The sequence below is a fragment of the Taudactylus pleione genome, unplaced genomic scaffold (genome assembly GCF_031769625.1).
Source record: "Taudactylus pleione unplaced genomic scaffold, aTauple2 ptg001477l, whole genome shotgun sequence".
Taxonomy (NCBI): domain Eukaryota; kingdom Metazoa; phylum Chordata; class Amphibia; order Anura; family Myobatrachidae; genus Taudactylus; species Taudactylus pleione.
Genome location: NW_028285875.1, coordinates 522,244 through 594,332, shown reverse-complemented (window position 1 = coordinate 594,332; position 72,089 = coordinate 522,244).

The window sequence follows — 72,089 nt, the reverse complement described above, 5'->3', positions numbered from 1 at the left end:
TGTGGGCAAATAATCCAAATTGTTCTCAAACTGGAATTAATATGTCACAAATATCTTATCCTGTCTGTAGGCTAGAATAACTCTGCACATGTACAGTGCAGAATAGGTATACATGCAACCTTTTAGTGTTACTGTAGGTAAAGTGGCTTACTCACAAGTTAGTAGTCCCAACTTCTTTTTGTGATTATCTCTGAAGGAAAAACTGCAAATATTGTTTATAAAAACATTTTGTGATCGATGTCTACAGTATAAAATATACATCACAATACAGATTGAGTCTCTCATATCCAAAATGCTTGGGACCAAGGGTATTTTGGATATCAGAATATTCCGTACTTTGTAATATGTGCATACCATAATTAAATATTTTGGGAATGAGACCCAAATCTAAACACAGAATTCATTTATGTTTCATATACACCTTATACACACAGCCTGTAGGTAATTTTATACAATATTTTCAATAATTTTGTGACTCAAACAAAGTTTGTGTACATACATGAAATTCATTCATGTTTCATATACACCTTATACACAAATCCTAAAGGTCATTTTATACAATATTTTTAATAATTTTGTACCATAAACAAAGTTTGTGTACATTGAACCATCAAAAAGCAAAGATTTCACTATCTCAGTCATCCTAAAAAAATTCCATATATCGGAATATAACGTATATTTAGATTAGATGCCACTACTGTCTTTGTAAAATTAGTTCTGCTGAGCAATAAAAGACATCCAGGCAAGCGAAGCTGAGGGCAAACACTTGTACTTTATAAATGTATAAAATATGCAACATTAGAGCTGGTGAGCAAGTTCCTCTTGCTTACCATCTTTCAGTGCACACGTCTCGAATGCACACTTAAACTTCAGGGGACAGAGGACCTCATTCAGAGTCGGTCATTGCGGCCGCTGGGTCGTAAGGGAAAAGGGGCTGGATATGCAAATGAAGCGATCGCAAGTTGCGTCGTTAAGATGGGATCGTTAGCTGGACGAGCTAGGGGAGGATGCGGCCAACCAAAAACACCAGACCCCCTTCTCGTTCGCAATGAATGTCATCTCCGGGCATATAAGGATTAATCGAGACCATCGGGAACCTTCGGAGCTGTCGTAGAGCTTAAGGTTGACCATACCCTCTCTTAAGCACTACGATCTAGTCAGTGTAAAAACCTCCCATGTCACATGTGCCATGACACTACTTACTTAATTATGACTCCCATAAAACACCGTTTGCATAGGCAGGCACGCCTGCATCCGGATCTCCACTCCCCCGTTCACAAGCACATTCCCCTGTTACCACCCACAAACGCCTCATCCTGTCACTCAAACTAATGACCTGGCTGTGTTCAAAGGAGAGAGCAATTTCTGATCGTAACAGCTAGTTTGCGCACGCGCATTACTAATTTTACACATGAGCAGTTTAGTGAACATCGGTTAGGTACGACCAAGCGGACGCAACGACCGACTCTGAATGAGGTCCAGAGACCATAAGGCAGAGTAAACTATATATATATATATATATATATATATATTTATCTATATATATATATATATATATATATTAGGGGTGTGCACCGGACACTTTTCGTATTTTGTGTTTTTTGTGTTTTGGTTTTGGATCTGGATCTTTCTTCGTGTTTTGGATCTGGATTGGTTTTGCCAAAACCACCCTTCCGTGTTTTGAGTTCTGGGTTTTGTGTTTTGGATCTGTATTTTCTTTTAAAAAAGCATAAAAACAGCTAAAATCACAGAATTTGTGAGTTTTTCTGCTCCTATGCTATTATTAACCTCAATAACCTTAATTTCCACTCATTTCCAGTCTATTCTGAACACCTCACACCTCACAATAGTGTTTTTATGTCCAAAAGGTTGCACCGAGGTAGCTGGATGACTATGCTAAGAGATACGAGTGGGCGGCACAAACACGTGGCCCATCTAGGAGTGACACTGCAGTGGCAGATAGGATGGCAGTTTGAAAAACTAGGCCCCAAACAGTACATAATGCAAAGAAAAAAAAGAGGTGCAAGATGGAATTGTCTTTGGGCCCTCCCACCCACCCTTATGTTGTATAAACAGGACATGCACACTTTAACAAACCAATCATTTCAGCGCCATGGTCTGCCACACGACTGTGGCTGAAATGATTGGTTCATTTGGGCCCCCACAAAACAAGCTGGCAACTAATCTGTCCCTGCCCAAACTGGCTCTACGGAGGCAAGATGTCATCCTCATCCTCCTCATCCACCAATTCCTCACCCTCTTCAGTGTTGTGTACATCCTCATCCTCACAGAGTATTAACTCGCCCCCTTTGGAATCCACCACCACAGGTCCCTCTGTACGTTCTGGAGACTGGTCTCCCTGGAAGAGTTGATAATTCATTTTTATGGACATCATCTTCTCCACATTTTGTGGAAGCAAACTCCTACGCCTTTCGCTGACAAGGTTCTCATCTGCACTAAACACTCTTTCGGAGAACACACTGGAGGGGGGGCAACTCAGGCAAAATAGAGCCAGTTTGTACAGGGGCCTCCAAATTGCCTCTTTTTCCTGCCAGTACAGGTACGGACTGTTAGACATGCCTACTTGGATGCTGTCACCGATGTAATCCTCCACCATTCTGTCAATGGTGACAGTATCATATGCAGTGACAGTAGACATGTCACAAATTGTTGCCAGGTCCTTCAGTCCGGACCAGATGTCCAAACTTGGTCCTGCCTGCCCTGCATCACCGCCAGCGGGTTGCTTAGGATACCTAAGTTTTTTCCTGGCAGCCCCAGTTGCGGGAGAAAATGAAGAAGGAGCTGTTGACGTGTCACGTTACGCTTCAGCTGACAGTGTTTTCACCAGCAGGTGTTTGCACCTCTGCAGGCTTGTGTCAGCCGGAAAGAAAGACACCACATAGGCTTTAAACCTAGGATCGAGCACGGTGGCCAAAATGTAGTGGTCTGATTTCAACAGATTGACCACCCTGGAATCCTGGCAAAGCGAATGAAGGGCTTCATCCACAAGTCCCACATGCCGAGCGGAATCGCTCCATCTTAGCTCCTCCTTCACTTTCTCCAGCTGCTTCTGCAAAAGCCTGATGAGGGGAATGACCTGACTCAAGCTGGCAGTGTCTGAACTGACTTCACATGTGGCAAGTTTGAAGGGCTGGAGAACCTTGCACAACACGGAAATCATTCTCCACTGCGCTTGAGTCAGGTGCATACCCCCTCCTTTGCCTATGTCATAGGTGGATGTTTAGGCTTGAATGGCCTTTTGCTGCTCCTCCATCCTCTGAAGCATATAGAGGGTTGAGTTCCACCGCGTCACAACCTCTTGCTTCAGGTGATGGCGGGGCAGGTTCAAAAGTGTTTGCTGGCGCTCCAGTCTTTGGCACGCAGTTGCTGAATGGCGAAAGTGGCCAGAAATTTTACGGCCCACCCAAAGCGTCTCCTGCATGCCCCTGTCGCTTTTCAGAAAATTCTGCACCACCAAGTTTATTGTGTGAGCAAAACATGGGACATGCTGGAATTTGCCCAGATGTAATGCCTGCACTATATTGGTGGCGTTGTCAGATATCACAAATCCCCAGGAGAGTCTAAGTGGGGTAAGCCACTGGGCGATGATTTCCCTCAGTTTCTCTAAGAGGTTGTCGGCGGTGTGCCTCTTACTGAAACCGGTGATACACAGCGTAGCCTGCCTTGGAACGAGCTGGCGTTTCTGAGATGCTGCTACTGGTGATGCTGCTGTTGTTGCTGCGTAAGGTGATACATCTACCCAGTGGGCTGTCACAGTCATATAGTCCATAGTCTGCCCTGTTCCACTTGTCCACATGTCCGTGGTTAAGTGGACATTGGGTACAACCGCATTTTTCAGGACACTGAGGACACTTTTTCTGATGTTTCTGTACAGTCTCGGTATCGCCTGCCTAGTGAAGTGGAATCTAGATGGGATTTGGAACCGGGGACACACTACCTCCATCAATTGTCTAAATCTCACTGTACTAATGGCGGATACCGGACGCACGTCTAACACCAACATAGCAGTCAAGGCCTCAGTTATACGTTTTGCTTCAGGATGACTGCTGTCATACTTCATCCTCCTCGCTAAGGACTGTTGGAGGGTCAATTGTTTAGTAAAAGTATTGGTGTTTCTACTTCCTCTCTGGGATGATGAATGACTCCCAGCAGCAACAGCAGCAGCAGTAGGCGTAGCAATGCAGGATCCTCCGGAGGAATCCCAGATAGGAGAGTGAGTCATGCCAGTGACATGGCCTGCAGGACTACTTCCGATCCTGGCTAAGGAGGAAATTGATGAGGAGGGAGTTGACGGTGTGGTTTGCAGGTGCTTGGATACATCAGGAAAAAGGGATTTAGGTGTCCCTGGACTGATTATGGTCTTAGCCAAAGTTTCTGAACTTGACAGTAACTTTTTATGAACGCTCTGCAAGTGACGTATAAGGGAGGATGTTCCTAGGTGGTTAACGTCCCTACCCCTACTTATTTCACCTTTACATATGGTACATATGGCAAGACAGTTGTTGTCCAGATTTGGATAGAAATATTGCCAGATCAAAGAGGTGGAATGTTTGATCCTTTGCCCAGGCATGACCGTGATGGGCTTTTTCATCCCACGGACAACAACTGTCTCCCCCGGAGCCTGATTTAAACAAACCACATCACCATCAGAATCCTCCTTGCCAACTTCCTCCTCAGCGCCAGCTACACCAGTATCCTCATCCTGTTGTACTTCAACGGTGACATCTTCAATTTGCATATCAGCAAGAGGACTGTGGGTGCTCCTTTCAGCACTTGCAGAGGGCGTGCAAATGGTGGAAAGAGCCACCTCTTCCCGTCCAGTGCTGGGAAGGTCAGGCATTGCAACCGCCACCACACTTGGACTCTCCTTGGGGATATGTGACATCTTCTTAGAACGCACAGTTCTTCGCTGTGCTTTTGCCAACTTAACTCGTTTGATTTTTTTAGCGGTTTGAGGGCTTCCATCGTCATGTGAAGCTGAACCACTAGTCATGAACATAGGGATAGACCTTAGCCGTTCCTTGCCACTCCGTGTCGTAAATGGCATATTGGCAAGTTTACGTTTCTCCTCAGATGATTTAAATGTTTTTTTTAAGGTCATTTTCCTGAACTTTGTCATTTGGGATTGTATGTGCCCTCTACTATGACATTGGGCATCGGCCTTGGCAGACGACGTTGATGGCATGTTATCGTCTATGTCATGACTAGTGACAGCAGCTTCAGCACTAGGAGGAAGTGGTTCTTGATCTGTCCCTATTTTATTTTTATCGGAGAAAGTTTGGTCCTCCATTTATGTTATATTGATATATACGTGAGGCTAATGCGCACACAAACACAGAAAATTATTTTCTATTTTTGTTGGAGACTAGTGCACTTTGTGGGTTACACCACCCTTTAAGAAATGAGCCAGCTGGCCCTTTACCTATGACACAGGCGCACGCTTGGCGCTACTTTGTTGATGCACGTGCGGCTACTGCACACACAATTCACAAACACAAAAAAATATTTTTCTTAATTTTTTTTGGAGTGCCCTTTGGGGGTTACAGCACCCTTTAACGGACAAGCCAGCCGGCCTTTTACTTATGGGACACAGGCGCACGCTTGGCGCTGCTCCTTTGTTGATGCACGTGCAGCCACAGTGCACACAATTCACAAACACAGAAAATATTTTTTTATTTTGTTTGGAGTGCCCTTTGGGTGTTACAGCACCCTTTAATGGACAAGCCAGCCGGCCCTTTACTTATGGGACAAAGGCCCACGCTTGGCGCTGCTCCTTTGTTGATGCACGTGCAGCCACAGTGCACACAATTCACAAACACAGAATATATTTTTTTATTTGGTTTTGAGTGCACATTGGGGGTTACAGCACCCTTTAACGGTCAAGCCAGCTGGCCCTTTACTTATGACACAGGCGCACGCTTGGCACTACTTTGTTGATGCACGTGCGGCTACTGCGCACACAATTCACAAACACAGAAAAAATATTTATTGTTTGTGCACTTGGGGGGAGCACACCTGATGGACAGAGCACCCCCTGGGCAACACTACAGCACCCCTTTAGGACTGGGACAATGCACAGGACTTTGGAGTGGACACAGCCCCTATGGACAACTGACTGCACAACACAGTCCAGCCAGCCCCTATGGACTTTGAAGGAGTGGACACAGCCCCTATGGACAACAGCAACACAGCACAACACAGCCAGCTCCTATGGACTTTTGAGGAGTGGACACAGCCCCTATGGACAACAGCAGCACAGCACAACCCAGCCAGCCCCTATGGACTTTGGAGGAGTGGACACAGCCCCTATGGACAACAGCAGCACAGCGCAGCACAGCACAACACTACACTGCACTAAACTACACTACACAGCCCAGCCAGCCCTAACTCCCACCCTCCCTCTTCACTATCCACAGCCGAGTGAGAAAATGGCACCGACGCGGGTACCTTATATAGAATCCAAAACCCGCGAGATCCGGAAGGCGGGATGATGACGTTTTGCAGCGATTACAGATCCGAGTCAGGTGGGAAAAGTCGAGCCTGACTCGGATCGGCCTCGGATCGGGGGGGCTCGGGGGGGTTCGGATTTCAGAAATCCGAACCCGCTCACCCCTAATATATATATATATATATATATATATATATATAATGTCCGTTTATGTCTGGCACTCACAAACAAAGTAATACATGCCCAGGTGCCCTCCACACACAGCATATGTGTCCAAATAGATTCCAAAGTACGGCGGCACTCACAGGACTTCTTTAAACCAGAAAATTATCATTGATAATTTTCTGGTTCAAAGAAGTCCTGTGAGTGCCGCTGTACTTTGGAATATATATATATATATATATATATATATAAATATACAGTATATATATATATATATATATATATATATAACTCCAGAATCCGGCACTCACGAAGTCAATGGCAAATGTGGCCGGGTGCCCTCCACAGCAAGCCCCAGAACCAGGACCGACCACTTAAAATATCCACAGGGCGGCACTCCGTACAAAACCCAAAATAACAGTGGTAAAACTGCAATGTTTCAGCGCTTTATTGTGCGCTTTGGTCAAGCATAAGATACAAAAACAAAAAAAGCGCACAATAAAGCGCTGAAAAATTGCAGTTTTACCACTGTTGTTTTGGTTTTTGTACGGAGTGCCGCCCTGTTGATATTATATAAATATATATATATCATATATACAGAGTCTTTTTTATTGTAGATATATTGGCCATTTATCAAATTATTATGAATTGTATTATATGTTAATACATTTTACAAATATTATTGCAAACTATTGAATTGGTAATTCATTAAATGTGGTAGGTGCATAAGTTAGTAGTATAATTATAGAGAATATCATGCAGGATGCTGGCGTTCAGGATCCCGGTGGTCAGAATCCCGGCGCCACCATCCTGACAGTGTTAGAATATCGACACTTTGTTGGTCGGTATCCTAACCCTCCCCCTGTCCCTACCCTTACCCTCCTTCCCCGATGCCTGAGCCTAACCCCCCAGTGCCTAAACCTACCCTCCCCTTCCCCGCACCCTAAACCTAACCCTTCCCCTTAGTGCCTAACCCTAACCTTCCCCCTAGTGCCTAAACCTAACTCTTAACCCTAACCCTCTCCCTAACCCCAGAACTTACCTTCGGGATCCCGGCAGACGGGATGCTGACGTTGATATGGTGGCTAATGTCGGGATTCTGGCATTGGCATTCTGACTGCTGGAATCCCAGTGGTCGGGATATTGACCGCATCCCTAATCATAGAGTTGGATTTTAACTTGTTGTGCTTTTAGAGTAAAAACTAACCTAGGAAGTAACTGGCAGAATGCAGATGCCAGAATCCCTTCTCCAGGGTTAGGCACTGGGAGGTAGGGTTAGGTTTTGGGTGCGGGGAGGGGGTGGTTAGGTTTAGGCTTAGTAAATAAACTCCTAACTCTTTAGATGGTGATGCTATCAACATTGTTTGTATTACTAATGCAAGTACATTTTTTGTTAAAGGAATATGGAGTAATAAAATGTTCTGCATGTATTAAATGGGAAAAGTGAGACTTACAAGTATATTCCTTACTTGAAATCGGAGACAAAACTTATGTGCAAATAAAAGGTGGTTGTCGATTACTGAATCTGTTCTGGGGGTCCTTGCCTCTCTGTCACTAAGATAAAGGAAGTAATCATTTGCAGTTTTCTTTTTATGTTATGTCACATCACTGGATGTTTTCTGATAGTCTTCTACTGTTAATGTTAACAATTTACTGTACATTATTTTTATATTATTTGTACTGTTTTTCTTCAATAAAAACAACTTGAAAAAAATGGAAGAATCGATCGGTGTAGTCAACCGTTCACCTAACCACCCTACCTTGATTCACCAAACTGTGAGAAAACTATTTGGAGAGAGAAAAAATCCACTGCAGGGTATTACATATAGTAGGAGATTAACTTTTCCTGCTTCGCTTCTTTACCAAGGTGAAGCAGGAAGCACTAACGATAAGATGTATTAACATAGAGTGCTGATGCGCTATGTCTCCCTTCCCGGCTGACTCCACTGGGCATGCACGAGATCTCGCAAGCATTGCAAGATCTCAGTGCAGCTCAGAGCCGGCAGTCGCTGCAGTAGGGACTTACTAACTCTGCTGTGGTGAGAAGGCAACGACAGCTGCAGCTGTCGATATCGATAGCTGCAGCTGTTGCATATGTGAAACTGGGGGGTGGTCCGGGGGTGCACAGGACCACCCATTAGCCCAGTTTCACCATATTCCATGTTACCATGGCATGTAGTCAGTATTGCCTCATATCGCCGCTGTGGCTGGGCACAGTGAAAAAGCCCCACCGGCATATTAAACATGGAGCCAGCCACGAGCCAATCACAGCTCCCGAAACGGCAGCCAATCAGGAGCGGACATTCCTGATTGGCTGCTGTGCCACGAGCTGTGATTGGCTCGCGGGCAGCGCCATTTTTGAAATGCCTACAGCGCTGTGCCGTGCCACTGTTTCATTTACCATGCTGGTTTGCTGCAGGGCAGCACATAGGCGGATGCCGCAGATTCAGAGAGAAGGGGGGGTGCAGCAACACCTAAGCCGCCCATCACCAGGATTAGGCCAATGGGGGGGAGGGGCAGTGGCAAACGCAGGATTACTAGAGGGGGGTTTCCAAATGCTTGATTTTAGAGTGAGTGTGGTCAGTCCATGAAGAGGGCATAATTAGCACTTAACCAGCATAGATATGGGTCATACAAAGTGTATTGTATATCATAATTCCAGCATATAAAGGACCAGCAATCACAGTAACCCATTAAATATGGCAGTAAGGCCATCCTGCCTGAGCTGAATGTTTTTATTTTAGATGTGTGCACCATTCCAGAGTATTAGAGCAAGTCCGGGAGTCTGGGGGAGCAGCAGAAGAACCTAGCACTGCCCTGGACATATATGTACATATTGGGCTCTATAGCAGCACATCCCTAACAGTGAATGTTTTCCAGATCTCCTAGTTGGTGCACAGGCTATTTATTACTGGCTGATACATGTTAAAAGATCCACAGGTGGTGCTAATTATTTTATTTGTGATACTGAGAAGAACATGTAGCACTTGTAAAATTCTGTTATATCATTATTTCTATTGTGGTCATGGTGTGGGCTGGGGAGGGGGGTTTCCAGGCAGATGGAAACCCCCCCTGCGTTTGCCTATGAGGGGGCGCTTTCCCTGGAGGTCGACGGCTGCTGACTGCAGATTTTATAGTTTTATATATGTTAAAAGATTTCCCCTGGAGCAATGAGCCGGCACCAGAGCACACTGCTAGGACTGGGATGTCGATGCAGGGGCGAAGAGAGCCACACCGGGCCTCGGTAAAGAGGGGGCGTTGCCTAATTTCAGAAGGCATGGCCACGCCCCCTTGAAAAAAAAAGAGTTTAGCAGCGCCGTGAAGCGGCGCTGCACGCCGGGGAGGGGGCGCTGTGAGCCCCTCAGCCCGGCACAAAGCCAGAGGGGGGCGTGATCAGTGTGATCGCTCCCCCCTTCAGGCATAGGAGATTGCTGTGGCTGCTACTTAGCAGCCGCAAGCAATCTCCCGCTGCAGCCCAGCACACGCTGGGCTGCAGCGGGAGGGAGGGAGGGAGGAAGTGAGGGGGGGGCGGCGCCAGACCCGGGCACCCCTGCCAGGCCCCTCTGGAAGCCCGGGCCCGGGTAAACTGTACCTGCTCACCCCCTCTCGGCGCCCCTGTGTCGATGCTGTGGATGTCGGGGGATTCGGTGCTGTGCAGTGCTTTTCTTGTGGAGTGGACTTACAGGAGCTGCAGCATCGGACACAGGAAGGCGGTGGGCACCCAGGACTGGTACTGCTTCTGGAAAAACAAAAACAACTGGGAGCTCTGAATGACACTAGTAGTGTCTAAATTTAATGTTTGCAGATATAGTAATGAAATCACAAAAATACATATAATAAAATTTACATAATAAATAGACCTTAAATAAAATCTAGAGATGACAAAAGTAAATAAAAAATAAATAAAAATAAATTAAATAAAAAAATATGAAAGGACCACCCATTACCAGATCTCTAGTTTTGCCTATGCAGTGCTACTGACCATTCACACATTGAGTGGCACATCAGCGCTGCTATCTTGTAGATAGCAGCACCAATAATGATAGGTGCAGATAGTGCCCCTGTCATTTACCACCCAACCCCATAATAATACATGGTGGCGAAGCAGTATCAGCGCATATAACGTGACCTGATACCACTCCTCCCCCATACTGCCCCTTCATATATCTCCCCCATTGTTTCTTTTTGCAGTTTTCAACTAACAACAGAACAGTGATGAAAATCTTTTTAGAGCAAATCCCAAAAGAAAGACTACAAGACATTCTTGTATAGCACTGACTGATCCCGCTGACGACATCATCATATGGAGTTTTATGGCCATATAACTAAAAAATGACATCACTAGTGATGTCAGTGGGGCCGGCTTCTGACGGTAGGCTTTCCCTTGGGAACGCCCCCGTCTGGGAGGCACGCCCCCGGCACGCCCACCAAAGGGGGCGTGCTGTCAATCAACATCAACAGCACGCCCCCTTTGATCAGACACAACGAACGAAGGAAAGTCCTTCGCTCGTCGCGTCTCGCGAATGCGCACGACGGAGCTCCCTCCGTCGTGCGCATGCGCAGTGCACACCATCAACCCTCTTGCGAGCGGACAGCCGCTCGCGAGTGGGTCTGAATCAGGCCCAATGTATGCAAATACATTTGGGGAATTCTTTGTTGTTCATTGCTTGCACTGGGAAGAAGAACTAACCCGATTGATGTACAATAGGCTATAACTGATTGACATGTAGTGAGGCCTCTTTTTCTCCTAAAGTACGACTGTAGCTTATTTTATTAGCTAGAAACTGTATGCAAATTTCAGATATGTGCTGCATTAATTAATGTATTTGAAAATAATAATATACATTTCCCCTGGTATATATGGGACTATTTATTTTTCTAGATGAATTAATGGATTTTGCTAAATCGGTGTATGGTCCCTCTGATGCATCTGCTTATAGTTTGAATGCTATCGGACGCCTGGCCCTGAATATAGTGTTGTAGTGAGTATGAATGTCAAGAAGACCCCAAACTCAGCAGATATAATGTAGGAAAAAGTAGAGCTGGAGAATGGATTTTTTTTACAGGCTGTATTTACATTTTGTATCCTCAGGCCACTTTTTCGGTGCCACACCACCCTACCAGTGTAAATCCTCATGGTTCCATATCCCATTGCACCCCATCTGTATAAAATAAATACATGGACATGATTCAGCTCTAATTGCACATATGTTTACAGTAAATGTTTATAATGTGTAAATAATAAAATATTCACATAAAAAAAACTATAATGTGCTAAGTGAGCAGGGGGCCGACCCTGCAACTTTGTCACCTCAGGGTCTTTGTAGCTTTTCCACAAACCCAGACCTGGTTGGATATGTTGTGTCAGGAGACAGAACATGTGGGTTGTCTCTTCTACCTACAACCAGCCTAACACAAAGCCATATGCAGATTGTCTATCAATATCTGATTCAACATATACTAGAGAAATGCCTTTAAATTGTGTGTGACGTAAATGATTCAGACACAGATGAAAGACTTTCTGATTGATTTGTTATTTTCCTTCCTCTACAATATCAAGAGCTATGACAATTCATATTTAAAAAAAAAAAAAAAAATCTAATGTATGTACTGTATGTTTTTTCAAACACCTGCTCATTATTCTGCCAATGGCAGAAGAAATACTTAAAAGTAACATGTTGTAGTGGCTCTATTTTTCATCACAATAATATATATATATAATTATATATATATATATTTATATAAAAAATATATCATACAAACTCGGCACTCACATGCTTTTCAAACTGCAATAATTTGTTAAGCAATTTATTGCAATAACAAATTATTGCAATATTTTGGAACCAACATTCCCTATGTTCAAAGGAGTTGCAGTTTGAAAAGCATGTGAGTGCCGAGTTTGTATGATATTTTTTATGTAGATGGTGTGGTCACATACCAAGGGCACCCCAGATGGTTGAGTGCCGTGAATTAAGCCTGTCGTTTATTTAAATTTTGTGGTCACACTTGCTAGGGCACCCTGTTTTTCAAATGTAAGACAAACTTTTTTTCTTTTTCCAGGTGCTTATTAACTGATAGCCCTGGGTGTGGTCCTGTCTCTTTAAGGCAGGACCCAGTTTCATGTTTAAAATGTATGCAGCTTGAGTCAAAGGTGGCAGATCAAGTTTATTTATCTGAGAATCAGTGTAGGGACTGGCCAGATGGGAATGACCGTGAAGCGGTGGTCAGCTTAACAAATTATTGCAATATTTTGGAACCAACATTCCCTATGTTCAAAGGAGTTGCAGTTTGAAAAGCATGTGAGTGCCGAGTTTGTATGATATTTTTTATGTAGATGGTGTGGTCACATGCCAAGGGCACCCCAGATGGTTGAGTGCCGTGGATTAAGCCTGTCGTATATATATATATATATATATATATATATCATACAGTCGGTATCCTGGCGGCCACGATGCTGGCACTGATATTACAGATGCCGGAATCCTGACACCTCTCACAATACTGACGCTGGTATTCCGACTGCCAGGATACCGAAGGTAAGTAGTGGGGTGGGGGGAGGGTTAGGTTTAGGGGTTAGGCACAAGACAAGTGAGTGCCGCTGCTTTTTGTACATACATGTCTAGTATTTTTATACTTTAGAGGGCACCAGGGAAAGTAGTTTGCATTACTGTGGAATTGACATATTTATGTAGTATATACATAAGTATATATATATATATTAGGGATGTGCAGGCTCGGATAGGTTCGAGTTTGCACGTGGAGTTCGGATTTTTCCCTCCAAAAAAACGGAACTCAGAAAGAGGCAAAACGTCATCTTGCACGGACGAACATCATCATTCCTGGACTTGATCGCTGACCAAGGGGCACTTTCTACCTCCCTGTTTGCACATGCTCAGTGGGGTTCAGGGAGAGCAGGGTCAGTCAAAGTTCACTGTACTATGTGAATGGGGCTGTTATCTCTCTATATAAAAAAAAATTGGGGGACCCCTATTTGGGACACAAATATGGGGGTACCACATATGCCTTGCAGCAGAGAAAACATATTCCACATCTATATACAGTAAAAGTCAATTTTTCTACATGTTTGGCGGAAGGACAGAATGCTCTCCTGCAGATGGGAATAACCACTCTGTACTCTTCTCTGTATTCAGATAGTGAATTGTTTTTTAGAAAAGAATAGAACATAAGCTATTGCTATTCCAAAGGCAAATGCAATGGCGGTGGCAACATTTGTACCCACCAGTAGCCCTTGTATCCTTTATTGGCACTGCTTTTCTACCACTCATAATTTGACTTGGATGGGCCCCCATTATATTCTGTTACAACTGGCCCCAAATGTGGACTTGACCCGGATCCAATCTAACGTCTCCCATTAGCATACACCCATTAGCTCCTTATACGTGAGCAGGGCGGTGAAGTATATAGAGAACGAGTGCTTTCTGCACAGAATCACTGTGTCCACAGGTTTTTATTACATAGTAAAACAAAGGGAAAAAAGCAATCTATTATAAATAGATAATATCTTCTCTTTAAGATTCAACAGAAACTGTTCTTTAAATGCTTCATTATAAAATTGCAACAACCCGTTAGATGGTTTCTATAAATAGGTATGAGCAATTTTCGAGCTTCACAAAGAATATATATGAGTAATGTTTTTCTTGCTGTCATAACTGAGCCAGTGTCTGTTTGTATAGGAGTTTTTACTGCTTGAATCCAGCATTGAATGGATTATTGTGCTATGTTCTAGCTAAATGATGGAGAGAGAATGGCAATTACTGTTATCCAGAGACTGTAGATAAATATCTGTCATGTATATGAAATAAGGGGATGGTGGCACTGGATATATTTCAGTATTGTCTATGATTAAACCACCAGCTACACAGACTCCAGTCTGTACACGCTCTGAAACACGCTAAGCACACTGCTCGGGAAAAGAAAACTTGGCACCAGAACATAGAATTTGAAAAACTCTTCTGCTTTTCAATTCTATAGTACACACTGTAATGTTTTATATATATATTTGTCCTGTCTGGTGTACATGAATAATAATACAGATTCAACAGCTGTTATCACAGGTACCACTGTTTATCTCACTAGTTTCTGTAGGAGTCTGCCCAGGTATGTGTAGGAAGAGTATTCTTCCTACTCATCCTCTCTCACTAAGGGTAATCGATTGGGGAGTTAATTTCACTTATGGTAGCTAGATCATGCCATCTCTCACCAAACTTTGATAAATCTCCCCCCATGTCACTGATGCATTTCATCATAGGATTGTGTAATTGCCACCCCACTCACTGTGATGTAATAATGCAATGCATTATGTTGCACAGGCACAGTGATGTGATTCCTAGATGCTGTTCATGGTAGAAGTTGGATGGATTTGGGAGGACAACCCACTACAGTATCTCGAGAATGAGAAGTCCACCAAATTCGGGAGCCTCCTGGACATACTGGGAGAGCAGGACACTACAGTATGATTATACTGGAGTGTGTTTTGGCTTGTTCTATCACTCAACTATAATCCTAAACACTGTTTGAAATACACATACATATTTAATTTGTTATAACATTTTGCCCATGGTTTCAACAATTCATTGCTTCAGTCAGTAGAATGATGTTTCAAGTTACATTTTAGTAAAACAAACAGCGTTTCATTTTGTGGGTTTTTTCATTTTTGTAGATATATCTGTGTTCCCACAATAAAGCAAGACAAAAATCCTTCATAAAAGGTCAGTGTTTAAAGAGTCATATGAGCTGTCCCTACAACTTTATAATGAAATTGCTATTTATATACAACAATCAAAAGAGGCTATTTAAAGTTTGTACTTCTCTGTTTTTAATGCCAAAGAAATGCCTGCATTTCACATGTTTTCAAGCATATTTTTTGGCTGATAATGTCAGAAAACACTTCACTACAGCTGAAATTCTAATTAATGTATAGTCTGCATTGAATTACAAACTCGTATGGTGTGTGCATGTGTGGGGGGAATGTTTGAGGGTATTAATATTAAGATGACAGCAATGAACCATAAGCCTCTGGGCCAAAAACAATTAGAAATAAGACAGCTTTATTAAATAAAAAGAGACATAAAGCAGGAATTCCTAGAAATGCCTCGTTCAGGTTTCTCATGATTTTTCCTTTAGGGCATCTGACAGGCAAGGCTAGTAAAGAAATACAATTAATTAACCAATTAACACAGGTCAGGTTGACTTGAAAATTATGTCTGCACTTAAAAATAAGGATTGGTGATGCTGGTGCCGGCACCACTTAGAACTTCATTGTCACTAATTGCTTCTATTTAAGAAGATATTTTATGTTTGTGATAGTCATACGCCCATCAGAGTGAAATATGGAGAATTACAGACAGCAAAAAAGCAAGTCAGACGTGTGGATTTCATTATGTATAAAGATAAATTTCACATGATTATTTTGTTGCTTTATCTATGGCAGATGGGTCTCTTACCATACGTTTTAGTGTTCCAGCTGTACAACTATCATACCCCTTTTACACCAGAGCTGAAACCCGGGTTATTGAAGGGTTAACCCGGGCAGCTCCCTGGTGTAAAAGGGGAGAGAGTTGGATCGCCGGGTCAAGTGACCCGGCAATCCAACCCAGGTAATTAGCAGGGTTTAACATGGGTGTAGCCCGTGAAACCCTCCTGTGAGAACAGCGCACTCCGGGTCACGATGACCTGGAGTGCGCTGCTAGCTGGCCGATTAGTTCCGCTTCAGTGGCGCTTGGAGATGACGTCATCTCCAAGCGATCACTTTCACTCCGGAAAAGCTGGGTCTATGCAGACCCGACTCCGGTGTGAGCGGCGCCGACTTGGGAATATCCCGAGTCGTCGCCGGCAAAATTCCGGGTCTGATCCTTTGGGCCTGATTCAGAGCTGGACGCTCTGACAGAGCGCTCGCTTTGAATCAGGGCCGGCCTTCTTGTTTTTTAGAGCGGCCTCCTGGCCGCTCGCATAGCTGTGGGTGACCACCCACAGCTATAGCGAGCGGCCAGGAAGATGGTCGTGATGGTCAAGACCATCGTGACCATCGGGCTTGCGACGAGACTCTTGTGGTAGGGTCTCGTTGCCACAAGCCCCAGAGAGATTTCGGCTCTCACAGAGCCGAAATCTCTCCCACTGACATCACTCGTGATGTCAGTGGGGCCGCCCCCAAACAGAGGCGTTCACAAGGGAACGCCTCCATTTGGGCAGCCACACCCCCGGCCCGCCCACCAAAGGGGACGTGCTGTCACTCAACATCGACAGCACGCCCCCTTTGGTACAATACCCGGAGCGACGGTTTGCCCGTCGCTATCCGGGTCTCGTGCATGCGCACTGGGCCACCATCGACCCGCTTGCGAGCGCATAGCGCTCGTGAGCGGGTCTGAATCAGGCCCTTTGTTCCAACTCCGGGCAGGCACGGAATTTAGGTGGAAAAGGGGTATTAGTTGGTTCTTTCCTGTGAAGACTCTAATATTCTGATTGGCTACAGTTTGATCTATTTATGTAAAATGTTTAATTTTCTGATTGGCTACAGGTTAGTCTGTGAAGTTATTGTGATGGCTCTAATTCTCTAATTGGCTATAAATCTACCTATCCCTGTGAATAGTCTAATGTTCTGTTTGGCCACAGGTTGATCTATTCATGTTAATATTCTAATGCTTTGTTTGTCTATATGTTGATTTATTCCTGTGAATGTTATAATACCCTGATTGGCTACATGTTGATTTATTCCTGTGAATTTTCTAATGCCCTGATTGAATTCCAGGTTGATTTAACTTATTGATCTAGTCTTCTGAGGAAGCCACTGAGATGGCGAAACACATAAAGGATAGATATTTGTACTATCAGCTGATGAATAATTCTTCATTCTGCTAATTCACATACTACTGTACATTATGGAGTTACTTCACTCCACATTTGGAGTTTACTTCTAGCCACACTAATCTTGTTCTCTACAGTGCAGACTCACTATCCAGGTCAGATTATCAGAGCACTGGATGGATGCCTCCCGGACTGTTGTCTATAAAGAGCGGTAGCACTTTTGCCTAATAGACTATCTTGGCTTGTTACTTAATATAAGTGACTGCGGATTGTATCATAAATCTAGCTGCATACTTGTTTTATTTGTCTGGAGGGATGCCTTTTCCATATTAGACTGACCATTTACTATCTATATGGCCAACCTTCTCCGAATATCATAAAGTTACAGTTTTTTCAGCATCGTTTCACTATCCATGTATGGAATACTTTCACAAATGGCAACTTATTTTCTTATACTCTGAAGAATCTTGAGCTGGCCATACACTGAAAGATTTTTCCACGCAATCTGACAAACGAACAATGGTTTGACAGATGCAAAAGATCATGAAGTGAATCCATACAATGAGAGATTTTTCCTCATGAATTTACAGTACACTAGTAAGATAAAATAAAATCTGCTGAACAAAGGTCTGGCAGATTAATCCTTTAACAGTACTTCCCTTGGTATCTCCGTCCTCTGAGTCCTCCGCTGTGTTGCTGGCAGCCTACCATTTCCAGTGACGTACTTACAAGCAATGCACATGCATGACATCTGTTTGCACATGTGCATTGCATCTGTTTGTGCATGCTTTAGTCACACCAAACAGCCCCACTCGGTGCGCCAGATCCCGGCCGATCAGCTGCGCAGAACATCTTTCTCACTTTAAATGTGTGTTTTATTCACATAAGTAAAACAACTGGAAGTGACAAAACTACTTTGCTAGATTACATTGATCAGTTTGATGTGCATCATTTGTACATCTGTTTGCGAAATAGTCTGACTCTGTATATGAAGCTGCGACCGTATGTTCTTCTGCATGTTTAAAACTACTTCCTGTGCATCTCTAGTATACTTTCAGTTGTGTATCGCTGCATTTGTGATGTGAATAAGTAAAATACAGTATGCTACACCTCTCAGAGAGTCTCAGTCACGCCAGGAGTCTCGCACCCTATGGCGTATAGATGCTAGGTGAGGACGCATCTGTACATATCTGAGGAAAACACTGATTACCATGGGAACTATTACTAACCTAGTGATATGCACCTGTAATGAATGGGAGGGTTACAGATATGTGTTATCTAGTCTTTTCTTACACCTTCCCGCCTATGAATGTGCAAAACTACATTAGAGCGGTATACTTTCAACCTGAGCATGGAGATATGAAATAGGTTTATTATGTTCATAAAAGCAATCTTATCTGAGTACAAAATGCAATTAAAGATGTTATATCTATAGCAATGACAGTAAATTCAGATTCATACACATAGATTATGTAGGTTAATCTCAGTTCAAAACAGTCAATAATTTCAGGTGACCTAATTGAAGGAATAAAAATATTTACTCAACAAAAGTCAACAGAATGTAATTCCCCATGTTAAAATAGGTTTAAAACTGAAGGTGCGGCAAAATAAGCTCAAAGAGCCCATTTGGTCTTATGTGATCTTAGCCATCCCATTGAGTGTTACTCTATAATGCCAAGATCAATACAGCTCTTAGAGGTACTCAGAATAAAAATGTCCCAAAGTGGCTACAAACCGATTTCACAGGATCATTCAGTTCCATTGTTCTACAGTACAATGGATGATTATTATGAGGAAAGCTCCAGATTCATGGTAATCTAGCAAGAGCTGATTGTCTCACCAAATTGAACCCACATGCTCTAAAATATGTTTACAAAGTATCCTAAAATGTAAGTTGGTTACACACTTAACAGATATATCTACAGATCGGGCCCAGTACACTGATGTCTCTGGGGGCCCCACCTTTTCACCACCACCCCCGATCTCACACATTCCTCCCCTGCATGTGTGATACATGAAGCATGAAAATGTTAACTGAAAGATATACCAGCCTTTACATAAAGAAAAATACAGTATGTCTTACCACACTGTCACTGATGATGCAGGCTGTATTTCTTTGTCTGCCGTCTCTTCCATGGTCTTCTGGATGACAGTGCTGTGGATACCTCAGGGGTAGGAGGGATAGTGCCTGCAGCCAGCCATCCTCAGTCCTCAGCCCATCATCACCTTCCTCAAATTCAGCCTCTCATCACCATCCTCAATCCAGAAGCCCCATCACCTTTCTCTGCCCCCAGCCCCATCACCTTTCTCTGCCCTCAGCCCCCCTCACCTTCCTCTGACCCCAGCCCATGTCACCTTCTGCCCCCAGCCCCCATCACCTTCCTCTGCCCCTTCATCTTCCTCTATCTCCAGTCCCCATCACCTTCCTCTGCCCCCAGCCCATGTCACCGTCTACCTCCAGCCCCATCACCTTCCTCTACCCCAGCCCATGTCACCATCTACCTCCAGCCTCCACCATCTTCCTCTGCCCCAGCCCGTGTCACCTTCTACCTCCAGCCCCCATCACCTTCCTCTGCCCCCAGCCCATGTCACCATCTACCTCCAGCCCCATCACCTTTCTCTGCCCTAGCGCATGTAACCTTCTACATCCAGCCCCCATCACCTTCCTCTGCCCCAAGCCCATGTCACCTTCTACCTGCAGCCTCCATCACCTTCCTTTGCCCCCAGCCCCTATCAGCTTTCTGCTGTATGCCCTCTTCACCTTCTTCCATTCCATATGCTGGTCCACCATCTTCCCCTTTCGCATCCCCTCCACACCGCAGCTTGCCTGACGTGTGGCAACGTGACCTATGATGTCACACCACCGCACTGCTTAAAGGTCAGCCCGTGACACAGCTGAGCCACCTGAAAGAGCCCAGCGCTGCCTGGGCCAGGCTACAAGGGAGTAGGGACTTGGGAGTTGTGGCAGGATGGCCGCTATGGGGCCCGCCAGCTGGAACAGCGTCCACCGTTGGCTGCCCCGTTTTGTGCGCGTCCAGTCCTCGAGGCCCCTCTGGAACTCGGGGCCCGGTACGGGTGTCCCCTTAGTTCCCCCCTGTTGCCGTGCTGGTGCTCATCCATTCTGGCTGGGCTGGTGCTGTCACTGTGCTGTCTGCTGTGTCCATCTGGGCTGTTGCTGATCCTTCTGGGCTGTCTGTGCTGTCTACTGTGTCCTGGGCTAGTGCTTTGCTGTCTGCTGTGTTCATCTGGGCTGGTGCAGAACTGCAGATACATCTGGGCTGGTGCTGTGTCCATCTGGGCCCAAGTTCTGGACTAAAATAAAAATCAATCAAAGTGTCTTTTATATTTTTCTGTGTGTGTGTGTGCGTGCGTGTTAGGCTTAACCACAGTACCGCACAAGATCCAGCCAGCAACGCAAGTTGCAACCTACTGCTGCCCGACTTCAGTCGTGCTAAAAAAAAAAAAATCAATAAAAGTGTCATTTATATTTTTCTGTGCGTGCATGTTAGGCTTAACCACAGTACCGCACAAGATCCAGCCAGCAATGTAAGTTGCAACCTAGTGCTGCCCGACTCCAGTCATGCTAAAAAAAAAAAAATCAATAAGAGTGTCATTTATATTTTTTGTGTGTGTGTGCGTGCGTGTTAGGCTTAACCGCAGTACCGCACAAGATCCAGTCAGCAACACAAGTTGCAACCTAGTCCTGCCCGACTCCAGTCGTGGTCAATCTGTGCTCTGGGCCCAAGTTCTGGAGCTGAAAAAAAAAATCAATTGTCTTTTCTTCTAATAATTGTCTGTGCGTGTTAGGCTTAGCCGCACAAGATCTATCAAGTTGGCAACACAACCTAGTGCTGCCCGACTTCAGTCGTCATCAATCTGTGCTCTGGGCCCAAGTTCTGGACCAGACCCCCCCCCAAAAAAAAAAATAGTATCTATTGTCTATTTATTTTCTGTGTGTGTGCACTTGTTAGGCTTAGTCACAGAAGATACAGCAATGCAACCTAGTGCTGCCCGACTCCAGTCGTCACCAATCTGTGCTCTGGGCCCAAGTTCTGGACCCGAAAAAAAATTGTGCGCACGACTGCACGTGAGTGAATTTTGTAACCACACCTTGGCTACACTATTGGTGCTTGTGACACTGCTTCAAGACCACAGAAAATATGGAGGGCTGTCACATGACAGGAGAGCAAGGCCAAGAACCACATGTTGTAGCTTCCACCAGCAGTCATCATGATAATGCAAGGCCGTCAACTTCCTTGTCCTCTATGAAGACACATGCCTTCAATCCTCAAGGGTATCCCAACCATCATCTTTGCACAGTCCTCAACTCTATTAATAATTATATCAATCAGTTTTGAGCCAGCAAGCTGGATGCAACCTTTTGGCCCTTTAACTAGATGAAAAAAATCAATATTGTGAGCTGTGAGGTAACCAAAATTGACTGGAGACGAGTGGAAATAAATGTTATTGAGCTTATTAATACTGTAGAAACAAAAAAGGCACATTTGATGTGATTTTAGCTGTTTTTTATTTTTTAAGAAAAAAATCCAGAACCAAAACCAAAACATGAAAACAAAACACCAAGGAAAAAAATCCAAAACCAGATTCAGATCCAAAACCAGGGGAGATCCAGATCCAAAACCAAAACATGAGGGTCTGCGCACATCTCTAAATTATATATTTTTTGTCACTTGAGTGTAATTTTAATATTTTTATAGAACAGTCACCGATTTAGAAAATGTGCTCTCTCTATTTTCTATTTTTACCTACCTGGTCATTTACATAGTCCTAAATCAACATGATCTTAATTACTGACATCCAATCTCAAATCTTTCCAGGGAAATGGACGATAATCACGTAATGTGGCGAATATTATGCAAAATAGTTTTGAACCATAATTTCAACTTTCTGTTGCAGCTTGCAGAGAACGAAACAAAATGACACTTGTCTTGTTTCTTCATGAGGTGGCGCTGTGGATCAAGAGATGTATTTACTTAGGATATAACTTTCTGCATCTGACTTTCCACTGGGTTCTTTACAATAAGGAGGAAGCTGTGCAGATGGGTTCCTTGAAAATTCTGTACATGTGCATTCAGATGAAAATGTGCTTGGAAAGCTATTTAGTAGCCACAGGACAACAGATAAACAACTCAAAAATCTGTGACAGAAAAACAAAGGGAGAAAGGCAATTAGCTAACCTCTACTGCAGGCTGCATTGTTTTTAGAGGTAGCACATGGAGACCGCTCATATAACAGGAAAGAACCCCACCACCTGTGTGTCTTATCAGCTCCTTAGATAAACAGGCATGCATACAATAAGCCATTCTTAATAGACTGTGAAGCAGCCCCTATGGGTTTGTTTGGAGCGACTGGAAAGGACATGTGTGCTTTCTGACAGAGGAGGAGGTATACTGCTCAGCAAACTCAGACGTCAACATCTCTGAGTGTGTATAGGTATTCTTACCTAGTATACAGTACAAGGAGATCCTATGGCCTGTTTACGCTGTATACATGTATGCATGTGAAGTAAACTTTTTAAAGAGCATCACAGATCACAGAAATAATAGTATACATAAATACTGTATGTACATATATGTACATGTCATGTGTAATAGTGTCTTGGAGCACTACAATCCCTGTCATGCTCTGTACAATGAAATTGTTTGTAATACACTTTATTTTTTCATTTTACATATCCAGACAGCAAGAGCTGCATCTAATAAAAGGGACATTTCATTTGGACTTTGTATAATTGTTTAAATCCTAGGACTGTGGGGCAGATGTATTACGCTCTGGATTAATAAGGATTAATCGAGACCATTGGGAACCATCGGAACTGGTCGTAGAGCTTAAGGTTGACCATAGCCTCTCTTAAGCTCTACGATCATGTCAGTGTAAAAATCTCCCATATCACATGTGCCATGACGCTACTTTGTTAATTATGCACTCCCATAAACCGTATGCACTCCCATAAAACGCCGCTCGCATAATTAGGCACGCCTGCGTTCGGATCTCCACTCCCCCGTTTTAAAGCACCTTCCCCTGTTACCACCCACAAACGCCTCAATATGTTACTCAAACTACCGACCTGGCGGCTAGTTTGCGCACGCGCATTGCGAACTTTACGGTGGCGAACGACCGTGCGGCCGCTTCGACCAACTCTGAATGAGGTCCTTGATGTGTTGCTGATATTGCATGCATACATATAGAGACCACAACAGCATAGTATATATGCTGGCTAAAACAATACAGACCTTGTTAGAGGACAGCAGTCTGGAATTTTTTGAAGTGATGGTCAAACTCACAACAGGAGATCTGGCATACAGGAGTGAGGATTAAGGTCCTGATTCAAAGCCGGACGCTATTTGCGCTCGCTCGTTCATTAAAAAGGGGTGGCTATTCAAATGAACTGTTCGCACTTTGCGGTCTGTTCACGCCTCTATGTCTGAACGAGCGAACAAAACTTGCGGTCGTAATTTTGAAAAAGAAGCCCCCTGGCTGCTCGCACCATACGTCATGTCCGTTATTTAAGAGATTAATCGAGTACATCGAACAGCGTATGAACTGCTCGCTATTCTTGTGGTTGGTTTTTCCTACCACAATCTTGCGAGCAGTTCTGACTATAAATCAAACAAAGTGACGTGGTTAATGATGCTTCTGTATTAATTATGCACACCCATAAAATGCCCATTTTGACCATTAAGCACGCCTGCGTTCTGAATTCCACTCCCCGTTTTCAAGCACCTTCCCCTGTCACCACCCACATACGCCTCCTCCTGTCACTCAAAATAGCAGGCATTCGCTATTTAGCGAACAAACGATTTTCGGCCGCACTGACTGGTTCGCGCATGCGTATTAAAATCCGTATGCATGCGCAGTTGTGCGAACATCGGTCGGAGCGAACGAGCGGCCGCTTACGAGTGGCTCTGAATCAGGCCCTAAGCTGGTTACATGGAATAGGAAACAAGGTGTTAATACCAAAGCTTGGTACAACATGGAAAAATGATAAGGCGAGGTGCGTGGTCAAGCATAAGCAATGGGCTTACTCAGTGGTTCTCAAACTTGGGAGCTCATTCAGAACCTCTCGCTAAGATGCAATCGCTCATAGCTGGCCGATTTTCGCTTTCTGCTCATGCGTACGCATCACAATGCGCGTGCGCGAACCACAGCGAGAGATCGGGAAGTGTACGCTCGCCCAGCATAGGCAGTCCAGCTGAATGAGTGACAGATCAAGCCGTTTGTGGGTGGTAACAGGAGCAGGCGACTAGAAACGGGGGAGTGGAGGTGCGAACGCAGGCGTGCCTGAATGTCTCAACACCGTTACAGAGGCGTGCATAATTAACAGGCAGCGTAATTGTACACGTCACCTGGTTGAAATACACACTGAAGTGATGCAGTGCTGGCGACAGGGTATGGTCAACCTTAAACGCTGCGATCGCATCCGATGGTACTCGATGTACCAATGGTTTCAAGCACTTCCAGGAGATGACGTGCGCAAGTGGGCGTCTTATGAATGGCTGGTGGGCGTCTGCATACACAAAGTGATCACACGTAAGATATAGTGGGCATGCTAATGCCTTGCCGTGCAAATGTCTGACCTGCTGGGCGTGCGCTGGATTTGCATACGCATTGCGAGAGCGCATGCATCTAGCGTGAGGGTCTGAATGAGTTCCTTGGTCCTCAGGACCCCAAACAGTTCACGTTTTCCAGGTCACCCAGGTTCGCAGGTGTATTCATTACTCACTGACACATTTTAAAAGATTCACAGGTGGAGCTAATAATTTCACTTGTGATTCTGTGAGGAAACCTGAAAAAAATGCACTGTTTGGGGGTCCCGAGGACCGAGTTTGAGAACCTGTGGTTTTACTAATAAAATGCAGCACAGTACAATCATGGTTAGCATTACTACCTCACAGAAACTGAGGTCATGAATTCAATTATCAGCAAGTGTATTCAATTATCCATATGTGTGGAGTTTGTATATGCTCTCATCACAACAATATACTGACAAGTTAAATTGAATTCTGAAAAAAAAGCCTTAATGTGTTCACTTGTATACAGGGGAATTTAGACTGTAAGCTCCAATGGGACAAGGACTGATATACATGACATATTTTCCCTATATAGTGCTGCATATATTGCATATACACAAATGATAATAATATACAATAAGGAAGACTGTCAAATGCTGGACACTGGTAACTTTAAATGCTTTACTAGTTATATACAGTGACTGAATCTCACTGAACACACTGAGGGCCTGATTCAGAGCCGGACGCTATTTGGGATCGCTCGTTCAGAAAAAGGGGCCGGCTATTTAAATTGAGCGCTCGCTCTTTGCGGTCTGTTGACGCCTCTATGTCTGAGCGAGCGAACGAAACATGCGCTCGCTATTTTGTAAAGACGCCCCCTGGCCGCTCGCATCCTACGTCATCTCCGCTATTTATTAGATTAATCGAGTACATCGAAAGGCGTCTGAACTGCTCGCAGTGCTTGTGGATGGATTTTCCTACTGCAATCATGTGAACAGTTCAGGCTAAGAAACAACCAAGTGACGTGGTCGATGACGCTGCTTTGTTAATTATGCACACCCTTAAAACGCCCGTTTTGACCGTTTGGCACGCCTGCGTTCGGATCACCACTCCCCGTTTTCAAGCACCTTTCCCTGTTACCACCCACAAATGCCTCATCCTGTCACTCAAATTAGCAGGCACTCGCTATTTTGCGAGTGCTCGATTTACAACCGCAATGACTGGTTGGCGCATGCGCATTACGACCCATACGCATGCACAGTTGTGCGAACATCGCTCGGAGCGAACGAGCGGCCGCTTACGAGCGGCTCTGAATCAGGCCCTGAGCACTGCTTGTTACCTGACTTCTACCAAAACAATGACTATGCTTTTGAAGTGATTTTTTTATTCCTAATAACATAACTAGAGAACCGAACCCACCCGAACATAGGGGATCAGAGTAGGATCTGAGTCCGGCTCTGGTTTTCCCACCTAACTCGGAAACCAAAACGAGGCAAAACAGCGCCATTTTGCTGTGTCACTGTTGTCCTGTCAATCAAGGAGCTGGGGCATCTGCAGTAAATAAAGGGCTGCTGCTGTATTGTCCATAAAGGGGCTAAGGCTGCAGTACATAAAGGGGTGCTGTATCATCCAGGGGTGCTCTGTCAATCCAGGGGTACTCTTCCCCAGTGTAAAAAAAAATAAAAAGTTAATTAAAATTAATAATCATTACACAAAAAATAAAAAGATCTTTTTTGTGTGTGTGTGCTAGTTACGCTATTATTGTTCAGTGACACTGCCGTCCAGACCGCAGTTTATCATCCACGTATTTGTGACTCTGCAGGTGGTCCGTCTGCATTCCGTAGGGGTACTTTGTTGTCCATAGAGGGGTGCTGTGTTGTTCATCAAGGGGCTGCTGCCTCGTCCAGGGGTGCTCTTCCCCAGTGAAAAAAAAAGTATTGTTCGGTGACACTGCCGGCCAGACCGCAGTTTATCATCCACGTATATTGACTCTGCAGGTGGTCTGTCAGCACTGCGCAGGGGTGCTTTGCTGTCCATAAAGGGTGCTGTGTTGTTGTTTATCAAGGGGCCGCTGCCTCGTCCAGGGGTGCTGTTCCCTAGTGTAAAAAAATTAAAAGTTCAATAAAATTAGCAATCCACAAATAACTACGCTATTATTGTTCAGTGACTATGCCGGCCAGACCGCAGTTTATCATCCACATATTGTGACACTATAAGTGGTAGCACAGCGTTTTACTCATAAAAAATCTATTGACACTGTGTAAGTGGTAGCGCAGTGTGTTATTCTTTTCTTATTCATAAAAACTCTAGTGACACTGTAAGTGGTAGCGCAGTGTTTTATTCATAAAAAAATCTTGTGATACTGCGGATGCACGGCATCTCTGTGTGTCTTTCTCCCTGGTATCCCCTCCCTGGTATAGACACCCTAAAGCAGAGGTTCCCAAACTCGGGGCCTAATTCAGACCCGCTCACGAGTGCTGAGCGCTCGCAAGCGAGTCGATGTTAGCCCAGTGCGCATGTGCATGACGGAGGCGGCTCCATCGTGCGCATGCGCGAGACCCGGATAGCGATGGGCAAGCCGTCGCTATGGGTCTCGCTACAAAGGGGGTGTGCTGTCGATGGTGAGTGACAGCTTTGGTGGGCGTGCCGGGGGCGTGGCTGGCCAGACGGAGGCATTCCCATGGGAACGCCTACCGTCTGGGGCTGGCCCCACTGACATCACAAGTGATGTCAGTGGGAGTGCTTTCGGCTCTGATAGAGCCAAAAGCACTCCAGGGCTTGCGGCAACGAGACCCTACCATAAGGTTGTCATCGCAAGCCCGATGGTCACGATGGTCTTGACCATCGCGACCATCTTCCTGGCCGCTCGCTATAGCTGTGGGTGGTCACCCACAGCTATATGAGCAGCCAGGAGGCCGCTCTAAAAATTCAGAAGGACGGCCCTGACTCAGAGCGAGCACTCTGTCAGAGCGTCCGGCTCTGAATCAGGGCCTCGGTCCTCAAGGCACCCTAACAATCCAGGTTTTAAGGATATCCATTCTTGACCACAGGTGACTTAATTCATTTCTCAGTTATTTTCTTTTAACCACCTGTGCTCAACTATAGATATCTCTAAAACCTGAGCTGTTGGGAAGCCTTGAGGACCACGCTTGGCAACCTCTAACCTAAAGCAGTGTTTCCCTAACCTTATCCATGACACTAAACAGTGCATGTTTTTTCAGGTCTCCTCACAGTATCACAAGTGAAATAATTAGCTCCACCTGTGGATCTTTTAAAATGTGTCAGCCAGTATTGAGTACACTTGTGCACCAGCTACAGGGGCGTATTAAGAGAGGAGGGGCCCCTTGTTCATTCCCCGTCCGGGGCCCACTTCCTCTTTCCCCAGTGGCCGGCAGCAGACTGACATGTCTGACTGCCGACCGCATCAGTAGACTCTGGGCACTAGAGTGTGCTCAGAGTCTACTGTGCATGCGCAGGTCGCCGGGGAAATGGCGCTGCCACCATTTTACCTGCGATTTCCTCACTGCGCATGAGCAAAACTCCAGAGAAATGGCCGGGGTGGCCATTTCCCAGCATTTTGTGCAGGGCTGAGACACCTGATGTGGGATCTTGGAGAGGTAAGTATTAGACAATTTGGGTGCAGCGTGTGTGGTGCGTGCCCCAGCTGGACCCAGGGGCCCTGCTCCCATTATAGATACACCCATGACGAGCTAGGAAAAAAGGAAACCATGCAATTTTAGTGCTCCCTGAGATATGAGTTTGGGAAACACTGGTCTAAAGTTCCAGGCGGCTTCTGCATGCTACAGTTATACCTGTCATATCCCTGTGTCTTATGCTACTTGTTGTTCTACCTTATTCAATAAACGTAATAACTGTATAAGCTGTACCACACGTACACTAACCACCACCAGCACCAAGCAACTGCGCAACACACTCAACATCATATATACTTTGGACAAGTATATTCCCTCCTGGTGGGTAAATTGTCTGGGGGACTACTACATCCAACACAACTGCTTTGCACTGCACTGTTAAGCAGTTCTCATAATAGGCTATAGCCCCATCAGTCTCAAGTTAATAGGTTTCGGATCCTCACATACCTACCGATACTCTGTTAATAACATTAAGCATGTAACGATATATTGCGGCATTGTACAGCAGATTGTGCAGTGTGTACAGTAATGCGACCACTCATATGAAAGCGTCTGATGATTGGCTAAGAGTGGTCTGACTCTTTGCCAATTATGGCTAAGATGCAGGAACACTCATGGGTTTTGTCAGACTCTGGTTAAGTGGTGTATATGGAGTATGGGTAGTTGTGGAGAGCTGGTTTAAATAACCACACAAATTATAATAACAGTAAATTTATTATACTATAATTATATATATCACACAATAAAATATACTTTTCCTCAGAGGAAACCGGGGATGCCATTCCTGGAGAAACGCGTCAAGGTCGGAGAATTTGATCAGCTCAAGCCCCCCAGATTATCCCACTTACAGATTCACCTGTATTTGCACTTTCATCTCAGCCAGGACGGAGGTAGCTTAACACTGAATGTATGCTCAGTGTCAGATCACTAAAGACAGCAGTGGTCCCGCCACCATCCTCCTACTCACTGTGTCTATCAGCGGCTACATTGGACTGAATAGCGGATCCAGAACTCGTCTGCATTCCCGCAGACTGTGTCCACCAGCGGCATTACTGGACTACACAGCGGATCCAGCACTTACTTGCATCCCCGCAGACTGTGTCCATTAGCAGCTTTACCGAACTGCACAGCGGATCAAGAATTTGTTTGCACTCTCGCTGATGAGCGGTCTAGAGCAAGTCTGTGAGTATTAACTACCCATTCCACGTTGCATATTTATGTCTCAATTTATGGCATAAAGAGTGGATAAGTTCAATATTTTGAAGTGCATACCAAACATTTTTTACTGTCATTTGGGGACCTTTATGCTCATGTGTATATTTATTAAGAACGGGCTCTGAGTTAACAGAGGATTACTCACCCACCCTACATTATACCATTTGGTCACTTTTTGAGTTATCCCTTTTTGAAAGGAATCTGGGGAACAGTCAATTATAGAGCTTGAACAGATTATAGCACTGGATTATATCATCTTTTTATATATTTTATGTTTATATTTTATTGTGTGATATATGTAATTATAGTATAATAAAGTTAGTGTTATAATTTGTGTGGTTATTTAAACCAGAGCTCCACAACTACCCATACTCCATTGACCTTTTTAGCAGGTAGCAGATCCTGCTGTGGGAGCTGCCAGTTTATAACCTAATATAATAACTGATTGGGGAGTGCACCCATATACATTTTGCTATAAGTGGTGTATATACAGTAATGTACATAGGGTCTGATTCAGCAGCGATCGCAACTGTGATCATGCACGCAGATGGCCGATTGCTGCGTTCTGTGCATGCATCGCAGTGCGCATGTGCGAACACTCCACTATGATCGGACTGCGCAGACTATGCAGACCCATGGCAGAGTGATTGTCAGGAAGTACTGTTTGGGAGTGGTGAAGGAGGGGTGGTCAGTGAAACGCAGTGCTAGTGCGATTGAGCGCCGTTGCAGGGGCATGCATAAATTACCCACTGCGATGCAATACACAGCTTGTGTAGTCACTGCGTGCGACGAGGTTAGCAATTCCTGAGTAAGGTCAGAGCTTGTGCGAGTGTGCATGAGGCTGCGATTGTACTCAATGTTACCGATGGTCTTGCAGTCTTGATAAGTATTACGGATGTGTGTAAGGTAAGGTGGGTGTCCTTATGTTAGGCTGCATATGGCACAGCGATCGCAGACATTAGCATATCTTTGCAGTGAGACTGCGTGCGTAATTGCTATTGCGATCGCATTTGCAATCCGTACTGAATCAGGCCCATAAACCGCTTCTGTGTCAGTTGAGATTGGGTAATCTGTGTTTTTTTGAGAAGACCAGATTCTATATAGACCGACCAGTTAAAGGGAGTAGGTAAGTATGGAGTGTGAGTGCGGGTAAGTGAGTGAATGTGTAAATAAGTATTAAAATATGCAGTAACTGTGTCATGTCTTATTTATTTATATATTTTTCTTCAGAGTGGGGGTACAGGTGCCAGCATACAAATGCCACAGAGCAGGCTTTCTGGGACCCGTAGTCCTACTGTGAAGAACAACATTACTACTATTTTTGACCCATTACACCTGCACCCACCTGGTTTATACTTGGGAGAGAGGATCCCAATTTTTGTGTGGGGGTCCCCACTTTCTGAGGATTGCTAGCCCTGGGCTGTCCAGTTTGAAGCTGGAGAATGCTTTGGCAGTTAGACCCCCATGCACTGTGTCTGCCTGTGGCATTACCAACCCGGCTCGTACAGCCTTGTGCTGGTTATAGGAAAATAGGGGGGATGTTGAATTTTTTCCCCCTCAATTTACCTGTACTAGAACGGGCTCAGAGGTCCAGGGCCGGTTATGCCTCTGGGGGGGTTGAGTGGGATGGGGGGTGTGCACACTGTTGTTGTTTTTTTAAACACTTTCTCTAACCTATAGAACACAGAAGTCTGCACAGATCACACGCTGCTCACAAACACTTGTAGTTATTTCAGCCAAATACAACTGAACTCACAGACTTGCAAACATAATTGTATACACCATCGGAAAACACGATTCAGTCAAACGCGATTTTAGTAAATTTGTGTGTTTGATTGGAAAAAGCTCTCATGTGCCCCAGTGATGCACAATGTGTTTCAAACTTGGTCAGACATATACCCCTAAGGCCCCCATCTACTACAATCCGCATTTTAAATGCAGTTATAGTGTGATATTTTCACCTAAATTTGCATTAGAAATTTTGGATATATCACAACAATATATTAAGATTCTCAAGCTTGGTCAGAGCTTGTGCGAAAGCTTTGTCCCTGCGAATCTTCACTGCACACTTTTCACCAAAAAAACAGCGAGTGTCTCCGCTCATGCGCTGCTGCCGGCTAGCGCTACCCGCCCCACCTCACCCCCCCCTGCCCCTCCACTGGCACTTACTAGCCCTGTGATCGTGATAAGTAAGCACTCTCCTTCTGTCAGCTCGTCGCCGGCTCCTGGTCTGTGAATTACCCGTGACCGCCGGATATTTACAAGAGGGTGCAGGGCCTAATGACGCAATTCTCATATAATCGCGTCATTAGGCTCCGCAGCTAATGCGCGGACCCGCCGATACACAGTAATATTCTCCCCATTCTGCCCACTACACTAGTGCCTACCCTTCCGGCGGTGCAGGGGGTTACTCGAAAAATCTCTTCCAGGGGGGTAGGCAAGTATGACTGTAAGTCACTTTTGTGTATGGGACTAGCACATACTTGCCTACCTTTTGCTTCTCCTCCCCGGGAGGTGGGTTGTAATGGGGGCGGGTCCTGACAGTTCCTGTAATTAAGCAACGCCCCTTTTATGATAAATTGCCTTAAATTTAAATAGGAGGTGGAGCTAAATGACGCAATTCATTGAGAATTGTGTCATTAAGCCCACCCTACACGGGGACCCACGATTGACGCGGAAATTCTCCCCATTCTGCCCACTTCACTAGGAAGTGGGCAGAATGCGGGAGAAGTGCCTACCCTTCCGGGGGTGTGGGGGGTTACTCAAAATCGGGAGCCTCCGGCGAAAACCGGGAGGGTAGGCATGTATGGCCTAGCATCTCTGCTACAGCCTGAGTTGGATACGCTCAAGGAGTCTTTGTATTTGTCTGAGAGAGAAAAGGAAGAGCCATTGCACTGGAGCTGCTGTTTCCACTCTAGGGTACCATCTAGACCTAACTTACTGTATCTGTGCCCACCACAACACCCGAGGTACTACACTTAGGGGCCTATTCATCAACACTAAAATAACGACTTTAAGGACATTTTCCTTAATTGCTGATATTTTAGTATTCATTAACACACTTAACACAGGAGATATCACTGATATCTCCTGGTTAAAGTCCATCTGCGTTAATTTCCACACTCCCTATACATTAGTATGGGGATGTAGAAATTAGGCTATTCATCAAATTCCGAAAATTACGTATTTTGCGGAATTTGATGCTGTTACTATACGCCACTCTCACGTGTCATACAGCGGGTTACACAGACCTGCTTTCTGCTGGGCAGGTCCTCCGGCTCGCTCCGTCACTCCCTCATCCCTCCTCCGGCTTCTGCTGCTGCTCTGACAGTGTTCTCCCGGCAGAACACAGTAAAATTTTAAAAAAATTAAATAATATATATTTTTTGTAACTTTACTGTTTTCTCCTCTTCAGACGGGAGGGCGGGGTCTGCGACTGCAGCGGCCAGGTAGGTGGGGGACAGGGAAGTGAGCGGAGGAGGGGGGGCACTTAATTACCGCAGCTGTAGGCAGTGCTGATTTTGTGAAGGTAACGGCGCATGCGCAGCACTGATTACAGCTGCGGTAAGTTAGAGTAGATAGCGAAAAGCATCTATTTCCTGCAAATCTGTCATCGCAACAATCACAGCTTTTCGTAATAGATAGTTATGGAGAGGAGGAATGATGAATTCCTCCAATAATTAGGTGGAACTCCATGCAAAGTGCTAAACCTAAATACCTCCATCAATTTTTTTGTTATGATGAATAGGCCCCTATGTTTATTTTTGTAATATGACACCAGAATATTGATCCCCTGGCCTGCATTAGTAACAAAGCTGACAGTGTGAATTGTAGGCGAGTGCAGAATCCCAGTGTTCTGCTGTGTGATGTCCCACTTTTTATACGGCCTGTTGTGTGGACCACATAAGCATGAAAGCCTTGAGGCCTTTATAGTATTTTCTAAGCAGTTTTCTCAAGACATGTAACAAAAAGAAAGCCACCTGAGAACAAAAAAATCAAAATGCTGGTCTGAACTGGCCCATTGGGCAACATCAAATGTCTGTATGAGAAAACTGCACTTTTTAGACCAGGACATACAGATGTCCAAATCTATCCTCCATGTGCTACAAACATAACACATGAGCGCCGTGCGACTCTGTAGAGCAGAGCATCTTTTCGTGCAACTTTTTATCTTATTCGCAAACAGATATGAATAGGACGCACAAGCAGCTTCTGCTGATTAAAACAATATGTGCCATATATTCTGTGTGTGACTGCAGTTATATCTGCATGCAAAATGCTACATTACAATGTCAGCGGCTGTGACACTGTAATGCATACATGCCTACCTTCCCAGAATTCACGGGAGGCTCACGATTTTTTGGGTAACCACCCCGCACCCCCGGAAGGGTAGGCACTTCTCCTGCATTCTGCCCACTTTCTAGTGAAGTGGGCAGAATGGGGAGAATTTCCGTGGCAATCACGTGTCCCTGTGTAGGGGGCGGGGATTAATGATGCGATTCTTCATGAATCGCATCATATAGTCCCTCCCCCTATTTAAATTTGCACCAATCGTGAAAATTTCCCGTGAAGGGGGTGGAACTTAATGATGCAATCCAACAGGCCCTGCCCCTGCCACAACTCACCTGCTTCTCCTCCCCGGGCTTCTCCCAGGAAGGAGAAAATAAAAGTAGGCAAGTATTCTGTAACGTAGGATTTCGCATGCAGGTACAGCCACAGTTGAGTGACCGGGGGGTTCAGTGAGATCGTGGGGGACACTGGGCTGGATTTGGGGGCACTGGGCAGGGTGAGAAGGTGGCAGTGAGAAAGGGATGGGAGGGAAAATCTCTGTGGCTGGAGTGTTTGTATAGTAACTGTGCCAAATAGAATTGCACATAGTACATGTGCTGGGTTTTTGGAATTGCAGAGAGAGAGAACAGAGCAATTATCTGCAACACAAAAGATCTCATCTGTGGAATTGCTTTTCCACATATTTTGTTTTGTAGCTTATTGGACTCTCTCTCTGCAATTCCAAAACCCTGGGACATGTACTATGTACAATTCTAATATATTTGGCAGAGGTACAGCCTGTGAATACGATATTAAAATTAGGGGTGAGCGGGTTCGGATTTCTGAAATCCGAACCCCCCCGAGCCCCCTCGATCCGAGGCCGATCCGAGTCAGGCTCGACTTTTCCCGCCTGACTCGCATCTGAAATCGAGGCAAAACGTCATCATCCCGCCTTCCGGGTCTCGCGGGTTTTGGATCCTATATAAGGTACCCGCGTCGGCACCATTTTCTCACTCGGCTGTGGACAGTGAAGAGGGAGGGTGGGAGTTAGGGCTGGCTGGGCTGTGTAGTGTAGAGTAGTGTAGTGCAGTGTAGTGTTGTGCTGTGCTGTGCTGCGCTGTGCTGCTGTTGTTCATAGGGGCTGTGTCCACTCCTCCAAAGTCCATAGGGGCTGGCTGTGTTGTGCTGTGCTGCTGTTGTCCATAGGGGCTGTGTCCACTCCTCCAAAGTCCATAGGGGCTGGCTCTGTTGTGCTGTGCTGCTGTTGTCCATAGGGGCTGTGTCCACTACTCCAAAGTCCATAGGGCCTGGCTGTGTTGTGCTGTGCTGCTGTTGTCCATAGGGGCTGTGTCCACTCCTCCAAAGTCCATAGGGGCTGGCTGTGTTGTGCTGTGCTGCTGTTGTCCATAGGGGCTGTGTCCACTCCTCCAAAGTCCATAGGGGCTGGCTGGACTGTGTTGTGCAGTCAGTTGTCCATAGGGGCTGTGTCCACTCCAAACTCCTGTGCAGAGTCCCAGTCCTAAAGGGGTGCTGTAGTGCTGTCCCGGGGGTGCTCTGTCCATCAGGGGTGCTCCCCCCAAGTGCAAAAAAATAAAAAAATATTTTCTGTGTTAGTGAATTGTGTGCGCAGTAGCCGCACATGATCAACAAAGTAGTGCCAAGCGTGCGCCTGTGTCATAAGTAAAGGGCCAGCTGGCTTGACAGTTAAAGGGTGCTGTAACCCCCAAAGTACACTCCAAACCAAATAAAAATTTTTTTCTGTGTTTGTGAATTGTGTGCGCAGTAGCCGCACGTGCATCAACAAAGTAGTGCCAAGCGTGCGCCTGTGTCATAAGTAAAGGGCCGGCTGGCTTGACCGTTAAAGGGTGCTGTAACCCCCAAAGTACACTTCAAACAAAATAAAAAAATATTTTCTGTGTTTGTGAATTGTGTGCGCAGTAGCCGCACGTGCAACAACAAAGTAGTGCCAAGCGTGCGCCTGTGTCATAAGTAAAGGGCGGGCTGGCTTGACCGATAAAGGGTGCTGTAACCCCCAAAGTACACTCCAAACAAAATAAAAAAATATTTTCTGTGTTTGTGAATTGTGTGCGCAGTAGCCGCACGTGCATCACCAAAGTAGTGCCAAGCGTGCGCCTATGTCATAAGTAAAGGGCCGGCTGGCTTGACCGTTAAAGGGTGCTGTAACCCCCAAAGTACACTCCAAACCAAATAAAAAAATATTTTCTGTGTTTGTGAATTGTGTGCGCAGTAGCCGCACGTGCATCAACAAAGTAGTGCCAAGCGTGTGCCTGTGTCATAAGTAAAGGGCGGGCTGGCTTGGCCGTTAAAGGGTGCTGTAACCCCCAAAGTACACTCCAAACAAAATAAAAAAATATTTTCTGTGTTTGTGAATTGTGTGCGCAGTAGCCGCACGTGCATCAACAAAGTAGTGCCAAGCGTGCGCCTGTGTCATAAGTAAAGGGCAGACTGGCTTGACCGTTAAAGGGTGCTGTAACCCCCAAAGGGCACTCCAAACAAAATAAAAAAAAATTCTCTGTGTTTGTGTGCGCCTTAGCCGCACGTATATATCAATATAACTTAAATGGAGGACCAAACTTTCTCCGATAAAAATAAAATAGGGAAAGATCAAGAACCACTTCCTCCTGGTGCTGAAGCTGCTGTAACTAGTCATGACATAGATGATAACATGCCATCAACGTCATCTGCCAAGGCCGATGCCCAATGTCATAGTAGAGGGCACATACAATCCCAAATGACATAGTTCAGGAAAATTACCTTGAAAAAAACATTTAAATCATCTGAAGAGAAACGTAAACTTGTCAATATGCCATTTACGACACGGAGTGGCAAGGAATGGCTAAGGTCTTTCCCTATGTTCATGACTAGTGGTTCAGCTTCACATGACGATGGAAGCCCTCCTCCCACTAAAAAAATCAAACGAGTTAAGCTGGCAAAAGCACAGCGAAGAACTGTGCGTTCTAAGGAGATATCACAAATCCCCAAGGAGAGTCCAAGTGTGGTGGCGGTTGCTATGCCTGACCTTCCCAGCACTGGACGGGAAGAGGTGGCTCTTTCCACCATTTGCACGCCCCCTGCAAGTGCTGAAAGGAGCACCCACAGTCCACTTGCTGATATGCAAATTGAAGATGTCACTGTTGAAGTACAACAGGATGAGGATACTGGTGTAGCTGACGCTGAGGAGGAAGTTGGCGAGGAGGATTCTGATGGTGATGTGGTTTGTTTAAATCAGGCTCCGGGGGAGACAGTTGTTGTCCATGGGATGAAAAAGCCCATCACGGTCATGCCTGGGCAGAAGACCAAACATTCCACCTCTTTGGTCTGGCAATATTTCTATCCAAATCCGGACAACAACTGTCTTGCCATATGTACCATATGTAAAGGTGAAATAAGTTGGGGTAGGGACGTTAACCACCTAGGAACATCCTCCCTTATACGTCACCAGCAGCGCGTTCATAAAAAGTTACTGTCAAGTTCAGAAACTTTGGCTAAGACCTTTTAGCAGTCCAGGGACACCTAAATCCCATTGTCCTTTTGTATCCAAGCACCTGCAAACCACACCGTCAACTCCCTCCTCGTCAATTTCCTCCTTAGTCAGGATCGGAAGTAGTCCTGCAGGCCATGTCACTGGCATGACTCACTCTCCTATCCGGGATTCTTCCGGAGGATCCTGCATTGCTATGCCTCCTGCTGCCACTGCTGCTTTTGCTGCTGCTGGGAGTCGTTCATCATCCCAGAGAGGAAGTAGGAACACCACTACTTTTACTAAACAATTGACCCTCCAACAGTCCTTAGCGAGGAGGATGAAGTACGTCAGCAGTCATCCTGAAGCAAAACGTATAACTGAGGCCTTGACTGCTATGTTAGTGTTAGACGTGCGTCCGGTATCCGCCATTAGTGCAGTTGGATTTAGACAATTGATGGAGGTAGTGTGTCCCCGGTTCCAAATCCCATCTAGATTCCACTTCAGTAGGCAGGCGATACCGAGACTGTACAGAAACGTCAGAAAAAGTGTCCTGAAAAATGCCGTTGTACCCAATGTCCACTTAACCACGGACATGTGGACAAGTGGAACAGGGCAGACTAAGGACTATATGACTGTGACAGCCCACTGGGTAGATGTATCACCTTACGCAGCAACAGCAGCAGCGTCACCAGTAGCAGCATCTCAGAAACGCCAGCTCGTTCCAAGGCAGGCTACGCTGTGTATCACAGGTTTCAGTAAGAGGCACACCACTGACAACCTCTTAGAGAAACTGAGGGAAATCATCGCCCAGTGGCTTACCCCACTTAGACTCTCCTGGGGATTTGTGATATCTGACAACGCCACCAATATTGTGCGGGCATTACATCTGGGCAAATTCCAGCACGTCCCATGTTTTGCTCACACAATACACTTGGTGGTGCAGAATTTTTTGAAAAGCGAAAGGGGCGTGCAGGAGACGCTTTGGGTGGCCCGTAAAATTTCTGGCCACTTTTGCCATTCAGCGACTGCGTGCCGAAGACTGGAGCGCCAGCAAACACTCTTGAACCTGCCCCGCCATCACCTGAAGCAAGAGGTTGTGACGCGGTGGAACTCAACCTTCTATATGCTTCAGAGGATGGAGGAGCAGCAAAAGGCCATTCAAGCCTATACATCCACCTATGACAGGAAAAGGAGGGGGTATGCACCTGACTCAAGCGCAGTGGAGAATGATTTCCGTGTTGTGCAAGGTTCTCCAGCCCTTCGAACTTGCCACACGTGAAGTCAGTTCAGACACTGCCAGCTTGAGTCAGGTCATTCCTCTCATCAGGCTTTTGCAGAAGTAGCTGGAGAAAGTGAAGGAGGAGCTAAGACGGAGCAATGGGACTTGTGGATGAAGCCCTCCATTCGCTTTGCCAGGATTCCAGGGTGGTCAATCTGTTGAAATCAGACCACTACATTTTGGCCACTGTGCTTGATCCTAGGTTTAAAGTCTATGTGGTGTCTCTCTTTCCGGCCGACACAAGCCTGCAGAGGTGCAAAGACCTGCTGGTGAAAACACTGTCAACTGAAGCGGAACGTGACACGTCAACAGCTCCTTCTTCATTTTCTCCTGCAACTGTGGCTGCCAGGAAAAAACTTAGGTATCCTAAGCAACCCGCTGGCGGTGATGCAGGGCAGGCAGGACCAAGTTTGGACATCTGGTCCGGACTGAAGGACCTGGCAACAATTTCTGACATGTCTACTGTCACTACATATGATACTGTCACCATTGACAGAATGGTGGAGGATTACATCGGTGACAGCATCCAAGTAGGCATGTGAGACAGTCCATACCTGTACTGGCAAGAAAAATAGGCAATTTGGAGGCCCCTGTACAAACTGGCTCTATTTTACCTGAGTTGCCCCCCCTCCAGTGTGTACTCCGAAAGAGTGTTTAGTGCAGCCGGGAACCTTGTCAGTGAAAGGCGTAGGAGGTTGCTCCTGAATTATCAACTCTTCCAGGGAGACCAGCCTCCAGAATGTACAGAGGGACCTGTGGTGGTGGATTCCAGCGGGGACGAGTTAATACTCTGTGAGGATGAGGATGTACACAACACTGAAGAGGGTGAGGATTCGGTGGATGAGGAGGATGAGGACGACATCTTGCCTCCGTAGAGCCAGTTTGTGCAGGGACACATTAATTGCCAGCTTGTTTAGTGGGGGCCCAAACGAACCAATCATTTCAGCCACAGTTGTGTGGCAGACTGTGGCGCTGAAATGATTGCTTTGTTAAAGTGTGCATGTCCTGTTTATACAACATAAGGGTGGGTGGGAGGGCCCAAGGACAATTACATCTTGCACCTCATTTTTTTCTTTGCATTATGTACAGTTTGGGGCCTAGTTTTTCAAGCTGCCATCCTGTCTGCCACTGCAGTATCACTCCTAGATGGGTCACGTGTTTGTGCCACCCACTCGTGTCACTTAGCATAGTCATCCAGCTACCTCGGTGCAACCTTTTGGACATAAAAACACTATTGTGAGGTGTGAGGTGTTAAGAATAGACTGGAAATTAGTGTAAATTAAGGTTATTGAGGTTAATAATTGCATAGGAGCAGAAAAACCAACACATTCTGTGATTTTAGCTGTTTTTATGCTTTTTTAAAAAAACATACAGATCCAAAACACAAAACCCAGAACCCAAAACACGGAAGGGTGGTTTTGTCAAAACCAATCCAGATCCAAAACACGAAGAAAGATCCAGATCCAGATCCAAAACCAAAACACAAAACACGAAAAGTGGCCGGAGCACACCCCTAATTAGAATACACCTGATCTTACCTATATGGTGATTTCTCTGCGATTGGGAACCTCTGAAGAAATTGATACTCCCTGGGCAGTCTGTATTCACTATTCATGTAGGAAATCCCATTGTTCGGAAGATGCCTGTTTGTGTAACAATATAACTACTGTCATTATCATACAAGAGAGGATAACCAGACTCGCCACCTGTGGCCACTCAGGCCTCCTGCCCATGTGTCACTCCAGCCTCCTGCTCCATGTCCCATCTATCCTCATGTCTTTCCAACTACATGCCCCATGTCATCTCCAGCCTCCTCCTCTCTGTGTTTCCTCCTGATCCCTGCGTCATTCCAGCCTCCTGCCCTGTGTCTCCTCCAGCCTTTTGCTCGCTGTGTCATCTCCAGATAACTGCAACATTCCAGCCTCCTGCCCTGTGTCCCCTCCAGCCTCCTGCTTGCTGTGTCACCTCCAGATTCCTGCGCCATTCCAGGTTCTTGCCCTATGTTTCCTCCAGCCTCCTACCCCATGTCACCTCCAAATCCCTGCAACATTACAGCTTCCTGCCCTGTGTCTCTTCTAGTCTCCTGCTCTCTGTGTCACCTCCCTCTTCATGTACCCTCCAGCTACCTGTGTCTCGCCAGCCTCCTGCCCTGTATCGCTGTCATCTCCAGCCTCATGCCCCTCTTGCCTCCTGTTTCTCTCCTGCCCCTTGCCCTGTCACCTTCAGCTGTTTCATCTCCAGCTCGCTGTGTCATTTAAGCCTACTACTCCATGTCATTCTATTCTCCTGCTCCCTGTGTCACCTCCTGCCCCATGTCACCTGATCTTCCTGCCTTATGGCACTCCTGCCCCTTTGTCTTTCCTGCCTTCTGCCCCTTTGTCTTTCCAGCCTTCTGTTTTGCAGCAGGGAGTGTGGCGTGACTTCATGAGGTCAGCGTCACGCACCCAGCAGTCCTGGAGGTAGGAAAATGTCTCAAAGACACTTGGCATAGAAGTTATGTTTAAAGCGCAAGGAGGCTAGATGTATGTGGACACATCTGTAACAACGTTCTAAAGCAAGAATGTGCTCAATTAATGTAGCATGAAAGTAAATTGAGAATGCTCTTTCTGGCCAGAAGACCATAATGTTCTAAACACCTGTCTGACATTGCACTTACAGGCTATATTTAAAGGCTACAGCTACACACTATACAATTATTGGGCTTATTTATGGTATAGTGTGTATGAACGATTGTTTCAGCGTTTCATTGATAGAACGGTTAGAAAATATCCACAAACGCTTTCCTTCGATTATCCGATCTGTCGGTCAAGATCGAAAATCTTGGCCTCAGTTTCCCGATATTGTGCAGTCTGTGTGCATTCTCGAAAATCTGCTCATATTTCCTATGATTTTTCATAAGCAAATTCACTGCAAAATTCGCCAGGTAGTTCATCCAAATTATATAGTGTATAGCACCGATATCGGAACCATGATTTTGCTGAAAAATTATCCCGATTATCAATTTGATCAAAATATTGCATAGTTTGTAGCTAGCTTATCTGGGAGGTGTACAGGTGAACTCATATGTGCTCACACAGGAAAATCCATAAAAAATGGCATGTGAAAAGTGAGGGGTTAGAATTGCTTGGCTCACAGGAAAAATGTTCCTGTCATCTCCAGAATGTTGTTAAATGAAAGAGTTAATGTGACTATTACTATGTCTGGCACTAACTTAGCATTTATTTTTAATTACTTGTTAATATGCATGCCACAACCAGTTACCAAGATATTAATTAATTGCTAAAAATACCTAAAGTTTATTAGTCACTACTAAATTAATTTGCTTCAGCTGACTCCATAATCATAAACACCATTTACAAGCATAAATCTTCCAGACAGTTAATGTATGTGGAGCTTTGCAGGTCTCCTCTTGTTTGATGATAATGCAGGGCTGTGGAATTCACTTCTGAAGGTCTGTTGTAAACTCCCAGTCAGCTACCTTCTGATTACTTAATTAATACTGATTATACTCTTGTCTTTTGTCATTTGCCAAATAAACAGTGCACAAAATATGTCCCAAAAATAAATGTATGCCCATCCATGTGACGTAGATGCAGCAAATACAGTAGGGCAAAGGCACTATTACTTAAATTATACACTATACATTATTTATCACACACACCACATCCATATGTCACTGAATTTCATTTATGCCAAGTCTATGTGTGCTTTTATTTACAAATTTAACACCCCTTTATTACATGTCTAGGCTTTAGTGTCAAATAGGAGTAATGCTAACTAGAGATGTGCGCTGACTCCCATGATCTGGTTTTGGCAAAACTACCCTCAAATGTTTTGTTTCTTTTCTGTTTTGGTTTTGGATTTCTTAAAAATGTATAAAAACTAGGGGTGAGCGGGTTCGGATTTCTGAAATCCGAACCCCCCCGAGCCCCCCCGATCCGAGGCCGATCCGAGTCAGGCTCGACTTTTCCCGCCTGACTCTGATCTGAAATCGAGGCAAAACGTCATCATCCCGCCTTCCGGGTCTCGCAGGATTTGGATCTTATATAAGGTACCCGCGTCGGCGCCATTTTCTCACTCGGCTGTGGACAGTGAAGAGGGAGGGTGGGAGTTAGGGCTGGCTGGGCTGTGTAGTGTAGTGTAGTGTAGTGCAGAGTAGTGTTGTGCTGTGCTGTCCTCCGCTGTGCTGCTGTTGTCCATAGGGGCTGTGTCCACTACTTCAAAGTCCATAGGGGCTGGCTGTGTTGTGCTGTGCTGCTGTTGTCCATAGGGGCTGTGTCCACTACTTCAAAGTCCATAGGGGCTGGCTGTGTTGTGCTGTGCTGCTGTTGTCCATAGTGGCTGTGTCCACTACTTCAAAGTCCATAGGGGCTGGCTGGACTGTGTTGTGCAGTCAGTTGTCCTTAGGAGCTGTGTCCACTCCAAAGTCCTGTGCAGTGTCCCAGTTCTAAAGGGGTGCTGTAGTGTTGTCCCGGGGGTGCTCTGTCCGTCAGGGGTGCTCCACCCAAGTGCTAAAAAAATATAAATTTATTCTGTGTTTGTGAATTGTGTGCGCAGTAGCCGCACGTGCATCAACAAAGTAGTGCCAAGCGTGCGCCTGTGTCATAAGTAAAGGGCCGGCTGGCTTGACCGTTAAAGGGTGCTGTAACCCCCAAAGTACACTAGAAACCAAATAAAAAAATATTTTCTGTGTTTGTGAATTGTGTGCGCAGTAGCCGCACATGCATCAACAAAGTAGTGCCAAGCGTGCGCCTGTGTCATAAGTAAAGGGCCGGCCGGCTTGACCGTTAAAGGGTGCTGTAACCCCCAAAGTACACTCCAAACCAAATAAAAAAAAATTTTCTGTGTTTGTGAATTGTGTGCGCAGTAGACGCATGTGCATCAACAAAGTAGTGCCAAGCGTGCGCCTGTGTCATAAGTAAAGGGCCGGCTGGCTTGACCGTTAAAGGGTGCTGTAACCCCCAAAGTACACTCCAAACCAAATAAAAAAATATTTTCTGTGTTTGTGAATTGTGTGCGCAGTAACCGCACGTGCATCAACAAAGTAGTGCCAAGTGTGCGCCTGTGTCATAAGTAAAGGGCCGGCTGGCTTGACCGTTAAAGGGTGCTGTAACCCCCAGGGTACACTCCAAACCAAATAAAAAAATATTTTCTGTGTTTGTGAATTGTGTGCGCAGTAGCCGCACGTGCATCAACAAAGTAGTGCCAAGCGTGCGCCTGTGTCATAAGTAAAGGGCCGGCTGGCTTGACCATTAAAGGGTGCTGTAACCCCCAAAGTACACTCCAAACCAAATAAAAATGTTTTTCTGTGTTTGTGAATTGTGTGCGCAGTAGCCGCACGTGCATCAACAAAGTAGTGCCAAGCGTGTGCCTGTGTCATAAGTAAAGGGCCGGCTGGCTTGACCGTTAAAGGGTGCTGTAACCCCCAAAGTACACTCCAAACCAAATATAAAATTTATTTCTGTGTTTGTGAATTGTGTGCGCAGTAGCCGCACGTGCATCAATAAGTAGTGCCAAGCGTGCGCCTGTGTCATAAGTAAAGGGCCGGCTGGCTTGGCCGTTAAAGGGTGCTGTAGCCCCCAAAGTACACTCCAAACAAAATAAAAAAATATTTTCTGTGTTTGTGAATTGTGTGCACTGTGGCTGCACGTACATCAACACAGGAGCAGCGCCAAGCGTGCGCCTGTGTCCCATAAGTAAAGAGCCGGCTGGCTCATTTCTTAAAGGGTGGTGTAACCCACAAAGTGCACTACTCTCCAGCAAAAATAAAAAAATATTTTCTGTGTTTGTGTGCGCCTTAGCCGCACGTATACATCAATATAACATAAATGGAGGACCAAACTTTCTCCGATAAAAATAAAATAGGGAAAGATCAAGAACCACTTCCTCCTAGTGCTGAAGCTGCTGCTACTAGTCATGACATAGACGATAACATGCCATCAACGTCGTCTGCCAAGGCCGATGCCCAATGTCATAGTAGAGGGCACATACAATCCCAAATGACATAGTTCAGGAAAATGACCTTGAAAAAAACATTTAAATCATCTGAAGAGAAACGTAAACTTGCCAATATGCCATTTACGACACGGAGTGGCAAGGAACGGCTAAGGTCTTTCCCTATGTTCATGACCAGTGGTTCAGCTTCACATGACGATGGAAGCCCTCCTCCCGCTAAAAAAATCAAATGAGTTAAGCTGGCAAAAGCACAGCGAAGAACTGTGCATTCTAAGAAGATATCACAAATCCCCAAGGAGAGTCCAAGTGTGGTGGCGGTTGCTATGCCTGACCTTCCCAGCACTGGACGGGAAGAGGTGGCTCTTTCCACCATTTGCACGCCCCCTGCAAGTGCTGAAAGGAGCACCCACAGTCCACTTGCTGATATGCAAATTGAAGATGTCACTGTTGAAGTACAACAGGATGAGGATACTGGTGTAGCTGGCACTGAGGAGAAAGTTGCCGAGGAGGATTCTGATGGTGATGTGGTTTGTTTAAATCAGGCTCCGGGGGAGATAGTTGTTGTCCGTGGGATGAAAAAGCCCATCACGGTCATGCCTGGGCAGAAGACCAAACATTCCACCTCTTTGGTCTGGCAATATTTCTATCCAAATCCAGACAACAACTGTCTTGCCATATGTACCATATGTAAAGGTGAAATAAGTAGGGGTAGGGACGTTAACCACCTAGGAACATCCTCCCTTATACGTCACCTGCAGCGCGTTCATAAAAAGTTACTGTCAAGTTCAGAAACTTTGGCTAAGACCGTAAGCAGTCCAGGGACACCTAAATCCCTTTTTCCTGTTTTATCCAAGGAATCGGTGGATGAGGAGGATGAGGACAACATCTTGCCTCCGTAGAGCCAGTTTGTGCAGGGACACATTAATTGCCAGCTTGTTTTGTGGGGGCCCAAACGAACCAATCATTTCAGCCACAGTCATGTGGCAGACCCTGGCGCTGAAATGATTGGTTTGTAAAAGTGTGCATGTCCTATTTATACAACATAAGGGTGGGTGGGAGGGCCCAAGGACAATTCCATCTTGCACCTCTTTTTTTTCTTTGCAGTATGTACTGTTTGGGGCCTAGTTTTTCAAACTGCCATCCTGTCTGCCACTGCAGTGTCACTCCTAGATGGGCCACGTGTTTGTGCCGCCCACTCGTGTCGCTTAGCATAGTCATCCAGCTACCTTTGTGCAATCTTTTGGCCATAAAAACAATATTGTGAGGTGTGATGTGTTCAGAATAGACTGGAAATGAGTGGAAATGAAGGTTATTGAGGTTAATAATTGCATAGGAGCAGAAAAACCCACAAATTCTGTGATTTAAGCTGTTTTTATGCTTTTTTTTCAAAAAAATACAGATCCAAAACACGAAACCCAGAACCAAAACACGGAAGGGTGGTTTTGGCAAAACCAATCCAGATCCAAAACACGAAGAAAGATCCAGATCCAAAACCAAAACACGAAAAGTGGCCGGTGCACACCCCTAATAAAAACAGCTAAAATCATGTAATTTGGTCCTCTTTATTATATGCAATCCAAAACATAAGATTTTTTTTTTACGCAAATGTGAGTTACAAACTTATAGCAGTCCCAAACAGGGATTTTGTTCTACTCGGTACCCCAAAAGTGATCTGAGCCGGGACTTATTTAGACTATGTTCGGTTTTCAGAAAAACAAATGCTTGTCACACCTTTCTTTCTCTTGACTTATAGCAGTGCCTCCACCTGAATCTGGATAGGCCACAGGGCATACAGTACTTACCAACTTTGAATACATCCTTTCCGGGAGAAGCCCGAAGAGCTGCTGCTGCAGACCAGTTTGGGGGCGGGCCTGGGCAGGTGACAATATTATGCCACGCCTCTTTCCCAGCAAAGGCTGCGATTCACAGGTCCGCAAGGAGGGTTAGGGCTACATTACGCAAATCACCATGTAGCCCCGCCCCTCCTCGTGGACCCACAAATTACCCATTAAATCTCCTCACCAATTATTGGGCCAATTTGCCAATAATCGGGTGATCGGCCTCATTTATTGTATAGTGTGTATGAACGATCGTTTTAGCATTTCGCCAATAAAATGCTTAAAAATGTCCACAAATGCATTCTTTCGATAATCCGATCAATCGGCCAAGGACGAAAATAATGGCTTCAATTTCGATATTGAGCAGTGTGTGCATTTTCCATAATCTGCCCATATTTCCTATGTTTTCCTGTCACTATGTCATCCTCCTTGTGGGTGTACGTAGGCAATATGAGTGTGGTGTGGTGGAAAATCGGTAGCTTCTAACAATATATTGCATAATGTGAAGCACAGATATTGGGGTTGGCAATTTGCTGAAAAATCGCCCTGTATTTCATCACGATCAAAAAAATCTGACAGTGTGTAGCTAGCTTAATACTCGGAGAACATGGAACACACAGGAATTGCTGCTAAAACTACCACAGTACATTTATTAACCATAGCTTTCAATAATACAATGAATATAAGAATATAGAATGTAGACACTAAATATGATATAGAAAACAGAGGTAGGAACTGAGGGGGGAGAATATCAAGAACGAATAAGACACAAGAATATTGACAAAAAATAGAACACAGAAATATCGATAATGACTAAATAAATAAGAACATTGAAAATTATATGGAAATATAGAGTTTGCGGCTCCTAAGGCACAGCCTGATTTACAGGCTGTGGCCATTTGGGGGTGGGGAGGGGTTGGCACTAGGCAGCATACTGAAAACAGGACATGTTGTACCCATTCTGAGTAGATGGTCACAATGTTGATCAGATGCTGCATCTTTGACCGCAGCACTTGGATCTACGATACCAGCAGAAGGCATCTTTTTTCCTCAGATGGCTACTGCAGCATTTGCATATTTGCACACAGCAGCTGAGTCCAAAAACACAACTGCTGTGTGCAACTCTGGATCAGATCCAAAATACAGGAACTTTATATCCCAGTAAGACCTCCATTGGTTTATTGCCAATTAACCATTAAATAAACACACCTTACTTAACTTAATACTAAACTTAAACTAATAAATAAAGACACGGGCACAATAATATCTTGGTTAACAGGTCACTGCTTTTATTAATTAATTGATTAATTAATTAACTAACCTGAATGAGGTTGCCAGGAGACGCTGCATACTCAGTTCTAGCCTTTCAAGATGTAAAATACTAGGGGACGACTAAAACGTCCCCCATAATAGATGCACGTACGGTGCAAAGGATTCACTTCCCTCATGGGCACAGTGAAAACACTTCCGTACAGGAAGCATCCAGCTCCCCCTGCACTAAGTAGGTCAAACTCGACATTCAATAGAGGGCAAGCGCCCCCCACAATGCTTTCTTTTGCCACATAAAGCCACTGAGATGCAGCATTCTCCCGCCAACTTTGTGCCTCCACGAAATCAGGAAAAATATGTTAACAAAAAAACAAAAATAAAAGCAAGGTTATGGGCGGTATGGTGGGCTCCAAACTGCAAAACCACAGCGGTCATACTTACATCTGAGTGAACACAGACTCGCGCTGTTGAGTATGGAATCGCAGGCATTAGAACTGATGGCGCAAGACTATAGACATTCCTGGGAGGTGACTGGGAGGTGGTTTGAAGTAAATGCAAAATTATGGGCATCTCATGTGCAGGGGCGCCACAATAGGAGGGGGAAGCGGGTACTAATTACCCGGGCCCGGGCTTGCTGGAGGGGCCCGGGTCCGGCATTGCCCCTTCTCTTACATGGCATCATCCCAGCACACGCTGCTGTGTGCTGGGCTGCACCTGGAGACTGCTCACAGTTGGGGGAAGCGATCACACTGATTGGGCCCCCACTGGCTATGCATCGGTCTGAGGGGGCTCTCAGCAGCACCCTCCCCAGCGCGCTGCTCAAAAATCTTACCTTTTTTTTTTAACTTAATGGACTTAACCACGTCTGCCGTGATTAGGCCATGGCCCATTTTACCCGGGCCTGGCATGACTCTTGGCACACCTGCTCACATGCGTACGGAACCTCAGGCATTAGAACTGGTGGCACAAGACCATAGAGATTCCTGGGAGGTGACTGGGAGGTGGGTTGAAGTAAATGCAAAAATATGGGCATCTCATCTGCATGTTATGGGAGTCAATGAACGTGGCTGCTTTCCCAAGCGCAGGACCACAGCCACAGAAACCATGTTTAGGACAATTGGTTTTGGATCTTTATTTTTTTTATAAAATCTGCTAAAATCACATAATTTGGCTTTTTTTGTGATCCTACAGTATTAACTTCAATAACATTAATTTCCACTTGTTTCCAGTCAATTTTGATCACCTCACAGCTCACAATATTGTTTTCATCTGGTTTAGGCCCAAAATTTGCATCCAAACTAGCTGGCTGACTAACCTAAGTGGCAACAGTGGGCTGCACAAACATGTGGCAGTTCAACTTCCAACATGGCACATAAAGAAACATATGTTTTCATTAATCAAGAGGCCTGAGGGAGTAGGAATATGTACAGTATGTAGTTGAAGGTGGGGAAAGGAAGATTTGATTAGTAGTACATTTTATTTACATTTTTGATTCCAAAGCAATTTATGAGGGAGGAGGGGAGGCATTTAAAAAAAATATTTAAATCATTCACATCAGTCCTTGTCCCAGAATAATCATTGAGTGCTATGCCTTCCTGCTGCTGCTATGAGTGGATTTTCATCCCAGAAGTGGACCAGGAAGAATACTAGTAGTACTTTAAAAACCAATTGACTGTTAAACAATCCTTTGCAAAGGGGAGCAAGTATGACAGCAGTCACCCAGTTGCACAGTGGATCATTGACACCATAACATCTATGCTGCTATTAGATGTGCGTCCAATATCTGCCAATAATGCAGTGGGTTTTAGACAGTTAATTGAGGTCCTGTGTTCCCGCTACCAAATCCCATATAGATTCCACTTCACTAGAAAAGCATTTCCCAACCTGGCAGCAGCCTCTTGATGAACAACACAGCACCCCTTTATGGACAACAATGCACCCCAGTTGGGATGTGGATGGAGTACCTGCAAAGTCACAAATACGTGGATGATAAACTGTGGTCTGGCCGACAGTGTCACCCAACAATAATAGCGTTGTCACAACACACAAAAAAAACGGAAAAGAAAAAAATATATTTTTTTATGGAATGATCATTTTAATTAAGTTTTTATATTTTTAACACTGGAGAAGAGCACCCCTGGACAACACAATACCTCTTTATGAACTGCAGCCCTAGCCCCTTGATGGACAGGACAGCACAGCAGCACACCTTTATAGACAACACAGCAGCAGCCCTTTCTGTACTGCAGTCTCAGCCCCTTTGTGGACAACACAGCAGCAGCCCTTCATGTACTGCAGCCTCAGCCCCTTTGTGGACAACACAGCAGCAGCTCTTTATGTACTGCAGCCTCAGCCCCTTGATTGACAGGACAATAGTGACACAGCAGCACCCCTTTATGTACTGATTACTGAAGCCCCACTTTATGTACTGCAGCCCCAGCCACTTTCTGGACAACATAGCAGCAGCCCTTTGTGTACTGCAGCCCCAGCCCCTTGATGGACAGGACAACAGTGACATAACATGTTAAGGTTAGAGGTACCTCCTTAACTCAGTCCAGCTACAGCCTTGAGGGCTGGGTAACTTGGCTTGCTGCAGCTGTGTAGCAGCCTTGAGGACTGATTATTCTTGGCAGGTAGTGGCCTGTGGGCCGTAGAATAAGTTGCGGCCTTTGAGCCATGTAGCAGCCTTGTGGGCTGGAAGGCCTTGGCTGGTAGTGGCCTGAGCGCCGAAGGTAATGATGCAGCCTGTGGGCCGTGAAGCAGCCTTGAGGGCTGATTACTCTTGGCTAGAAGCGGCCTGTGGGCTGTAGAACAAGATGCAGCCTTTTGGCCGTGAAGCAGCCTTGGGAGCTGGTAGTTGCTGAGATGTGCCTATGCCACTGGGTTGACACAAACGGTGGTACACAAGATTGCGTACTTTGGATGCTGGAGTGTGGCCTGTGCTGCCGAGTTGACACAAGTGGTGGTACAATAGCTTGCGTACTTTGGATGCTGGAGTGCGGCCTGTGCCGCCGGCTTGACACGAGTGGTAGTACACAAGATTGTGAACTCTGGATGCTGGAGTGCGGCCTGTGCCGCCGGGTTGACACAACCGGTGGTACACAAGATTGCATACTCTGGGCGCTGGAGTGCGGCCTGTGCCGCCAGGTTGACACAACCGTTGGTACACAAGATTGCATACTCTGGACGCTGGAGTGCGGCCTGTGCCGCCGGGTTCACACAAGCAGATAGATGCTAGATAGCGCACTCTGGACTCAGTAGTGTGATCCGTGCCACCTGGATGACACAAACGGCAGAAAGTAGGTATGCGGACCGTGCCGCCTGGATTACACTAACAGGAGGTAGTATGTATGCGGACCATGCCACCTGGATGAAACAAACGGCAAGATAATGAAAGCTTGGCAGGAGCACAGGGTACTCAACTGAACAAACAGGAGACTAAGCCAGAACCTGAAACATGAAACAACGCTATCACCAGCATCGGAGCAGTCTTGGCACCCACAGGAAATAGTCACAGGATCCAATCCGGACCAAACCAGGAATGATTGACAACTGATGGGGAGGAGTTCAGCGAATGATCGTCCGGCGTTCGCCTCACCCTGCAGTCGCAGAGTGGTGGCTTGAAGATGGCTTTGCCCAATGGGTCCAAGCTCTGGAAAGCTTTGCTTTCTGAAGATTGGAGCATTTGAAAAATGTGGTCAAACCCTCAAAAACGCCATTTTCAGCATCCCACCTTCTATGTTCTATACTGGGATAATCAATATCATTGAGTGGTGTTTACATAGCAATAAGTACTCTCTATCACAATCCACAATTCTTTTCAGGTAGATTACTGCAGATATATATCACTAAGGATGTGCCACTTCTCTGTACAGTATGAAAAAGCAATTTTATGCCATTTTTAGTCACCTCTATCTTTCTAGAAGAATTTCTCTTCGAAATCACACAGAATTTGAGACACCCTCTCATATCAGGAACTAGCTTGAAGACGCCCAAAGCTGCAGATACTGGCCTGGTTCTCCCAAGGTGTTAGCTCTGCACCACTCTCCACACTGTCTATTCCCCTCACGTCTCTCACAGTAACCCACTCTCTAGTACCCAATGGTAATGTTCTGGCAGTCTCGTGCCCAAGGCAGGCCTAACTGCTTACTCTCAGTCTGCCTCCTGGCTCCACTTTCTTTTCTCTTGTCAAATCAGCCCCTTTTAAAAACTCACCTCCACTGTTTCCTGCTTCCGATTGGCTCTGCTCCACTTCATGTCAATCATGCCTTGAAAGCTCCCCAGACAGGGGTTATGGGCCTCCTGCAGCCCAGTGGAAGCCATCTTTGCATAATCTATGCAGTGAGTCTCCATTTAGCAATGCATTTTTTAAAGAATAAAGGTGGAAAAATGGTGTGCACTGTTTACCACTTAACTGGCATGGTCAGTGTCAGCTGGGCTTCTTTTGACACATCTCAAGTGACCATAGCCTCCACTCCATCCAACAGATTTGTAATGAGGAAGCTAGTTCTGCACATGTCCTGAACTGATTTCCACTTACTGCTTTCAAGAGATGTGAAGTAGTAATCTGAAGTCTCCCTCTGAGCACTATGTAGGCGGGGTTGATGTAGAATCATCAGTCCCTCACTTCAAGTTCAGAGCTCTGCAGAGACATAGACACACTCCATTATGCATATATGGGAGGGTGTGGGGAATGGGTAATGCTGCAGGACAATCTATGGCAACTGGGATGGGTAAAGCCATAGGAGGATCTAATACCACTGGGGGGAGTGCAGGGCAATGCCACCATAGAGATCTATGGTCACTGGACTGGGGTGGGGAGCAATACTAGAGAAAGGCTTTGTGTCATCCTGTGACAGCCCCAACCCTGAACTCATGACATCAATATGTCAAGCTGAGGGTGCAAGGCCAGTGGCACCAGTATGTATAGCACTGCCCAGAGCATCCTTAAGGTGCCCACACACATACCGACGTGCTCACGATCCGATTTCTTGTCCAATTTCCTCACGGGAGCTCCCTTGCCGTCGTGATCACGATTTTGGAACAAAGACACCCAGTCTGTTTTACGATCTAACGTCTATTGGATCGTATGCATCGTGAGATTAGCCATAACAAATCGTGAGTAAAAAAAAAAAAAAACAGGCTCTTGACTATGGTGGGAAATTTAAATAGCTATAACAATGGGAGGGGCTATCTAGGGAGTATAAAAAGCAGGCACCCTTTAACATCTGTGTACATTCTGCTCTGCTACTAGATGAGGCTAGGTGTATTCCTGCTGAATCCTGTACATTGCTACTGTGCTCTTTGTATTTGGCTTGCCTGTTACAAAGTTTATTCTACCTGCAAGTGTGTGCTACCTACCTGCATTCTATCCTGTTCCTGAATTCTGTACTGATGCATCCCTATCGGTATAGAGTGTTGGTCGCTGAAGCTGGGGTCCGGGAGATTAGGAAGAGGGCCCAGCGAAGAAGGATGAGAGCATGCTGGACCAAGGATAGGCTTCTACAAAGGGAAACCCACTCTCACATGTCCCTGCTGATGGAGATCAAGGAGAACAACCCGGATGACTATCGGAACTACCTGTGCATGGATGACGCCACCTTCCAGGAATTGCTGCATCTGGTGAGCCCCCACATCCAGAGACAGGACACAAGGTGGCGGAGGGCAATCCCTGCTGAAGACAGACTGCAAAGCCATCGTTAAAGTGCTACAGTACCACTATTGCAAAGTAAATAAAAAAAACACATCACACATTGGTTTCTTGTGTAAAGAAATTTTTATTTTTTATTTTTTACTCAATATAAAGCAAAAAATAGCCTTCATTTTGTGCAATGTGCACTGACCTGCAGGTAACTGAAAGTGTGCACTAAACTGTGTGCAATATACTTTTTTTGTAACAATTTCACAAAAGAACATTATCACCCAAATTTTATGAATCCCAATAGGTAGCCGGTTGTATGTGATAGGGTGGGTCAGATGCCAGTTTGAACAGGCAAATACACACATGACACAAGTACACATTGTCGCCCCGGCTTCCAGCAATGTGTACTTGTGCCATGTGTGTAGTGACCTTGTCCAAATGGCATCATCACCACCCTATCCCATGCAGCAAGCACCTATTAGAATTAATTAAATTTGGTGACATTAAAAGCAAGACAAAAAAACAACCAAATTAAATATCACCAAATTTTATGAATCCCAATAGGTAGCTGGCTGTATGTGATAGGGTGGGTCAGACGCCAGTTTGAACAGGCCAAAACACACATGGCACAAGTACACATTGTGGCCCCGGCTTCCAGCAATGTGTACTTGTACCATGTGCGTAGTGACCTTGTCCAAATGGCGTCATCACCTCCCTATCCCATGCAGTAAGCACCTATTACAATTCATAAAATTTGGTTACATTAAAACAAAGACAAAAAACAACCAAATTAAGTATCACCAAATTTTATGAATCCCAATAGGTAGCTGGCTATATGTGATAGGGTGGGTCAGACGCCAGTTTGAACAGGCCAATACACACATGGCACAAGTACACATTGTGGCCCCGGCTTCCAGCAATGTGTACTTGTGCCATGTGCATAGTGACCTTGTCCAAATGGCGTCATCACCACCCTATCCCATGCAGCAAGCACCTATTACAATTCATAAAATTTGGTGATAGTAAAAGCAAGAAAAAATTTACTTCTCTGTATATTGGGGCAACTCATCCGCTGCATCCAGCAGAGCATTATACAAGGTCATGCTGGTGCTTGGTGGGGGACTAATATCTAACTGGGCAGGGTGGGGACGAGTATACCTATTTGGGGCAGGGGAAATAGCATTGGATCTGCAATGTATGTAGAATTTGAGATATTTTTGCTCATACAGCGACTCAACAGGTCGTAGTTTAACCTTAGAAAATTTCTTTGGATATCTGTATCAATATTCCTCAATGTGTTGTTCACATGAGCTGTGAAATCATCTATTGCATCTGGGGGTTTCTGCAGCAGCCGTTCTGCGTTTTGGAAAAAATTGTCCTCGCGTTCAGTAAGATTCTCCTTTCTCCCTTGTTTTTCTTTCTCTTTTTGGGGTTGTTGAGAAGATGAGGCTCCAGGTGGAAGTGGAGTTTCCACTTGTGTGGTATTCTCCGGCTCACTGTCACCACCGAGCAGACTGAGGTCCGGTGTGGATGCTAAATCAGAGTCTTGGGTGGGAGTCTATATAGGGAAAAAATATATAAAAAATATTATAGTCATGTTTAAACCCCTTTTTTACTATTTTTACAGTTTCCTAACACCGTGGAGGAGTGGACCAGCATCGTGGAAGATTTTGAACAACGATGGAATTTTCCTAACTGCGGAGGAGCCATTGATGGGAAACACATCCGCATCAACCCACCTGCCAACACCGGATCATATTACTACAACTACAAAGGATTCTTCAGCATCGTTCTCATGGCAGTAGTGAATGCCAACTACGAATTTCTGTTTGTGGATGTCGGCAAGAATGGCCGTGCTTCGGATGGTGGGTCCTTCAAAAAGACAGCTTTCTACCAGAGACTTGCCAACAAAACCCTCAACTTGCCCTCACTGGACCAGGCAAAGCACGGCCTAAATTACGTTTTTGTCGCAAACGAGACTGTTGCATTACATGAACATGTGATGAAACCATTTGCACAGAGGGACCTGACCAGGGAGAAAAGGATCTACAACTACCGTCTATCCCGGGCATGCTTACCTTCCGGACCCCTAAGAGGGATAGTTGAGGAGTGTCTGCTGACTGACAGAAAGAGAAGGATCGGCCGTTGCTGAATGGACACTGCTTAGGATACAGATGCCGATTGAAGACCAAGTTGCCCATTTATCAATGATCGCGTTTGCAATGAGTTCAGGGCATGCCTGTAACGCACATGGTTGCATTGCAAATTGCGATCATACCGGCTGGATGTATCATCAAGGACGAGCAGGGACACAGGCTCCGAAAGGAGCCCGTCCTTGTGATGTCTCCATAGTGCTGCTGGCCAGTGCAGGGGTTGTTGCACATGCACATCTGCCATAGCCAGGAGGTTTCCGGAGGGAGCCCTCTGCTGGCCAATTATGTGCGGTGTAGCCCATAGGCTACAGCGGCTAGCACCATCTTCAGATGGCATTAGCTGCAGGGGCCAATATCTGGAATGCATTGCATTGTGGATATTGGTAAATTTGTCAGCATCGAATCCTCCATAGAAACCTATTGGGGAGGTGGCTGCCAGCAGTAATGGAAGGATCAGAGCAGGTATCGGAGATACCTGATGCGGTTCCGCCTTAATACATACGGGAGATACTTAATATTTGAGGTAAACCCCCGAAAAAGGGTGTTTTCGGGGATTATACCTCACATATGCTTTTATAAATAAGCCCCCAGGACCTGTTGCCACTGAGGAAGCCATCACCAGGATCGGCTAGGAGAACTAAGAGCCTTTGGAGGAAGAACACCCAACCTGAGTTGGCTGTCTGGATCAGTGTCCGTGGACTAGAGGACTCCGCTGACGGACTTGATGCCCGGAACGGAGGGAGGGAGCCAGCTCCACGAGGTGTCCACCATTGCTGCTGATCGGAGAGACGGCGATGAAAAGGCAGACCCAGCCACGGAGACTGAAGGGTGTGCTGGCACCAGAGAAGTCAGAGTGCACCTAGTTTAGAATTATCTGGTGGTGCCTGTCAGCGACTGCCCCGGAGGAGAGAGTGAAGTGGAGTATCCGGATCCTAGTTCCACTTAGCACAGCCTGGTGTAGTGAATAGCATCCCAGGCAATGCTGGAGATTGGAAGAGGCAGAAGCGCCGCAACTAGTGGGTGAGATACTGTTGTTTAATTTCAAGCTCAGCTACTACTTCGGCTGCCTGGCCAGAAGTTATTGGGGTTGTAAGTAAGGTGTTTATACTTCTTTCATTACAATCCCTCTTAACTTTATCTACCCTCCCTCAGAGGCTTCATTTTTATGTAGTATTTATAAGCTTTTTAGGGGTTAAAAGCCACTTAGGTGTTGTCATCAGAGCTATCAGGTGGTTGAATAGGTTGGTAGACACTTTAGTACTTTAGAGTTCTGTCGGAGCTTTGCTTTGGTGTTCAACCTGCATATCTGAAAAGAATGATCTGCAGTTTAAAATGTTCCATAAGTTTATTTCTACTCATGTCATGCCAAATGCATGGTTAAATGTCATTTATGCTAATTGCACGCTGAACTGTCATCTGTGATTGTATTTTCTTGTAATGTTGGAGCGTATAATATGTATTCCTCATTGAAGCTATTTTATTCTGCATAGACTTTCTGCTATTATAGCCATTGCACTACAAGTAGCATTACAGCCTGCATGTGTATTTCCTCAGTGAAGCTATTTCTTTCTGCATAGACTGTCTTCTGCTATTATAGCTGGTGCACTACAAGTACCTTTGCAGCCTGCATGTGTATTTCCTCATTGGAACTATTTAATTCTGCATAGTCTTCTGTTAATATACCCAGTGTACTACAAGTACTGCAGGTACTATTTACCATAGTACTAATGTGTTTTTTTTCCCTCCATGCAAATTTAACTCTAGTTTAAAGTGTTGAAATTAAGTGGGTGAATATTGGCCCTGATTCAGAGCCGCTCTCAAAAAGCGAGCCCTCGCTCTGAATCTCGACCATCGCGACCATCTGGCTTGCGACGAGACCCTTTTAGATCAGGAAGCTCACTACTGACATCACTGGTGATGTCAGTAGGGCCACCCACAAACGGTGGGCGTTCCTTCAGAAACGCCTCCATTTGTCCAGCCACCCCCCCCCCCCACCCCGCCTACAAACCGGGGTGAGCTGTGGATCAACATCGACAGCTGCGCCGTTTGAAGCGACCCCCGGAGTGAGTAAATTTCTCACTCGCTACGGGGCTTGCGCGTGCTGCGCGTGCGCAATGCACAACCAATCGACCCGCTTGCGAGTGCATAGCACTTGTGAGCGGGTCTGAATGAGGTCCATTGTCACTTGCCAAAGTTCTATCAGTTTATTTGTACTATCTGTATGGATTTAGGGGGTCATTCAGACCCGCTCGCGAGCGGCAGGACGCTCGCAAGCGGGTCGATGTTCCCCACTGCGCATATGCACGATGGAGGGAGCTCCATCGTGCACATGCGCGAGACCCAGCGAGAGACGGGCTCACCATCGCTCCGGGTCTCGCACCAAAGGGGGCGTGCTGTCGATGTTGATTGACAGCATGCCCCCTTTGGTGGGCGTACCTGCCAGACAGAGGCGTTCCCATGGGAACGCCTACCATCTCAAGCCAACCCCACTGACATCACTAGTGATGTCAGTGGGAGTGATTTTGGCTCTAATAGAGCCAAAATCACTCCAGGGCTTGCGGCAGCGAGACCCTACCGCAGGGTCTCCGTCGCAAGCCCGATGGTCGCGATGGTCAAGACCATAGCGACCATCATCATGGATGCTCGCTATAGTTGTGGGTGGTAACCCACAGCTATGCGAGCGTCCATGAGGACGCTCCAAGAAAAGGTAGGAGGGCCCTGATTCAGAGCGAGCGCTCTGGTTAGAGCGTTCAGCTCTGAATCAGGCCCTAAGTGTTATACTGATGTCTAATCCACTCTGAATAATAATGTATGGTAACATTGTAAGTTAGTTACAATTGTACCTCTCGTCTGCATTAAGTGTTACAAAATTTCTGAGACTATTTGGTGCTACAGTACAGTGAATGTTTGTATTCCTTCAATAAAGCAAATTATTGTTTCGTAGAATCTCTGGGCCTGATTTAGACCCGGTCACAAGCGCTGAGCGCTCGCAACCGGGTCGATGGTGGCCCAGTGCGCATGCGCAAGCCCCGGAGCGAGCGCAAAAAGCACTCGCTCCGGGACTCACTTCAAAAGGGGCAGCTGTTGATGTTGATCGACAGCTCACCCCATTTTGTAGGCGTGGCGGGGGGGTGGCTTCACAAACGGAGGCGTTCCCATGCGAATGCCTGCCGTTTGTGGGTGGCCCCACTGACATCACCAGTGATGTCAGTGGGAGAGCTTCCGGCTCTATTTGAGCCAGCAGCTCTCTGGGGCTTGCGGCCATGAGACCCTACCACAAGGATCTCGTTGCAAACACCGATTCATCATCATCAGCTATGCGAGTGGCCAGGAGGCTGCTCCTAAAAAAAACAGCACCCACCCTGATTCAGAGCGAGCGCTCGCTTTTTGCGAGTGCCTCTGAATCAGGCCCTCTGTCTGCGCATCTGTGTCTCTAAAAGTGGTCCTAATATCAAACTCGTAGATAACAGAGAGAAATGGGGAGGAGGGGTGGCGTTTCAATGAAAACACGCTTTAGCATATCCTCTGAATAATTAATCTATCCCTGGGGATCTAGAAAATATCTAACAAATACAGGTATGGTACAGAAATGATGGTACTGCCTGCCTGGTCACTGGAATATAGACAGGGTTGGACTGGCCCACTGGGGAATCCCCCGGTGGGCTCCACTGCCTGTGGGCCCACCCCCTCTTCTAGGGATCAGGTTCAAGACTGTGCATGAACTATACTTTATAGATTATTTTCTACAATGCTTTGCTCTTATTAATCTGGTACATTATCATGCATGCACTAGCAGCATAGACTATATATACATTTTAAGGAACCCAGTCCATGCACTCTCTAATGGTTAGCCAAGCTTCTGTGGAGGCTGGCCACACCCCCTTTAGAGACTGGCCACACCCCTAACTATGGGCCCCTATCACTGTATTCTCCCTCTGGGCCCTTCATGCCCCAGTCCGATACTGTATATAGATATAAGTCAGGATAATACTTATCACAGATGTTAAGTGCTTATCTGTTCGGAAATGTTCACTCAATCATCCGGCACAAATTTATCATTATCATAAGGAGATAAAAGATATAACACAAATGTGTAATTCATATTAAAAAATCAGTTTGTACTTCAATATTTTATTGTCTAAAACAAACTTGGTAAGTGCACCCAAAACTCTCTGGATAGGGAGAGGGTATGCTCATATAAACATATCTTTTACTCGCAGAAGGAGAATACCTTCTCATCAAACTTCTTATTTAGAAACATAATAGATAAGGGTTGGATTGTAATCCAAAGAAATGCACCTCACTTATTATGTGCAAGGTGAAGCCCGTAATGGTTTCTTTTTAAACAATAGGATGATCGTCTTTCCTACTTTCGTATATTGTAAAACAGGATGGTACATAATTTCAACAGTATAAGGAGTCAACCAAAAGCAGTCAGTATAGGTGCTTACCAGTACTCACAGTGGAGTGGACATTGTTAAGCATATAATGGTATCTATAAATCCAAACAACCATGCTTGAGTGAACATTTCCGAACAGATAAGTGCTCAACATCTGCAAGAAGTATTATCTTGACTTATATACCAGTGACTAGACAAGCAGCGTCAACATTTCTAAACTGTACCTGTATTTGTTACTAATATCAAACTCGCCTTTCTGTCTCAGTGTGTCCCTGCGGTTGTTGAGGTCAAGCAGTTAACTTCACTTCAGCAAGGACACCTAAAGTCTAGGTATATTATATGGTATATTATAAGTTTTGGTATTATGGAACAGGATCAGAGATTCCAGGCAGTATAATTCCCACAGACACAATGCATAAAGAAAAGGCCACAAGTAGTAGCGACACCCAAAAAGTTAACACCAATAACCATGCCATATAATTTCGGAAGTGCCTTGGTTGCCTTGTTACTCTGGTGAGGATGATAATAAGGAAACTGGTAACGTGAAATAATTTAAAGTGAAGATGACATCTATGTTTAAATTGTATTCCCTGATGGATGGGCAGAAAGTAGAAGTACTAAAAAGTCAAATGAAATGTCCTGCCTTAAGGGAGGTTAACTTGTGGCCAGATCATGAGAAAAGAACCATCAAGCAGATCTTTAAAGGATCGATTACCATATTCGAGACGAAAACTATTTCTAAAAATGTGCTTTTTATGCACGGACACAACAGTTTGGAGAGCCTTTGAGGGACTTCGTACTCAGCTTACAGGAAGCATTGAAAGCCATTAAGCAGGTGGACAACAACGAAATCTGGGATGTGGATAAAACATTGATAGATCAGTTTATTGTGGGAGTAAAAGAAGCAGCAGCCATGACCCAACTTAAGCTTTTACTGAGACAAACTCCAGATGAATCATTCCTAGACTTTAAAGAAACAGCAATTAAAGTCCTAAGACTAAACACCGGAAGGGAGGACCATATGCAGGGAGCAGCCACAACCTCTACAGCTCAGAATGTGCAACAAGCACCAGGAGATTCTATCGAAGCACTAAGCAAGCAAGTATCTGTACTCACACGTGAGGTGAGGTCCTGGAAGGAGAGTCAACAGTTACTTCAAGGGAATTGGAGGACGGAACAACAAGGAAAATGGATAATGACACGGAGGCCATATAGAGACAACTGGCGGCATCTGAAGAGGTCAGGACGGTGGCCAACTGACCAGTTTGATCAACAGGGACATCCCATATGCCGAAGTTTACCTACAAAGTTGACACATTGAGAGACAATGCCAATTAGGGGCATTAAACTGAGAAGTCCCATGGCAATCGACCAACCCTCGGGAGACTCCCTCCTAATAGGTCCAGGAAAAAGTTATGGTGCTCCAGATATGTCGGACAATGCCCTACACTAGAAGTAATTATTGACGGAGTAAAAATCTAAACCCTCTTGGACACCAGATCTCAAGTCACAACTATACAGTGGAATAATAAAAGTATACTATCCACGCTCAGCCCCTATAATTCTAAATGTAATGTAGAAATGATGGTGGTGATGCAGATATAGATTTTAAATGGTTTTTATTAAGCATCTATTCACAGCAGCATACACTTTGTGTTCTAATTTTTAACAGATATGCAATGTATTCTCTTGCGTACATGTCTAAACAAAGTAGCAAAGGAGCAAAAATTAAGGAATTCTTCCCATATGAATAACCTACATCCCAATGAAGAAAAGGCTCTAAAAGTCTAATGGAGGATCATTCTATTGTAATAAAGGTGGCTGACAAGTTACAGTTATCCAAAATAAAGATGATTATCTTTTAGAAGCAAACAGACAGCTGAACAATTAAAAAAAATAAAAAAATCATCATTTAGGGGTCTATATACTAACATGGCACTTTTTGCTGAAAAAAAGCCCCTCCTGCTTCACCTTCTACCACTGCAAAGCAGGAGGTGGCTACCGCAATAGTTACTATTGCAGCTCCTGCCAAAGAGGGCGATTGTAAAGTCACCCTCTCTGCAGTGAGAGCTAAGGCACACAGCACATTCCTGAAGGTTTACCTCGCATGTGTGAAGAGAGATAAGAAGCCACGATCAGCTGACTGAGGAGTCACACAGTGACCACCTGATCAGCTTCAACAGAGGGAACAGCAGAAGAACTTTATTTATAATGAACAAAATTAGCAACAGCATAGAACTGACCTCGGCTTTGCAGTCTGCTCTGCAGAGTGGGCAGATAATGGCAGCCCTCAGAGGCAAAGCCGTCGCTGGAGGTAAGCGCTAGCAGTGACTCATATCACACTTCTTTAGTAACAGCTGAGGGATATATCGCCACCATAGCAGCCTATGGCAGTGCGATATGCATGTCAGAACTTATCGCAAGCATAGAAAAAAAAAGTGAAAATCATTTAGTACATGTTGAGAAGTGATATGTACAGGGATTTTCACTGTCTTTTTCATTTTTACCCTTTTCTCCTGTTAGTAAATAGACCCCTTAATCTCAAATAATTTTTAGGCAGAATTAAAAGGGAAAATGCATGTAGCTTTATCTTCAGGTGTTATTACTAAAAAAGAATATCTATTTACTTACACTGAACATCCAGTAGTACTGCACCAACCGACTACCATCTGCCAAAGACAGTTTAGTCGCTTACCTCCCCCCTCTGGCCACCTGATTATCTCAGGAATAGGGTCTTGACCTCAAACCTATCAGCATTTGTGGATTATTTTCTTCAGCCCTATGTTATTATGTTAAAATCATATATTAGAGACACAACCCATTTTCTGAATTTGATTAAAGAAATTAAGTGGCAAGATCATTTCCATTTTTTGACATGCGACATGGAATTGCTATATACTGTTATCCCCGCGATAAAATATTTCTTGGAATTAGATCAGCACATGCATAGTAGGAGGACACAATTTATTTTGGATATGGTTCAATTTATGTTGTCACATAATTATTTTACTTTTAATGCACAATATTATTTGCAGATACACGGTACCACCATGGGTGCAAAGTTTGCCCCAAGTTTTGCCAACCTGTATATGGGACTGTTAAGAACAACATGGTTTGGGGTGGTCCCTTTGGGGCAAACTTGGCGCTCTGTGGTAGGTACATAGATGACATTTTTATTATTTGGGAGGGGGTTCCAGAGTAAGTAGATTACTTTGTCACTTACCTCAATTCCAATTCCTTTAGTTCACACACACTTTTCACTCATCACAAATTAATTTTTTAGATATTTCTTTATGCATTAAAAATAACACAATTATCCCGAGCACATTTAAGAAAGAGGTGGATAGTAATCATTTTGTCATTTATTCTAGCTGCCATTACAAGCCTTGGGTGTGTAACATTCCCAAAGGCCAATACCTGAGATTAAAAAGGAATTGTACCTTGGAAACTCAGATTGTAGAACAAGCAAGTGACCTAACTTTGGCCTTTCAAGAACAAGGCTACCCATCTAGGTTAACACATTCCTTTCTATATGAGGCTCAAAAAAAGGGAGATAAGTTCTCTATTAGAAATAAAAACACCAGTGGAGTGAGAGGAGTGAAGGTTATGGAAAAGGGGTCCCCCTATACATTTCCAAATATAACTCTGAATCAGAGGCAATGAAGAAGATTATTAAAAAGCAATTTTTAAATATTAGCCTTAGATAAAACTTTAGCTCCATGCATTGTGGCTGAACCTAAATTTGTCTTTACAAAAGTGAGGAATTTAAAAGAACATCTTGCAACAAGCCATTTTAAAACTAGGGCTGAAGAACCTAATCATTATGCTGTGGGTCTAGAATGGTCTATTTCTAAATTGTTGTGGAGTTATCCCTTCGAAAGACTACATTTCATAACCTGCAAGTTTATTAGTAGACTCTAACACTTTAGCTCTAGTTCATTGGGATCTTGCTTTAAAATCTACCACTATATTAACTGTCAGGCCACTTATGTGGTGTACCTAATTAGCTGTAAATGTGGTATGCAGTATGTGGGCAGAACCACGATAACACTTAACATCACTTAACATCAGGTTCTTAGAACACAGGAGAAATGTTATGAAGAAAAATCCTAAACATAGCTTGTCACAACATGTCCCACAGATGTGAAGGTATTACAGATACAAAGCATCAAATGGATAAAAGCTACACCTAGGGGTGGAGATAGATACAATAGGCTGTGTAAAATGGAGGCCTATTGGATCTATGCACTAAATACATTAATCCCTTTGGGACTAAATGAGTCAATAGAAATTAATAATATCTAGCTACTACCTTTGACTTGAATTACCATATATGTGTTAGACCAAAACTAAATATGATTTCTGTGTTGTGTGTTGGTTTGTTATGATCCCCATAGTATTGGATTAATATAGATCAAAAGTGTCTAGATAAGATGTTGAACTCTGCCCAGTAAGGGTCAATATATAACCTAGTTTCTTTTTTTTTTGCATGTGCATCAATGAGAAAAATGAATAAAATGTTATCAACAATATCTAGTCTGTTAGATAGAGAGAAAACGTGCTTTTTAGATTTAATATAAGTTAGTGTGTGATATAATGAATGTTTCTTTATAAAATAAGTGAATTACATCCAGCTAATGCCTGTGCTATAAATAAATATTGAGGAGTAAAATCTAAATATGTATTTGTGCTATACGTTAATCTGCTAAACAGATATATATATATATATGTATATATTGGGCGTGGCTCCTATTGTATGAGTGTATGTATGCTACTATCTCTCTCTCTCTATATATATATATAAAACTTACGTTGTTCCTATTGTATGGAGTTGTGTATTAATGAGTAGTTTTTAGTTAAAATATTATGCTCTGCTTACTGAGGGCGAATATACAATATAACGTTAGTTGATCCATGGGTATATAATGAGAAGTTCCTAAATAAAATGTTACTCTCTGCCTAATAAGGGTCAGTATATAATATAATGACAGTCTCTCCATTGGTGTATAATGATGAGAGTGGTCATAACATAACCTATTTGTATTTTCTAAATTATATAACAGAATAGCTAGACATACCATAATAACCTATACATACATTTTTTAGAAATATAACTATGATTAAAATTATATATATCAATATGGACTTCTCTTTAAAGAAAATAAATACATTTCCCTTAAATGAAAAGATTATAATATTAAAATCATTCTGTGATCGATGACCACAACCTCAGTGTACTGGGGCTTTAAATGATTGAGCCATTTGATATATTTGGTTTTCTATGAACTTCTCTTTGAAGAAAATAAATAGATATCCCTTAAAAGAAAACTTTGTAATATTAAAATAATTTTGTGCTGTGGATGGGATTAGAACCCATGACCCTGGCTTCCGGGTCAGTGCACTGCTGTATTAACTGGTTGAGCCACTCGGCCAATTGGTTAAAATGAGGGAGTTTTTATATATTTGTTTTTTTATGAACAAAGTGATGCCATTTTGTTTGCTCTTTTTTATATATTTTGATATGTACTTTTAGAGACTATTTAAAGAGTCTGTAATGAAGAATACTCTTATCTTTCATTTTAAATGTTTTGAAAAGAACACTAATATAAAAAGTAAAAAGATAAATGCATTTCCTGATTAGAACACCTGAGACTGAAAATCACCTCCAGGTGTTAGCTATCACACAGGTGGATGAAAGTTTTTTCATTGGATAAGATCGGTTTAAATATGGAGCCAGGGATCTGCAAACTATCCCTTGCCCAAACCCTTTAAGGAAACTGCCATTACACAAGGTGGAGAACCGCGTAAGGGGGGGATCCCAGAACCTGACTGATGCTTATATTTACTTACTTTATGCTGGATCATATGCCCGGGATGTTCTTCCTCCCTCCTGAATGCTGTGCTGCTCCACTGCACCCCACCTCTACCCAAACAACGGGAACATGCCAGCATGTTACCTCAAAAGAGGAAGTTTCTTCCCTCTTCACTAGTATGGAGCCAGGTGCCTGGAGCAAAGGAACGGTAAGAGCTGGGCTGCGGCATGGGTGGGGGAGGTCAAGATGTTCCCAACAGTATTGCACACATTTAAATTTATATTTTTTGCCACCAAATTTACTAATAACACTGTCAATTTCATTATGGTTCTGGATCCTATTGCTAACAGTGAGCCTGATTCAGTTGCTTATATGCACGCAATCTGCCAATTGTTGCATTCTGCACATGCGTATGCATTGCGGTGCACGAACTACCCACTGCCCTGGGGACTGCAAAATCAGAGGATATGCAGACCCATGGCAGAGTGATTGACAGGAAGTGCCGTTTGTGGGTGATGGCAGAGGTGTGGTCGGGTAAACGCAGACGTATCAGTGAGTTTCAATGCCGTTGCATGGGCATGCATAAGTTAGCCACTGCGAAACCAGACGCCACCTGAGGTCTCATAGCGTGCGCTAAAGTAAGCAATTCCTGTATAACGTCTGGGTTTCTCTAACTGTCTGATGTCACTCGATGTAACCGATTGTTTCTCTATATTGTTAAAGTATACGGATGTAAGGGGAAGTGGGCTACCTTATGTCAGGCTGCGATGGCAATGCGAATGCAAACATTTAATTATCACAGCTGATATTAGCAACGCAGTCGCGTGCGTATAAGCATAATAATGATCCGTAGTGAATCAGGCCCAGTATCTTTTGCAACTATGGATAAACTTTGTATCAGGGGCAGAACCAGTAGCGGTGCAGCCGGTGCCTTGCACCGGGGCCCACTGTGGTGGAGCGGCCCATAACCGGTCTCCATTAAGTAAATGGATGGAGCTCCGGCTCCACCAATATGACAGACAGACACCCGCCGCAGACCGACCCTTGTTTTGACATGGCGCTTGTGACATCATGACGTCACACGCGCTGCTGAAGGAGAGGAAAGAGCTGCAGATCGAGAGTAGCAGCACTGGGGAAGAAGCAGACTCTGACAAGAAGAATCTGAAGGAAACAAGGTAAGTGTAGGTGGTAAAAAAATAACTGCAGAGGGTGGGGAGGTTGCGTACAGTTTAAAGTGTTAAAAAAGGCTGGCGGGGGGGTTGCGGTGTAGTGTTCAGTGGAACAAAAAGGCTGGGCAGTGGGGAGGGGGTTTGTGGTCTACAGTGGTGAAAAAAAGCTGTGCAGTAGGCGGGAGGCATTGTGGTGTACAGTGGTAAAAAAAAGTCTGAGCAGCGGGAGTCAGGACAGACACTGGATTTAATGGCTGGGGGGGAGAATGAGGTGGTGAAAATAAAGGCTAGACAGCAGGACAGACACTGAATTTAATGACTGGGGGGAGTGAGGTGGTGAAAAAAAGGCTTGCTTTTCTTATGTGGGTTTGTGTCAGATGTTGGGGTGCGGGGTGCCAGGAATGGGTGGAGGGGGTAAAGCATATTCTTGCACCTAGCCCCACAACTCTCCAGTTCCACCACTGCTTTGTATCAAGTGCTATCACTTACAGATGCATCTGAATTTTTATGTGTGAATATTGCTATAGCAATTGCATTATTGCATCAAAATATTGAAACTGTTCCTTGCATATTGTACTTGTACCGGTATATTTATATATTTATCTTTTTTGCTTTGTTTTTTAATAAATTGTTATATTTTATGCTAATCTGTTGCGCTCTTTGAGAATTATAATTCGTATTACCTGTTGTATATTTGAGTACTGGTCAGAGGTACTACTTAGGAGTGGCATTTAATGTTATGAGAGAGGACATAATTTAAAATTGTGTAATTGCTTATATTAGTGCCTGATATTTGAAATAAGATGTGTTATCATGTGTACATGTCTACAATATCTGTCAAATGGCTATGCACATTTATACTAGGTTGGATACACTGTTTTCACTTGACAGCATACTGTTACTTTTGTATCAAAGTGAGATTCTTAGTCAATCCTTACTAAGTTTAATGTAGTGAAAAGTGGAAGGCTGTAAGCCTTTGTGTTGTCCCTATTGCAAGAGCTGTACCCAGCTCAGGGCTTTATTTTTAAAATATTTAACTGGGATACTTATTGTTACAATGAATTTGTAGGTCTTACAATTAGTTGCAGTATACCATCGTTGCAAGTCTGTTACTTATGTTGTTTAGTTTGACCTGAGGTAATACGTGAGGACACGTATGATTTTAGGGGGGGAAGAGTGTGATACCCCTAAGTTTCGGGGTCTTTCCATTTACTTATTAGGACCCCTTGTCCCACAAATATGTACATGGGGATCGGGTTTCTAAAGCTTGCTGAGGTATAACAGATATAATTGGGGGTTTATGCAGTTTCACCCCTCAAAGCACCAGCGTTTATTTTAAATTCAGTGTAAAAGCAGCCATATGGTACCTAATAGGCAGGCTGTGTTGAACTTTTACTGACCCCTTCTCTCCCTGGTACCTAAGGAGCATGTGCAGTGCCAGGGGAGAGTTTGTCCTCCGGCCAGCAAACCCAAAGACCCTTCATTCATTGGTGGCCTGGCTGTCTGGGTATCCCTGGGGTGGGCTGTCACTACGGCCACCTGTCCACTGGAGAGTGCCAGACCGGGTCTGACAAGGCGGGGCTAATAAGGGGCTGATGAATAAGTAGTGACCCCGCGTATGCCGGTGGTGGTTGTGTAGAGTGAGAGATCTGTGCTGCTGTGAGGCCCACCAATGGCAGAGAAGTGCTGAACACTTACTCACCAGCACTGTGACATGCTTACCTTTCAGGCCCCTACAAGGGACAGCTGAGGAGTGTCTGCTGCCTGACAGAAAGAAAAGGATTTGCCACCGCTGACCAGACGCCGATTGGGACACAGACACTGATTGAAGACCAGGACCTATTGCCACTGAGGTAGCCATCACCGGGATCTGCTGGGAGAACTGAAGGCCCCTGGAGAAACACCCCTCCCACCTGATGTTAGCTGCCCGGATCAGTGCCCACGGACCAGAGGATCCAGCTGATGGACTTGATGCCAACACCGCGAGGTGTTCACTGTTACTGTTGATCAGACAGACGGCCATGAATATTCGAGACCCTATCGAGAAGAGTAAAGGGTCCACTGGCCAGCTGCGGGTAAAAGAAGGGAACACGCCCTGAAGAGGGCCTGCTAGGACCTGGAGACAAGCAGGGCACTGGTGGAGTGCCCCTAGTTTAGGATTATCTGGTGGTGCCTGTCAGCGACTGCACCGGAGTGAAGAACGCAGTGGAGTATCTGAACCCTAGTTGCACTTAGCACAGCCTGGTGTGGTGTATAGTATCCCAGGCAGCACTGGGGATCGGAGGAGGCAGAAGTGCTGCAACTAGTGGGTGAGATTCTGTGGTTTAATTTCAAGCTCTCCTGCTACTTACAGACCCTCCAACATGACGTGTTCCACCAGATATAAAGTGCTTTGCTCCTGGACTTCCCACCAAATTAATGATTGCAACCACCTGTGTTGAAGCACCCTTCTCATCAATTACCTAGTTCAGCACAGGTGACTGCAATTATAGTATTTGTACCTAGCGGAACGGAAACTGTTGGAGGGTAGGTACATAGGCTGGCTGGCCTGGCATTAAAGGGGTTGTAAAAAGGGTTTATACTTCTCTCACTACAATCCCCCTTTAACTGTATTTACTCTCCCTCAGGTGCTCCATTTTTATGTTGTGTATATATAAACTTTTTAGGGGTTAAAAGCCACTTGGGTGTTGTCCTCAGAGCTGTTAGGTGGTTGCTGGGGTGCCCCACTTAGGATTCCTATCTCCATAGTTTCTTTGTCACCTGTTTGTTGTATTGCACTGCCACTGCACAGCCATTAGTGAAGCAATGAATAGGTTGGTAGACACTGTAGTACTTTAGAGTTCTGTCTGAACTTTGCTTTGGTGTTCGACCTGCATATCTGAAAAGGATGATCTGCATTTAAAATGTTCCTTAAGTTTATTTCTCCTCATGTCATGCCAAATTCATGCTTAAATGTCATTTATGCTAATTGCACGCTGAATGGTCATCTGTGATTGTATTATCTTGTCATATTGGAGCGTATAATGCATATTTCCTCATTGAAGCTATTTCATTCTGCATAGACTGTCTTCTGCTATTATAGCCAGTGCACTACAAGAACCTTTACAGCCTGCATGTGTATTTCCTCACTGAAGCTATTTCATTCTGCATAGACTGTCTTCTGCTATTATAGCCAGTGCACGACAAGTACCTCTACAGTCTGCATGTGTATTTCATCATTAGTTATTTCATTCTGCATAGACTGTTCTGCTAATATAGCTTGTGCACTACAAGTACCTGTACAGCTTGCATGTGTATTTCCTCATTGAAGCTACTGAATTTCATTCTGCATAGACTGTCTTCTGCTAATATAGCTAGTGCACTACAAGTACAGCATGTGCTATTCACCATAGTATTAATGTGTTTTGCATGGGCTGCTTCCTGCTATATGTAGTTTGTTTTCCCTTCATGCAAAAGTTAACTCTAGTTTAACTCATTGAAACTAAACAGGTAGATATTGGGCCTGATTCATTACTGACAGCTATTGCGATTACGCACGCAGATGGTGATTGCTGCTTACTGCACATGCAACGCAGCGTGCGTGCGCAAAGACACCACTGCGATCACGCAGACCCATCGCAAAGTGGTTGACAGGAAGTGAGCTCTTGGGGTGTATTTGTACTACCTTTATGCATTTAGGGCCTGATTCAGACCCGCTTGTTGCCGGAGGCAGCTCGCAGGACTGCTGGGCGGTTTTTTTTTTCAGGTGGCTTGCTAAGATGTGGGTGACCACCCACAGCTATTGCGATCAGCCTGGAGCTCGTCACGATAATCGTGACCATCTGGCTTGCGTGGAAACCCTGTGGTAGGGTCTCAGCTCTCGCAAGCCCGAGTGGACTCCCTGCTCTAATAGAGCAGGAAGTCCACTACTGACATCACTAGTGATGTCAGTAGGTCCACTCCACAAACGCCAGGCATTCCTAAGGGAACGCCTGCGTTTTGTGCAGCCACCCCCCTCCCCGACCTACAAAATGGGGCGAGCTGTCAATCAACATTGACAGCCACCCCGTCTTGTAGCGAGACCTGTAGCAACAAAGCAGCCATTGCTGGACGGGTCTTGCGCATGCACACATCGGAGGTGGCGCATGCGCAGTGGAGGCCATCGACCTGCTTGCTAGCGCTGTGCACTTGCGAGCGGGTCTGAATCAGGCCCTTAGTGTTATAGTGATGTCTAATCCATTCTGAATAACAGTTTATTGTAACGTTGTAAGTTAGTTACAGTTGTATCTTTTGTCTGCATTAAGTGTTACAAAATTTCTGAGACTATTTGGTGCTACAGTACGGTGAATTTTTGTATTCCTTCAATAAAGCAAATTATTATTCCGAAGAATCTCTGGGCCTGATTCAGACCCAGTCTTTTGTTTGTAGTCCTTCTTCAAATAAAGCAAATTATTGTTTTCGAAAAATCTGTCTCCACCTCTGTGTCTACAAAAGGGCTCCTGATATCAAACTTGCCTCTGTCATGGCGTGTCCCTCCATTTGTTGTGGTCAAGCAGTTAATGTCACTTCAGCAAGGACATCTGAGGATCTGGTATATTATACGCGCGTCATCCAGCATCGCTGCTGCAGCGATTCCCAGTGACACCATCTAAGGTGGTGACACCAAAACAGCAGAGCAGCTCTACTATTTTGGTGTCAGCTCCTTGGATGGTGTCACTTGGTGTTACCCTCACCCCACTAGTGACACCATTAACTGCAAGAACCTTTATGGCTTCTTCTTTCATGCTATACTAGTGCAATTTAGCTAATGCACCTCTAAAGGAGTACCAATGGAACTGAAGGTCTCCTGAGCATGTATCTGTCCAGTTCCAATTGTGATTCAGAAATATTAGAGACTAGTATCTTGGACCCTACATTCGCTGGGCAGAGAGGTCTCTCCTGTCCTTACTCCTCATCACTTACCCATGCAGTGACATCTTTTGGCTGGT